Source organism: Camellia sinensis, chromosome 14, assembly GCF_055761805.1.
Source record: "Camellia sinensis isolate YWXY chromosome 14, ASM5576180v1, whole genome shotgun sequence".
Taxonomy (NCBI): Eukaryota; Viridiplantae; Streptophyta; class Magnoliopsida; order Ericales; family Theaceae; genus Camellia; species Camellia sinensis.
This window is the reverse complement of record NC_138974.1, coordinates 61,376,177-61,448,265: the sequence shown is the minus strand read 5'-3', so window position 1 is coordinate 61,448,265 and position 72,089 is coordinate 61,376,177. Positions and strand designations below refer to the sequence as shown.

At 35.9% G+C, this 72,089-nt stretch overlaps 2 protein-coding genes across 7 annotated transcripts; one reads left to right on the top strand and one right to left on the bottom strand.

Moving 5' to 3' along the window:
- Positions 1-14,886: 14,886 nt before the first annotated feature.
- LOC145807025 (uncharacterized) lies at positions 14,887-15,369 on the bottom strand. Its single transcript, XM_082904925.1, has 2 exons — positions 15,217-15,369; positions 14,887-15,105 (listed from the first exon to the last, which is right to left on the bottom strand). The coding sequence occupies exons 1-2, from the start codon at positions 15,367-15,369 to the stop codon at positions 14,887-14,889; spliced, it is 372 nt and encodes a 123-aa protein (XP_082761051.1).
- A 9,105-nt stretch (positions 15,370-24,474) lies between these two features.
- LOC114310499 (Rab3 GTPase-activating protein catalytic protein) lies at positions 24,475-41,680 on the top strand. Of its 6 annotated transcripts, none has more exons than XM_082906592.1 (23): positions 24,475-24,698; positions 24,903-24,966; positions 25,582-25,625; positions 25,774-25,837; positions 26,827-26,941; positions 27,029-27,096; positions 27,213-27,310; positions 27,577-27,748; positions 28,153-28,372; positions 28,621-28,747; positions 31,154-31,263; positions 31,418-31,510; positions 32,618-32,746; positions 32,903-33,036; positions 34,494-34,580; positions 34,707-34,780; positions 35,539-35,722; positions 35,836-35,907; positions 36,389-36,428; positions 38,692-38,972; positions 40,396-40,573; positions 40,688-40,899; positions 41,220-41,680. In XM_082906592.1, the coding sequence occupies exons 2-23, from the start codon at positions 24,910-24,912 to the stop codon at positions 41,511-41,513; spliced, it is 2,853 nt and encodes a 950-aa protein (XP_082762718.1). In that variant the 5' UTR covers positions 24,475-24,698; positions 24,903-24,909; the 3' UTR covers positions 41,514-41,680. The 6 variants fall into 6 exon arrangements, with proteins under 6 accessions (XP_082762718.1, XP_082762716.1, XP_082762720.1 ...); XM_082906590.1 differs by having other exon boundaries at positions 41,217-41,680; XM_082906594.1 differs by having other exon boundaries at positions 24,509-24,698; positions 26,814-26,941; positions 41,217-41,680.
- The last annotated feature ends 30,409 nt before the right edge of the window (positions 41,681-72,089 follow it).

The following is a 72,089-nucleotide window of genomic DNA, read 5'->3' as shown; positions in this document are numbered from 1 at the left end:
ATGACTACACTTATGAGGAAAGACCTACCCAGATTGTGAATCGCCAGATCAAAAGGTTGAGAAATAAAGAAATACCGTTGGTAAAAGTTGATTGGCAAAACCACGGAAGAACCTATGCAACTTGGGAAACCGAGGAAGACATGATGAAAAGATATTCGGAATTGTTCCCATTGGACCCAATGTTGATTCAGAATGAAGGTAATTCGAGTTTGGAGGACCAAACTCTTTTTAATGGAGGGAAGACTGTAATAACCCCGACCCCTGATTAACGTAATTCGTGCTTAATTATGCCTAACAATAATTTAGGAAGGATTTGGATCTTATTTGCATGTGTATTGCATTGTTTTTGTGTTCCTATCTGTTTGCCATAAAATGATCTGTTCATGTTTTTTACTTTAAACTGCGAATTGAAAGCCTTATCGGCGTCCGAATTAGAATTCGACTTGATTTATGTGCTAGTTAGGATTTATAGAATTTTATGGTAGGTTTAATTAAAATTCGGTTCGGAGCGATTAAATTAGATTAAATCATGTTAATTTATACTTGTTTGAGTAAATTACCAAAATTCCACTTGGTGGGCCACTATCTAAACCATTGTTTAGACTTGAATTAGGTGTTTTGTTTTCATCACTCTTCTCCATCCACAAGACCAATTCGAGAGAGAGAGACAGGGAGAGTAGGAGAATTTGAGTTCATCAAGAATTTGGCTAGGAAATTTGAAGAATTAAAGAAAGGATTGTATAATTAGGCTCCTACACCTTAACATTCAAGACATAAGGTAGAGAATTCATCTTCTCCATTGTGATTTTGAGTTACTTCTTGCATGGTTCATGGTGAATTAGAGTTTAGAGTCAAGTTTTGGTTTTGAATGTTGAATTGAGTAGGAATTCTTGCATGCATGTGCATATCATGAAGTTTGAGGATGTTTTCATAGTAATTTTTGCATGCATGTCCACATTTTTGTTATAGTCCATGAACTCACCATGTTTTGAAGTTAAATCTTGCATTTGATCTTGTTTTAGAACTTTGGAGTTTCAAGGAACCCATGCATGTGTTGAATTTTGCATTGTTCTTCATGTTCTTGAAGTTTATTTGAAAATTGTGTTTAATTGAACTACCTTTGGGCTTTGATTTCTCAAATTGATCTTTGAAACATGTCATATTATGAGTTTACAAGTGTTTTCTAGAAAATTAGCCCAAAAGGATCGAATTTGGTGCATTGTAGTTGAGTTTTGAGCTTGAGGTTCGAATCTGGAAATTCCAGATTTTGGACTCACGCTCGAGTGGGAAACTTCACGCTCGAGCGTACATACTGAGTTCATGCAGTACGCTCAAGCGGGTAAAATTATGCTCGAGCGGAAATTTCGTGTATCCAGTACTTTGCTTGTGTTTACAGTTCGCTCGAGCGGGGTAGTGCACGCTCGAGCGAGGACTTGTGTCTTACGCTCGAGCGGGTATCGAGTGCCTATCGAGCGTGAATTTCGTGCATCCAGTACTTTTACTGTAGCTTGCAGTCCGCTCGAGCGGAGTAATCCACACTTGAGCGGATTCCTTTTGTCTGCATGTCCGCTCGAGCGTAGAAGTCCACGCTCGAGCGTGACCCCTGTTTCAGTAAAGTTTTGAAAAATGTTGTTAAGTGCATTTTTGCATCCCCATCCCATCCTAGGCATTCCTAAGCCATGTTTAAGACTCAATAATGAGGTTAATGGTTAAGCACACACTAAGATTAACGAAGTAAGTTACGTCTAACTCGAGCGTGTGTTTCAAGCAGATAATTGTATGCGTGTTCGTGTAGGTCCCGCACCTCAGGACAAGTGAAGAGCCATTCTACCATCTAGTTGGGCCGACCAATTGTTTGTGAGTAATAACTCTGTAAAGTTATGTTTAACTTTAATTATTTTCCAATGACATGAGATGATAAGTTCTGAAATGCTATGTTTTGAATGAATGAATGATTGTTCAATTTTCCTTGAAATGTAAACGTGGTACCCTTAGCCGAGGTCCTCGCCCAGGGGACACAATACTGAGGCACATGGTCATGAGGCCCTCGCCCGGGGTTAATACTGTGTCACAGGCCCTCGTCTAAGAGAAACAATACCGTGGCACGGATATGTTACCCGGTACCGGAGGTTCCATTATGGGACTTACTATGCTTGACTAACATGATATGTTATGCTAAGGGGAATGTACCACACATGATTTGAATATGGATATGACTGTGATTCTTTTCTGATACGAATATGATTATGTTTCCGAACTAATAAGGGATTGATTTCTGATTTTTGTACTCAATATGGTCATCATTCATTAAACCCCTTTACTTTGTCATTTTTCACTGGGTTTTAGCTCACTCCTTATATTATGTATGTAGGTGAGCAAGTACGAGACCAGGCCCAGGGTTGATGGCCTATATCCCAGTTTTGTCAGCCAATCGTTGTGCCTCCCGAGGAGGTTCCAGTTGAAGTCAATTGCCATGGCTGTTTTTGTAGTTATGCTAGTCTCCGTCTATTTGTAAAGTCAGGATCTGGAAACTACAGTCTGTAAATATTTGTGAATATTGGTGTCCCTTGACTAGCATGCTTATAAAGATAAATAAATTTGACTTACTCTGTCCCATGTATGTTATCACAGCTCATTGGACTTTGTTTATTTTGTCTAGTTGCTTCCGCAGCCCCTTATTACTTGCTAATCTGTTAAGAGACCTTTGGTAATTCGAGGATTATTGGTCAGTTACGACGCTAAACCTATAGGGGCGTGTTTATGTCGTGATACCAGTTTTTGCTGCTGGTTTTCGGTTTGCTGCAACAGAGAGTAAGAAAGGGGCATGGCAAAATATTTTCAACACATGTGTGCATGACCGCTCTCCCCATCATGCACAAGCTCCAGGGAGTGTAGTCCTCGATCCTTGTGCCACCAATCACGCATCTCGATGCTTGATGGCCGAGGAGTCAGATTGCACGACTCAATGAGACATGAATGCACATATAAACAACTAAAACCAACAACTCTATCATGGATGGTCAAGAGTGTCGGTGACCGGAAATCGAGGCACGTTTGATCACTTGGAGTATAAAACATTCCTTGTTTCCTATGTTTGGACTAAACTCTACTCCAAACACAATGCAACAGATAGAATGACATGGCATGTACAAAATGCAACTCTAGTATGCAATCCTAAATGTAATGCGACTAAGTGATGTAAACATGCAAAGGATGACATGCAAGCATGCAAATGGCATACACAATGCTATGAACTAATCGATGGCATACTCAATGCACATGGATTATATGGCATGCATATGGATTATATGGCATGCATACACAATGCACTAACATACGCAATGTTATGAACGAGGCATACTCAATGCAATGATCGAACATGCAACAACATGGATTATATGGCATACATAATGCAAGATGGACTTAAACCAAGATGGATGGACCTCGGCCACACCCAAATCAATGGCCAAATATGATGAAAATGAAGCAATAACACACATGCAAACATGCACAAATGCAAGGGACCAAACCTAAGGCACAAAGTGCAACTCCACCAAAGCTTGGTAAGCATGAAATATGGCATACAATCACATATTTTCTAGTTCTGAAATGACATGCAAGATGATCTTGAATCATGCAAACACCTCACACAATGCATGCTAGATGGCCCAAATACCGAAACTAGTGAAGTGGATTACACTACAGGCATGCAAAGCAATACTCAAATGGCCAAGCCAGCCCCAAACAGTCCCTATGCAGGCCAAAATAGTAGCAAATATGGACTAAAATGATGGCTCGCAAAGCATAGAAATGAAGCTCATGCAATGGTCCAAAAATGAGGTATTCATGCATAACTCTCAAACACATTTAAAGATTGGAAAACATGGGAATATGGCATACATATAAGCTCGAAAATATGATTCACAATGATGCCAAAACATGGAAACACCTTAAAATACGCATGCAATAGGCTTCAAAACTCAAAGCTAGGTAAGGGTATTGAACTACAACCATGCATAGCAAACATCATTCGACCATGAGGCCCAAAAACAAAGCTAAGGCAGTCCAAAACATGCACAAAATCAATTTAAGGCATGACCAAAAAGTGTTAGAATCAAAGGCCAAAATAGCATGCAATGTAAGCTAGTAAAGAGGATTTGCACTACAAGCAAGTGAGTCAATCAAGAGGCCACTAAACCAGAAAAATTCAGAGGTATGACATGCCAAATAAAGCCCAAAAACCCACTGAAACATGGTTAATGTATGCAAGAATGAGATGCTCCTTTGATATGTTATGAAGAGGGTTATTCTACACATGCAAGATGGAAATCCAATATGGTAAAACAAGCTCTGAAAAGAGCCTATGAAGGTCCTAAAACTCATCAAAAATGGCCTGAAACATGGCTTGGAAGCATGCAAATAAGGGCTCCTTTGTAAGGCCAAAAATGCTAGAAAACAAAACAAGGAGAGAGAGGGTCACCCCTCTTTGATTTTGGCACTCAAAATAGTATGCTAGCCACTGAAAATCCACTGGACTTTAGTGGCTAAAAGCCCAAACAAAGGCCAACACAAATGCTCTAAGGCCTGGCTAAAAACAAGGTAAAATGAAACATGCAAGGGGGTAGATGACCCCCAACATAAAAAAATCTTAAACAAACATGTTAAGGGCCTCAAAATAAGACTTTTTTCAGTTTACACCAAAGCTCAAATATTCTTGCAAGTATAGCTAAAAGATGAAGCAAAATAAAGCCTTAAAAGGGAGAAAGTGTGTTACCCTTGTAGAATGAAAGGACCAGCAACCTCTGGACCACAAAGACAGCCTCTCAACCTCTGAAAAAGGCCTCCAAGATGCTTAGAGTGATGGTGGAGGGGTTAGGTTGGGAGATGGTATGCAAAGGTGCAAGAACCATGCACTTTTTGAGCTTGGATGTAGAGATATAGAGGGAGAAGTCTTGTATGCCTTAGACAAAAAAAAATTTTTTGAACCCTCTACAAGGAAGGGGAGCCCTTCCTTTATAGACAAGAGGAACTAAAGCTTCTCCTAGAAGCTTAAAACCAAGGGCAAACATCCTCCATACACGTGTATGGAGGATGCAGTCTGTGCCTCCCAACTGGCACAGCTGGAATCAACTCACTGAGACAGAACTGATGGGAGCTGGCCGACCAGGGTCAAAAGGTTCAAGTGGTCGGCAGCCTCCCATGGTGGTCTCCACATGAAATGCAAGCAAGTGGTAAGGTGGGAGACCAGTAAAAATGGCCCAAAAACCAAGGAGACCAGCTTCCTGTCAAGAAAATCGGCCGGCGAAGAAAAAGGTGGTCTCCAAGGAGAAAAGGTGGTCTCCCATCCTTGTACCACCTTCCAAACAATGAAAATAGGGTCCATGCCAAAAATCAACCAAGACGGATGCAAAACGAGGGTTCGGGGGCCAAAACGCGCAGCCGGGTGCCCCGAAAACTGACTGTTAAGCATCGAAAGTGGTGTGCGACCACGAAGGTGGTTTCCCAGGCCACAGTGTCCCTTTAGAGAGAGGAAACAAGGTGTGTGCCAAAAACCAGAGCAAACGGAGAAAGTTAAGCGGTCCCGAACCGAGGCGCACGGCCGACGGCTCCGAAAATCGAAAACTGGTCTCCAAACGGGAACAGTGGTCTACGACCACGAAAAGTAGCCTACGGCCACTGAGAGATGGTCTACGAGACCTCTCCCTCCCTTCAGGAAGAGAAAACAGAACCTAGTTCGCAAACCGAGGCAAAACACAAAAGAGTCCCGAAGTCTGGAGGCAATGCTCTCAGCCGAGACTCCGAAACCTTAGAACGAGCACAACATGCGCAATCACCGAGCACTCAATCGATTACGTCTGAGTCTTAAGGTCGGTCAAAAATGGGGTGTCTACAGTGGGTCAACGGAGATACCATCCTTGTTGATTACATGTCCCAAGAATGCCATATTGTCAAGCCAAAATTCACATTTGGAGAATTTGGCGTATAATTTCTTTTCCCTTAGGATCTGTAAAGCAATTCTTAGATGATTCTCATATTCTTCCTTGTTTTTAGAATAAATCAATATATCATCGATGAACACAACAATAAACTCATCAAGGAATTGTTTAAACACCCTGTTCATTAAGTCCATGAATGCTGCAGATGCATTAGTCACCCCAAATGACATGACTAGGAATTCATAATGCCCATATCTAGTTCTGAATGCAGTTTTCTCTACATCTTTTGCCTTGACCTTTAACTGGTGATACCCGGATCTAAGGTCAATTTTAGAAAACACTTGGACTCCTTGGAGTTGATCAAACATATTGTCTATTCGGGGTAATGGGTACTTGTTCTTGACGGTTACTTTATTCAACTCACGATAATCAATACATAGCCTTAAGGAGCCGTCTTTCTTTTTGACAAATAACACTGGAACACTCCAAAGCGAAGTGCTCAAACGAATAAACTTCTTGTCTAGTAGTTCTTGGAGTTGAGTTTTTAATTCTTTCAGTTCAGAAGTGGACATTTTGTAAGGAGTCTTAGAGATAGATTGTGTTCCAGGTACCACATCAATAATAAACTCAATCTTCCTATCAATTAAATCCCCGGGTAGGTCAGTAGGAAATACGTCAGGAAATTCACAGACTATAGGTATTGTTTCCATTTTAGTACCATCCAACGATTTTGTCAACACACAACACAAGTAGCCCTGACAACTTTTTCTTAATAATTTTCTACCTTTCATAAATGAAATCAAGTATGGTGGTGAAACTACCTCATTCCCAGTAAAAACAAATTCAGGTATACCAGGTGGTCTAAACACAACAAATTTACTTACACAGTCTATGGTAGCGTAATATTTAGTCAACCAATCCATACCCATAATATGATCAAAGTGGTCAATGCTTAGGGTAGCAAATCAACATACAATGTCATTTCACCCATTACAACATCATATGCTAGATAAACATAAGCACATATCATAGAACCCCCAGTTGGTGTAGACACAGACAACAAACAGTGTATAGGTTCTAACGGTCTATTCATTTTTTGAGAAAAAGCATGCGATACGAATGAATATGTAGAACTAGAATCAATCAGCACATAAGCATTTTGAGCACAGATAGAAATTATACTTGACATCACAGATTCGGTGTTCTGTACATCACCAGGCACAAGAGCAAATACTCGACCTTGCCTTAAGGTTTTCTTTCCAGGGTTAGCTTTTGTATTCATTTTTTAGGCCAATGCGGATCTGGCTGAACTTGCTGCGGGGTGATTAGTATTTTCGAGTCTGATAGGACAATCTCTCATCATATGGCCGATTTTACCACATCTAAAACAGGCACCCGATGCTCGATAACAGACTCCCTTGTGTTTTTTTACTACATTATGAGCAAATCGGTAAAGATCCACTACTTTGGCTTGAGCTACTATAAGATCCTGTGTTCTGCTTCTTCGAGAATGATCGACCTCTTTGGAAATTAGACCCCGATCTTTTGCCCCTCCACTCACTTGTTGGGACAAGAGTTTGCTTTTTGGCTGCCAAAATGGCTTCCGCCATCAATGCCCTATCCAACACATTTACATACGTAGGTAGGTTGAGGACTCCTATCCGATCTGATATATCCAAATCCAATTCATCCTCAAATTTGTTGGTTTTCTTGTAGTCCGTGTCCACCATGTGAGGTGCGAATCTGGCTAACTCAGTGAACTTAGCCTCGTACTCAGCCACAGACATTCTGCCTTGCTTGAGTTCTTGGAATTCAGACACTTTTCGATCCCAAAAGTAATGAGGGAAATACTTGTCATAGAAGATTGCATTGAATTGAGCCCATGTCATATTCTCATTACCACTCCGAACTAGCAACCACCATTTACGGGCTTCATCCCTTAAGGTATAGATGGCCAAAAGAACCTTTTGAATCTCTAAGTAGAGGAAGACTTCAAACAATTTTTCCATCTCAAGTAGCCATGTTTCTGCCTTCAATGGCTCAATGCCACAAAGGAAAGTTGGTGGCTTTATCTTCAAAAATTTTTTAGTCAAGTTAGTAATGTCATTGTTGTCCGGCTCAACTTGTACTGGCGGAAGCGATGGAGGCAAAGGTTGTTGCCTCTGTTGTTACGTTATTGCCTCGGTCAGAGCTACAAGCATATGCTCCATTCTGTTCATTTGGGCTTTGGATAATTCAGTTGTTCTATCACTTCTTGCATTTTTCATTTGCTATAGGTAAACGAAATATTATAAACATAGGCAAATAGCTCTTTCACATCATTTAGTTCATTTGTTTCCATATCTTATGGTTATAATTAGATTTAATCTTCACTTTCAATGAGCACACACTTACACATGCAGATAGAATGCCCTACTTCTTACTAGGACACCCTAAGCTCATATGGACTCGTGTGTGTGGTAGAACACGTGCTCTGATACCACTCTGTCACGGCCTAAACCAACCCCCATAGGTTTAGCGTTGTAACCGGCCAGTAATCCTTGGATTACTAACGGCGTCTTAACAGAATTTCATGTAATTAGGGGCTACGGAAGCAAATATACAAATATACACAGTCCATTGAGCTGTGAAGACATACATGAGACAGATAATTTTAAACTTTTATAAACTGACGAGTGACGTCAAAGGTATAGTAATTACATATCACTTCATACACTATACATACAAGTAGGACTTGTCCATAGTCAAAACAAAATGACCAAATTCTGAAGTACAAAACAAATATGGCCACGGGACTTGACATGATTCGAAACCTCCTCGGGAGGCGCAAATGGTGACTAACAAAATGGAATTTCAGGCCATCAACTTTGAGCCTAGTTACACACCTGATCACCTACATACATAATATGAATAGTGAGCGGAAGCCCACTGAATGATAACCAAGTAAAGGGTTTTAATAAATGATGTCTATCACAAAGTCAACAATCAGAGTCAGAGTCTTATGCACATTCAGATTCCAAATCAAAAATAGATTCACATATATGTTCATATTTATTTTCATATTCAGATTTTGCATATGATCATACGTGGTACATCCATTAGCACTAACAAATCCGATGACCCATAAAGGGACGGCCTTGAAGGCATTCCAATGACTCATGTGCACAGAGACGTTTTCGATGACCCATAAAGGGACGACCATAAAGGCATTCTGATGACCTATGATGGGACAACCATAAAGATATTTCGATGACCCATAAAAGGGACACATATCATCTGATGCTAACGATGCCACAAATACATTTCCGAAACTTAGACAACCATTCATTCATTCAAACATAACATTTCAGAAAACTGATCATTTCATATCATCAGAAAAATAATTAAAATTAAACATAACTTTACAGAGTTATTACTCACAAATAACAGATGACTCCAATAGTCGAATCGAGTAGGCAATTTAAATCTCTTGAGGTGTTTTAAACATGACTTAGGAATGCTTAAGATGTAATGAGGATGCCAAAATGCGTTGGAAAACACTTGGTGAAATTTCTAAAAATAGAGTCCCCACTTGAGCGTAGCTTTCCGCACTCGAGCAGACTAGCAAACATGTGAGGGGCCACTCGAGCTCAACCTTCCACGCTCGAGCGATCTGCAAACTTTGAAAAAGTATTGGTTATGTGATTTTCACGCTCGACGAACGCTCGACGGTCGCTCGAGTGTGAGACTCAACTCCCCGCTCAAGCGCAACTTTTGCCGCTCAAGCAGTCTGCAAAACATGAAACTTCTGGGGGTATGTATTTCACGCTCGAGCGAACTTCTGGTTGTTTAAACAAAGATGCAAAAACAAAGGTGGCCGCTCGAGCGCGAGGTATTCCGCTTGAGTGGAAGTGCAAAATCTAGAATTTCCAGATTGCATTCCCAAGCTGCAAACTTGAATCCAATGATGAAATTCATGTTTTTTGGGTGGAAAACTTAAGACAACTTATGTAAACTTGGAAAACTTAGTGAATTTAGAATCGTTTCGCAAAATCAAGGTTTAGGAACATGTGAATGGTACAACATTGAAACTCAAAGCGTTGAAACATAACATGCATGAGTTGTTATAAACTTCAACCTCCCAAAACAAGATCAAAGGAGGTCCAATGGTGAGAAATGTTGTGAATCCTTCAAACCATGCTAGAATTACAACATGCATGAGGCAAAATCTTTGAAAACAACTTCAAAATACTATGAAACATGCATGCATGCATGATTTAGGTTACAGTTCTTCAAGTTTAACTCAAATCTTGTATCAACCTTCCTAATTCCTTTGAGTTCAAGTCCTACACATCATATTTAGACAATATCAAGGTTGAACCCCTACCTAGACTTCCCAAAATTAAGGGCTAGAGACTTAATTCTTGAATCTCTAGGTTCAATTCTATCTCTTCTTAGCAAGTCTCTTGAGTGAGCTCAATCTCCTCATTGTTCTCCCTCTCTCACGTTTGTGTGTGTGTATAGGCTCAAGAGTGTGTTGAATAAAGGAAAAATGGGTGAGTTGAGGCAAAAAGGTGCCTTATATAGGCTTGTCTAATGATAGCTAATTAAGTCTAATCACATGGGCATCAAATTAATCTATTTAAATCGTTTCGAATTGAATTTCAATTAAACCTACTACAAATTTCTATAAATCTCAAATAACACATATATCAAGTTAATTTCTGAATCGGATGTCGATAAGGCCTTCAATTCACAAACCAAAACGGAAACATGAATAGATATTTCTACGTTTAACAGATATAAACACAAATAATGCAATGCACAAGTAATTAACTCAGGATTTCTTCTTAATTACTTGTTAGGCACACTTAAGTATGGATTAACGTTAATCATGGGTCAGGGTTGTTACATTGACTGGGGAGGAGGACTTAATTATGTCTGGTCAGGACTACATTCCATTTCTAGTAGTTTCTATCATTGAGGGCGAAGTCAGGTTTTCCCTAGACATCCTCTTTAGGGAAGGCCTCCATTACTACAAGCTCAATCTCATGCAACAAACCGTAAACTCCTTTAGGATCATCAACGACATTGCCGAGTTGGCACACTGGCAGAATACTAGAATTACCCTATTCGACATCCAGTACTGCTACACTATGTGTGGCCTCAAGACCAACACCGGCTATATGTACTACCTCAAGCCGAGATCCACACAATACAAATTGATAGCCGACATTCTAGACTCCAATAAAGGCACAGCAGAGGACTACGTGATTGTCTTGGGCAATTGGGAGTTTGAGCCAAATGATGAGCTCTACATTTTTCCCTTGTGCCATGAAGTTTTTAGGAACGACAAGGGTAAGGACTTAGTTCTCCCCTAAAGTCCCCTTTTTTACTGCCTTACTTAGCATTTTTACTGTTTATCTGTTCGGATGTTTTCTTCTTGTCTTTGCAGTTCTCTCTCAGCCAGAGAAAAACTTCTGTCGGTCTTATATACCAAGAAAGGACTTGGTTCGACTTATTGCCCTACCCATTGAACTTCGCAAGGCTCCACTCCTTTTCAACTACATCCCGATGTACCGAAGTCCCCTGCCCGACATTCCTCACAAAAGTAAGTCTCCTTTATTCGCTACAACTCCGCCAATCACTTCGTCACCAAAGCCAGACCAGGCCTCCACATCCGATCCAGTAGAGCAGCCATCAATTTCTGTCCTCCAGTTAATTCCTCCAGCCCAGCGCCAACGTTGAAACCGAGCTCCTACTAACACCCCTACAGGCAGAACTCGTAGCCGTAGACGCCGAAGTCCTGTTTTCCCGGCTATAGACCTATTAAACCCTCCAATTTCCCTGCCGACAATTCATTTCAGCCCCAGAGTCACTGTTGCAGCTATTGCCGATGAAATGGGCCATGCAAAAATTGTTCTAGACGATCTTCTCACCGATATCCCTAGAGCGGTGTCGGTCCATTCTTTTTCACCATCTCAATCCCAGTCAAAATAAAAAGCCAAGAAGGTAAAAAGGGCTAAAGTAAAGGCCACTGCTACAGAGGTCGAGTCTGATGACACAGTGCCAATTTCTAAGTTGGCTGAAATAGAGAAGACTACTTTTGTGACCGAGAAGAGGCCTGTCGAGGCCAAGCCATTAAACAAACCACAAAAAGGCTGAGGTCCGAAGATTTAACTCACCCTGGTGCTTTCCATGCTGATGAGCCTTGGGTTTCAGTCGTCAGGATCGGAAACCAACCTTTACTAGCCAGGGACAGTGCCCTTGACAATGTGGAAGTTGGTGCCACTCTTTCTACAGTTATTTAACTACCAGCGGACCTCAACTATATGGCCGAGCTAACTGAGTATGAGAACTATGCGCTAATGATACATCATTGTGTTCTGGTAAGCTTGTATACTTTGTTTCTTTTCGTTTAATTTCTAACTTATTTTTTATTTGGACTTAACCAAAGTTTTTTGTTTTCTTTCTTGTAGGCTATTCAGCAGGGCCACTCATTCGCGGTCAAAATCGATGAGTTTAAGAAGGAGTTGACCAAGAAGACTAAGAAGGCTACCAAGCTCCTTACCTTGCTAAATCAGGCTGAGGTTCGCATTCGAGGTCTGTTGGACCAGGCCAAGGTTGCCTAGGCAGCCCGAAACAAGGCCGAGGATCGGGTTGAAGCAACCAAAAACGTTGCCGAGGTTGCTAAGGCTGAATTGAAAGAAACCTTGGGGAAGGTTGCCGAGGCCCAGACCAAAATTCTGACAGCGCTCGCCATAAAAGAGGCCGACATCAAAGCCGCCGATAAGAAGGCCTATATAGAAGGGACGACTGATGTCCGTGATGCCTATAAGAAACAGGTCAACTAGGTGTGCAACAAGGGATACATCTTTGGTTGGATGGCCGCTTTGAAGGAGCTATTAATTCCTGACGACTTGCCTCTTTGCGACGCTAGCCGACTTGTCATACTATTCTCATTTACTCCAAGCTAATCAGAAGATGAAACTGAGGGGAAAGAACAAGCCGAGGCCGAAGACAATGCTGAAGAATCTGCTGGGGCCAAGTCCCCAACTCTGAATGAGTAAGTTCTGGACTTGACTCAAGATGAAGAGGAGAATGAGGTCCCCAAAAATATCTCTACTGAAAAAATCGCATTTGAGCCCGAGATTGCTTCTGTCGAAAAGAGTTTGGAACAGACCCTTCTTAAAATTGATGCCGAGATAACGGCCAAGAAGGAGGGAGCTCTGCCAACCGAGGCCGACACAAAACCAATAGCTGAGGTTGAGCAATCCGAAGTTAACGCCAATGTTTCCAGTACTTAGGATTTTTTCTTTACTTTTACTTTTTTCTTGAACAGTTGTAACTTTTTGAAGATTTGAACAATGAAAGTTTTAATTTGGCCGATGTGCCATCTCCTTTGTAGTTTGAACAAGTTTCTTTTATGAATATATGCTTTTTTTTCTCTAAGTGTTGAATGTTTCTCTGTGTGTATGCTTACTTCATTGCTTCTGTATCTTGTATGTTTCCACACTTAGAATATTTTTGCAATTTTTCCAAGTATATCTTAACTGTGTAATCATTTCGGGTTGGAACACATCCGCATGTATCACCTCGGACCCATTTCATCTCGGGTGCAGCCTTAGTTGGTCATCTCGGACCTACTTACCTCGGAGTTCACCTTTTGCTGTGATCTTGGCCAACGAGGCACTTCAAAAACATTCTTTGAATAATCAACAAGTATTGTTTCCTTACTTGTACTTGCTGTCTTTTATCAAGATTTCATCCTTCCAGCCCTTCTAGGTTTGACAATCTGGTTGGTGATCTCGGGTAACAAACAATTCGAGTGTCCCTTATTTGGATACCTCAGTTGACTTCAACTTGTAAATTTTTGAAAAATTTCAACAAGTGTCAAACCTATTCCTGTTTTATGCCCCCTAATGTGAACCTAAGTACCACTTATGTTCACATTAAGCATGTAACTCCAATTTTTTACCGAGGCCTGATTCAAACAAAGATTAGTCGAGGTTTTCCACCTCGGTTTTTTTGTTAATCTAACTAAATCAAACTTAGTTCAACTCTGCTGTCATGGCAAGTCTAAGTTATTCGTCATGTTTCATTCGGATACATCACCAACTTAGTTCAACTTTATCATATAGCAAGTATAATTCAACTCTATCATATGATAAGTCTAAGTTATTCGTCATGTTTCATTTAGAAACATTGCCAACTTAGTTTAATTCTACCATATGGCAAGTTTTAGTTCAACTTTACCATATGAAAAGTATAAGTTATTTGTCATGTTTCATTCGGAAACATCGCCAACTTAGTTCAACTCTATCATATGGTAAGTATAATTCAACTCTACCATATGATAAGTCTAAGTTATTCGTCATGTTTCATTCGGAAATATCATCATAAGACTACTTCAGTCCTATCGCACAAGTGTCAATATTATACGAAAACAACATCAAGCTAACATTTTATTAAAATTTTGGCTAATTACATAAATCTTAAAAAACAAAATTAATGATAGAAAAACTTCAAGTTGCAAGTGTTCCAGAGTCTTGGCAACTCCTTGCGTATATGCCCCATTGCCGGCAACTGAGATGATTCTGTGAGGTCCTTTCTAGTTTGGGCCAAGCTTGCCCTCCCTGGGATCCTTCTTATTACCAAAGACTTTTCTAAGGACGAGATCCCAAACCTTGAACTCCCTTGGGTTAATCTTGTTGTAAGCCCTAGCAAGCTGCTACTGGTATGCTTCCAGTCGAATTGCTGCTCTCTCCCTTCTTTCTTCCAACAGGTCCAGATTTCGGGCCAAGAATGCCTCGTTGGTCCTATTCTCCACTCCATGGGTTCTGATTCTGGGGATGTCGACCTCTAGTGGGATGACTGCTTCAGTGCCATATGCCATGGCAAAAAGGGACTCCCCAGTTGATTTTCTCAGCGTAGTCCGATATGCCCACAGCACATTGTGTAATTCCTCCATCTACTTGTCCTTGGCTACTTCTAGCCTCCTTTTGATCTCGTCCAAGATGGTCTTGTTGGATACTTCTTCTTGACCATTACTCTGGAAGAAACTAGGAGTAGAATAACAGTTCTTAATCTTGTATTTTGCACAAAAGCTCTTAATCAACTTATTGTCAAACTGAGTGCCATTGTTTGCTGTAATGGCCTTTAGGATCCCGATCTTGGTTATTATGTTCTTCTAGATGAAGTTTTTCACATCAATATCTCGAATCTTCGTAAGAGGTTCAGCTTCTACCCACTTTGTAAAGTAGTTTGTGGCTACTAGCAAGAACTTTCTCTATCTAATTGCCTGGGGCAGTGGTCCCACAAGATCCATGCCCCACTGGGCAAACGACCAAGGACTGGACACTGGGTTTAGATCTACTGCTGGCTGATGTATCAAATGTGCAAACCTTCGACATTTCTCACACTTCCTAACATAGGCTTCAGCATCCTTTTGCATGTATGGTCACCAGTATCCCTGAGAGATAGCTCTATGGGCAAGTGACTTGCCCCTGCATGACTTCCACAAACTCCTTCATGGATTTCATACAAAAAGTCCTCTACCTAAGAGAGATGAACGCACCGAAGTAGAGGTCCAGTGAATGATCTTTTGTATAAATGGCCTTCTATTGAGAGACAGAACCTGGTCGACTTCAACCTGGTTTTATGTGCCTCTTTTCAGTCATGTGACAGCCTACCCTCTTTGAGGAACACAACTATGGCGTCCATCTAGTTAGGACCCAATTCTATACATATTGCTTCGTACTCCATTATCAGAGGCTCTATACTTGGACGTGACAGATAATCCACTATTATTGTCCTAGCCTCCCCTGATTTCATAGCGCTAGCTAGGTTAGCCAAGGCGTCGACATGACTATTGTCATCTCGGCTAACTTGCTGTAGACGACAATCTTGAAACAGTGCCAGTAGCCTAACAACCTCCTTTACGTAGGCAATCATCCTTTCATCTTGGGCTGTATACTCGTCCGTTGCTTGATTTACAATAAGCTGGGAGTCATAGAAGACTATCACCTCATCGGGTTCCATTGCTGTTGCTAGCTTTAGTCCAGTAATCAGTATCCCGTATTCTATTTTGTTGTTTGAGGCCTTGAATCCCAAACGGATTGATTGCTCTATCATTCGCCCATCTAGCGATACCAAAACCACTCCTGCCTCCGCTTCCTGCCGATTTGAGCTTCTGTTAACAAAAAATAGGAAGGAGTCACCGATGTAGATGTCACAAGGTTTTGGTTGCTCTACTTTTTTCTGTTTTGCTAGCGTAGGATCCTTTGGCCTTAGTTGGGTTTCTTGTGGTTTCCCTGGACATCCTAAGCCGTGGCTCACTGGAACCCGACGTGGGATGGCACTAGGGGTGAACTCGGCCACAAAGTCAACCAGAACCTGGCCCTTGATTGCTGTTCTAGGCCTGGATTCCAAGTCATATTGGCCCAGCATCACTGCCCATCTGGCTACTTTACCTGTCAGATCTCCATGCTGCAACAGGGATTTCAAGGGATGCTCAGTCAGCACCACAATCTTGTAGGCATGGAAGTAGTGATTCAACTTTTTAGAAGTCATCACCAGGGCTAGTGTTAACTTCTCCAAGGGCGGGTACTTGGTTTCTGCACTTGTTAGGGTTTTATTCACATAGTATACCACATTTTGTTCTCCCTCCTCTTCTTGGATTACCACTGCACTCACTGCGTGATCTGAAACTGCCAAGTATAGGAACAACTCTTCTCTAGGTATTGGACTTGACAGAACAAGAGCTGTTGTCAGGTACCTTTTCAAGTCGGCTAATGCGACTACGCACTATTCTGTCCACAAAAAATCTGTGGCCTTTTTTAACAAACAAAAAATGGTTTACACTTATCAGAACTTCGGCTGATAAACCTGTTCAAGGTTGCTGCCTTGCCGATCAAATCTGGACCTACTTGGCTGACGCCAGGCTCTTTAAGTCAAGGACGACCTTGATCTGATTTGGGCTTGCCTCAATGCCCCTCATGGTGACCAAGTATTCCAGGAACTTACTGGACCCGACTCCAAATGCACATTTTGAAGCATTGAGTCGAAGCCGTTATGTTCTTAGGATGTCAAAGATTGCCTTCAAGTCGGCCAGATGATTCCTAGGTTCTTTGGTCTTCACGACCATGTCATCAATGTAGACTTCTACTCTCTTCCCAATTAGATGCTAAAACATCTTGATCATTAACCGGTGGTAGGTTATTTCTGCATTCTTTAACCTAAAAAGTATCACTTTGTAACAATAGAGTCCCTTCGGGGTGATGAATGTCGTCTTCTCTTCATCTAGGGCATACATTGCTATATGGTAGTAACCCCTGTATGCGTATAGGAAACTCATCCTTTCATGTCCTGATGTGGCATCTACTAATTGATCCTTTCCAGAACTTGGTATACCAGGATCTTGAATACAGTGGTGACTGCCTGTGCAACCCTCAACCTTGTTTTCTGTCTATTAAAACCAGTATTACCTCGGTCTCGCTTCGGCAAGCCGTTTATCTTCTCTTGCTTTGGCGCCTTTATCCCCTGCATGTCTTCTTCTGCTCTGGCATACTTCTCGATTCGTGCTATGAGCTCCTTCATACTTTTTGGTAGAGTTTTTGCTAGCGATTTCTGAAGAGGGCATTCATGAAGAGGGCATTCATCATCCAGGCCATTCTTAAAAGATACGACCGTCAGCTCCTGGTTGTAAGCAATAATTCGGTTGAACACCTTGTAATATCTCTTGGCGTAAGCTCTGAGGCTTTTACCCTCACTAATGTTCAAAGCCAGTAGGGAGTCCACCCTTAGTGGCTGCAACTTGTTTGTTACAAATCTGGCCACAAATATCTCGGTCAGGCGTTCCTAACTCTTCACAGTTCCTTTCGGCAACTTGTGGAACCAATCCGATGTGATTTTCTCAAAGGATGAGGGAAACACCTTGCACAATAACTGCTCGTTCCCGCTAGACAAAGCAAATATAAGCCGATATGAAAGTTCAGATCAGATTTACCGTTATAAATCTGAAACCTCAGCATATGGAACCTTTTTGGGACCTCAAATCTATCCAACTCCACTGAGAACAGCGTTCTCGGCTTGATGGGGGATGTGACCTCGGCGTTGAGTCGCTTCCTTTAGAGGTAGTCTTTTAGATCCTCATTCGTTCAACCGGGAGCTCGGCTATCATTGTGTGTCCTCTTGTATTTCTCTTCATTCACTGTATCAAAACACAGGCCCTTTCCTGGGACATATCGAGGTTCTCTGACATAAGTTCCCTTGGTACGACGTCTTCTGCGAATCATCTCTCACTAATTCTACTCGCCCGACATCCCATGAAAGCCGATGTGAGCGCTCCTTTTCCTTGCCATGTTGCGGGACTATTGGGATTGTTTTCTGCACCCCTTTCTGGGCGTCAGTCTTTGCTGTTGGTACCGGTGTGTCCTGCAATAGGAAAGATGGTTGCATCACGTTGTTCTGCATCATGAAGTTGACAACCCCATCATTTCCATCTCGCCGTCCCTCCTTAGGCATCTATCCTTCCATAGCCGGAGGTTGCTTTCGTTATAATACTCATTGTGGCCAGCTTTCTTCGAGGCGTTACCCTCTTTGCTGACGTCTTTCTTCCTAGGATTCGTATCCTGTGCTCTATCATTGCGGTTTTCTTCCCCGACGTTGGGATCCACATGCTTACCACTCCTACTGTGGATGTTGTCCCCAATATTTTCTTCCTGCCCGTTGTTGGTCATCTATTCTCTTTAAGTTCCCACAAATGGTGCCAAATTGTGGGTTTTGATTTTTGACCACACAACTAAACTGCGAACTCAGTTGGAGAGCACCGGCAAAATAGATTAAGCCCAACAATCTGCACAAGAAGATGAGAATCCGGCGGTGGTTCGTCCACTCGGGGGCACTTCGACGATCAAGTCAGTAATCAATATCTCTCAAAGATAAGAAATTGTACTTACACTGACAAAAAAGAACTTATTTCAGACCCACGATGGTGTTTTGCTTCTATAACTAGTAGTAACTTGGTCCCTTTAGAAGCCTCAGTCCAATGGACTCAAGCTCAATGCTCATCCTGGACCTTCAGCTAGATAGGGATAAACTCTCCTTGAGCCTTATCCTTATCTAAGCTGAGATCCTCCCCTATTCTAGGACTCTGGTCCCTTATCTGCTTATCTTGGATTCCAGTATCTCCGCAGATAACCTCGGTTAACCGAGATCATCTCGGCAACGTGAGTAGGCCACGTGGCACCTCAGACACTTCGGTGTTGCCTTAGCCATGTGCTGTCATTCATAAAATACTTCTCCACAGTCCTCTACCGGTCTTGGAACAAGGTCTCTCTCTCTTTCTCTATCTCACACAACTCATACACATACAAACATCTATATATATAGTATGAAGTTAAACTATTTGACAAAATACTTCTTAGAACTCCAAAGTACATAACTGTGATATTTGATTTGACACAACTCTTCTTAGAGCGGTAAGACATATAGCTGTGAGCTTTGAAGCTAACCTTTGTGATAAAATGCTTCTTAGAAAAACAATCACAGAGAAAAACAATCACAATTTTCTCTGGTTTGTTCAAAACACATAGAAAATTGTGATTGTTTTTGGTTTCTAAGTAGTCCAATTTTCTCTGGTTTGTTCAAAACACAGAGAAAATTGCGAATATTTTTTTTTGATTTCCAAGTAGTCCAATTTTCTCTGGTTTGTTCAAATCATAGGGAAAATTGTGATTTTTTTTTTTTGGTTTCTAAGTAGCCCAATTTTCTTTGATTTGTTCAATACATAAAGAAAATTTTGATTGTTTTTTGATTTCTTAGTAGCTCAATTTTCTCTAGTTTGTTCAAAATACATAGAAAATTGTGATTTTTTTGGTTTCTAAGTAAGCCAATTTTCTCTGATTTGTTTAAAACACAAAGAAAATTGTTATTGTTTTTGATTTCTAAACAGCCTAATTTTCTCTGATTTGTTCAAAATATAGAGAAAATTTATTTGGTTTGGAGAAAATTTCTTTGGGAAGTTCAGAGAAATTTTGAAATTTTAAAAATTTCTTTGGTTTGGAGAGAATTTCTCTAGAAAGTCCAGAGAAAACTAGAGAAATTTGCAAAACGGAGAAATTTGTGCAAACCAGAGAAATAAGTCCAGAGAAATTCTCTGAATTGAAATTTCTTTGGATCAATGTGTGAGAGACCTTAGACATTAAGAAAATATTGAATGCCCTTTATGCTATAAAATCTTAATACCAGAAACCCTAAAAAAAAATCCCCCTTCAAAAATGATGATTTAATTTTAAAATCAAAATTATTTTTAATTTTTTAAAATAAATATGACGAAATTACTAGACTATACCTATTAAAATTAAAATTTTAATAAAAATTATAAAATAAATAGAACAAATCAAATAAAAAAATATAAAAAATTATTTAGTACACTTGAAAGAAATAATATGGTAAAGCACCAATAAATCCCAAATTTGAAAATGTTAATCCATTTAGTCCTGAAATTTTTTGTTAGACAAATAGGTCCTATTTCCCAAGAAGCTTACTATAGGCCTTTTTATGATTTTCCTTCTTTTCAAACATCAAACATTATTCATCCAAGAATAAACATTAACAACGTCAGGATTATTCATCAAATATCAACCACTAAACATTAAGATTATTCAGCAAACATCAAACATCAAACACAGATTCTGAACCATTAAACATTAAAATTATTCATCAAACATCAAACACAGATTCTAAACCATTAAACATTAAGATTATTCATCAAACATCAAAAATTATTCATCAAACATCAAACATTACCCTCTCAATTACTGACCCAGATCATCAAACGTCAGAACATCAAACATTAGCAAAATTAAAACTAACGTTGTGAACATCATCAAGCTTTCTTGCGAGCACAGAGATACAAAAAAATAATACAACCCATAAATCTCCTATCAAAGAAAACCCATTTGGTTGTTACACTGAACCAACATTTTCTGTAAAATCCCAATTGAACTCTTATTGGCCATGAAAACCCTATAAACATGGAAACAATTGAACCCCAACAGAGATCACAAAACATCAAGATCCATCCTCAGAACATCAAACATTAGCAAAATTAAAACTAACGTTGTGAACATCATCGCCATCATCAAGCTTTCTTGCGAGCACAGAGATACAAAAAAATAATACAACCCATAAATCTCCTATCAAAGAAAACCCATTTTGTTGTCACACTTAACCAACATTTTCTGCAAAATCTCCTATCAAAGAAAACCCATTTTGGTGATGATGTTTGATGTTGTTTGATGATGATGTTGTGAGGTTTGATGTTGTTTTAATGATAATGTTTGATGTTGTTTTGATGATGATGTTGTGATGTTAAAAAAGGACTAAATGGTTTATAAAAAAACATTCAGGACTAAATGGAGTAACATTTTCCAATATAGGACTTATGAGTAATTTTTTCTAAGAAAAACAAACCATCGTTATTAAGGATTTGGTAACCATTTCATTTTTAATTTTTAATTTACATTTATAAAAAATTTAAAAATTATAATAAAAATTTATTTAATAAATTTTTTAATTTATAAATAATTGTCTCAATTTATAAATTTAAGAAAAAAACGTAAACTTAAAAAATGAGTTTACGTTAGTTTTAAACATAAATTTAAAATTTTGACTAACAAATTTTTTTTCAATTAATTTTTTTTCCAATTAATTTTTTTTCTCAATTATAATGTGTATAATCTCATTGTCATAAATAATAAAAAATAAAATAAATGTTTTAGACCTGAACAAATATATTTTTTAGTTTATGCTTTTAAAAATTTTAAACATTTGTTCAAACTAAATGCGTTTGTACTTTATATTTTTCTAAAAATACACAAAAATCAATTTATAAAATTTTGGGAGACTTATTTACAAGTCATTTTTCAGACACTTATGCTAGGTTAAGTCCTGTGCAATTTCTTATAGAGTCTCAAATCCTATTGTAAATAGGAATGTATTCCACAAGATCCTATATAAACGTAACGTGACGTGACATTTACATAAACGTAACGTGACGTGACACATATATAAACGTAACGTGACACTTATACGTAACATGACATATACATAAATGTAACGTGACACCTACATAAACGTAACGTGTCACGTTACGTTTCGCAAATTTAATGAGTTTTTATTTTTTTAAATTGAATGTGAAAATGTTGCTAGTTTATGTTGGTGTCACGTTACGTTTAATGTAAATATGATATATGGCAACATTTAATTTCTTATAGGAAATTGAATATTACCATGGATCATAGGTGTCACATTACGTTTATGTAGGTGTCACGTTACGTTACGTTTATATAGATATGATCTATGGCAACATTCATAGGAAATTGAATGTTGCCATAGATCATAGGTGTCACGTTACGTTTATGTAGGTGTCACGTTACGTTACGTTTATATAGATGTGATCTATGGTAACATTCAATTTTTCATATAGTTTTACTATTATTTGTGATATTAACAATTAATATTGAGAGTAAATGTGTCAACAAACTTCCCACAGGACTTATGAAAATATAAATTTTTAGTAAAATCATTAATCAACATTCATTAATCAAAACTAAAATTTTTGAAAACATTAATCAAAAATATAAACGTTACCAAATGTTACTAATCATTTTTCTTTTTTTTAGGGGGGGTAAGTTGTTTCTGTTCGTCAAAATAGTTTTCAACTTTTTTAAAAAATTATATCTCATTTTTAAAATAATATATTTAATTATCTACATCAATTATTATTAGGAAAAAATTACTCATAAGTCCTATATTGGAAAATGTTACTACATTTAGTCCTGAATGTTTTTTTATAAACCATTTAGTCCTTTTTTAACATCACAACATCATCATCAAAACAACATCAAACATTATCATTAAAACAACATCAAACCTCACAATATCATCATCAAACAACATCAAACATCATCACCAAAACAACATAGGCTCATCAAACATCATCATCAACACATGGCTCATCCCTCCCATTGCAGCGCAATCACCATCAGATTTGGCTAAATTCAAAACCCAATCACATACCATTACTCTCTCTCTCTCTCTCTCCATATATATATATATATGCTATGCATCTAATCCAGATCTCGATCTTCACTCTAATCGCTTTTTACAAATCGATCAGATTTTGAATTCTCTCTCTAATGGCACTTCGGATCGTGTACGGTTTGGTCTTCCTGTCAGTCTCCTGCGCTTGCTTTAAAGTCCTTCACCTTGTTCTTCGCCCCGTCTTCTACCTCACCTCCGGATCTCCTCCGCCACTCCAACTCCGGGTTTCCGGCGGATTTCACTCCTCGATGGCGGTTTTCCGGCTCTCTGTACCTCTCTTCGGTAGCAATTTCTCAGGAAAAAATCAAACATCATCATCAACACATGGCGACGTTAATGGCGATGTTGTGATGTTTGATTGGTATTCTGAATTAGGGTTCTGTTGTTTTCTGAATTGAATTGGCTTTTAGGATGGATCTTGATGTTTTGTGATCTCTGTTGGGGGTTCAATTGTTTCCATGTTTATGGGGTTTTCATGGCCAATAAGAGTTCAATTAGGATTTTGCAGAAAATGTTGGTTAAGTGTGACAACAAAATGGGTTTTCTTTGATAGGAGATTTATGGGTTGTATTATTTTTTTGTATCTCTGTGCTCGCAAGAAAGCTTGATGATGGCGATGATGTTCACAACGTTAGTTTTAATTTTGCTAATGTTTGATGTTCTGAGGATGGATCTTGATGTTTTGTGATCTCTGTTGGGGTTCAATTGTTTCCATGTTTATAGGGTTTTCATGGCCAATAAGAGTTCAATTGGGATTTTACAGAAAATGTTGGTTCAGTGTAACAACCAAATGGGTTTTCTTTGATAGGAGATTTATGGGTTGTATTATTTTTTTGTATCTCTGTGCTCGCAAGAAAGCTTGATGATGTTCACAACGTTAGTTTTAATTTTGCTAATGTTTGATGTTCTGACGTTTGATGATCTGGGTCAGTAATTGAGAGGGTAATGTTTGATGTTTGATGAATAATTTTTGATGTTTGATGAATAATCTTAATGTTTAATGGTTTAGAATCTGTGTTTGATGTTTGATGAATAATTTTAATGTTTAATGGTTCAGAATCTGTGTTTGATGCTTGATGTTTGCTGAATAATCTTAATGTTTAGTGGTTGATATTTGATGAATAATCCTGACGTTGTTAATGTTTATTGTTGGATGAATAATGTTTGATGTTTGAAAAGAAGGAAAATCATAAAAAGGCCTATAGTAAGCTTCTTGGGAAATAGGACCTATTTGTCTAACAAAAAACTTTCAGGACTAAATGGATTAACATTTTTAAATTTAGGATTTATTGGTGCTTTCCCCTTTTTCTTACTAAAATAATTTGAATTAAAAAAACCTAATGGAAACTTAAATAAAAATTAGCCTGCGATCATGAACACGAGAGGCGTGAAAGGAGCGCTTTCCACGTAACCGATTTTGGGCAAAACTGTCATTTAAAGAGGCCCAATCGTGTACAACCACAGATAGCAATCGAACACCCGCTAACCCTGCACTTAATCGCGTACGAACAACGCCCTAAACCCGAACCGTCATCGTCCTCCTTTCTCACTCATCTTAGAAACAGATCTCACAGGCTCAACCTCATCACTCGTCTCTTTGTTCCTCACGGTCAGTACATTGAAGAAAACCTAGGGTTAAAAATTCCACAATCTTCACATTCATTTCAACCGCTGGTAAGACTTTTCTCTGATGAATTAACATTAAAGAAAATCGTTGATATCTAGGAGACATTCTCTGTTTCTGACCAATTATGAGTGAAGTTACTACTTTCAATTGATTTTTCATATGAATTATTCACAAACAAAGAACAATCAATGATCAAGATTGTGAAGAGTTTTTGGTGAGTGTACATGTAAATTGACAAAAGAATTTCTCAGATAGTTTATGGCGTCCTCCAGCGGGATGCAAAGCGCTGTCGAAGACGAAGATCAAGAAGAGCAGGTATGGCAAAAAAACTGCTATATTTTTGTAAATTTAACTCGTTGGCATAATTTTGATGAATTATGCTTATGTTGGTTAGCTGTAGTGGCAAGCAATGTAGTGAAACAATAGTTCAATCTATATGATGGATGAAATTGGTGGGGAGATAGATAGGAGGATAGCTTACTAGAATTTAGAAATTAACGTGGATATGCACATATACATATTCTTGTTGGAAGGTGCTAGAAGCCTATGTTTGTGTTCTTTACCTATTATTCTCTGACTAAATCAATTTGATGGGCAATGTTTTCCACACTTCACACACACAACCAGGTGTTATTTCGAATGGTATGCTAATTTTAAAACTTGAAATAAATTATTCAAATGAGTGAAGAAACTTAGTTCCATCCATTATTTCTGTATAAGAGACATTGCTTGAGTTATACAATGTATCTTCAATTTATCGGGCTTGAAGTACTTTTAGTGGTGGTCTGATTTCCACTAGCAGAATTGGTTGGATTCTAGAATCATAAAAGATGGGAAGATATTCCATCACACATTATTATCATTTTCATGCAATGGAGGACAAGATAAGTTGATAATTTATTTTTTTTTTTGGTTTCAATCTTGGTGTAGTTTGAACGATTTGATGATTTCACTCTTGCATCTTCATGGGAAAGGTACCTTCTACTAACCATTATTTGCTCTAAGGGTGCATGTCATTTCTCCATTTTCGGTTTTCCGTTTTACATTTAACTTGATATGTTTTCACATCACGTAACTTAGATAGAAGTAGAAGAACCTAATAATACCGATGATGTTTTGTAGGTTTATATCTGAAGTAGAAGCAGTTTGTCGACAATGGTTGGCTGATGGTCCAAAAAATTTGTTGGTATGCTTGGTTGGATTGGAGAGCCCCATTTGATCAACTTCAACATTCTCTGAATGATGAATATGCACACAATTTGATTATCATTCATATATGTTGCAATTTATGTATACATGATAATGTTGTTTCTACTTGGATTTTTTGTTGATAAGTAAAGATAATATTTATATAAATATAATGGCTTCAAACGGGAAGCCACCCTTGTGTTGTTTTACTGGGCTTTGATGATTGTTCAGTCATTGGAGGTTACTGCCTTGTACTTGTTTGTGTTCCAGTTGGGGTGTTTGTTTTTTTTTTTTCTTCACTTTTTGTGTTTGTACAAGGGTGGTAGCCCCTTGACACTCTCTTAATAAAATTTTATTGCTTATCAAAAGAAAGAAAGAAGAAATCGTCGATCCTGCATACACAACTGTGTGAGTCCCACATTGGAAGTTTGCATGGGAATCTTGGATATATAAAAGGGGGGGTGGGTTTAGGGGAGGACCCAGATTGTTGCCCATGTGATATTCTCATGTAAAATTTAAAATCAAGTGGTTTTATCTGTGATGATGAGTCGTGATGCCTGTATACTACTCTTTTTTCCCCCACTTCTCGATTTGTTGTTTTTCTTGTTATTGATTACTTCATTGCATGAAGTTAGATTAAAACATATTTTGCTTTTATGCTTCATATAGTTGTTATGTTATTCTTTTTTCCTTTTTTATTTTTATTTTTATACATACATTTTTTCCTTTACTTCTGTTCCATCAATCATTTCAGTGTTTTTTTCCTGCCTTGGTTACACTGAGTAAACAACAATTATAAATAATCTTACAAGAAATTATATTATGTTTAATGCCACTTTTAATGATTTGGCTTTCCATCTGATTACAGATTTGGCTTCATTACTGACTACCATAACCTATCCTGTTAAAATATGAGCAGAAACCTGATTGTTTGATTACCTTTCATTTGATGGCCTCCGTTACAAGTCCTCCAGCATTTGGTTGCAGGAAAAAGGTGCTGTTCGTTTGGATTCTTCAATGAGCTTATATCTAGTGAAGTTTGAGTTGAAGTATGCTACAAAGAGCTATTGCATGGAGTACTACTTTGAAACCAACAATGATGGTAGATGAGAAATTCTGCTGTAGCTATATCTGCTTCAGTATTGGAGATTCCTTCTTTCCTATTTGACTACAATTTTGTTTGTTCCAGGAAAAGTTGCAGATTGGAGTTGCACTTTGCATGATATGCAGTTGTCTTTTGGGGTGAAGGAATTTCTGGTATCTTTTTACTCGACATCTTGCATTTCTGATAACACTATATAATCCATTCATTTTATATTATATTTATGCCTATATTTACATTTTTTTTTTTCACTCTCTGCGTGAATTACCAGATGATTGCACCTCAGAGTGCCAGTGGTGTGGTCCTTGATGCACCTGAGGCTAGCAAGCTTTTAAGTGCAGTTGCCATTGCATTGTCAAATTGTTCGAGGTAGGGCTGATGCTAAATTATCAAAAAACTATGAATGCCTTTGTTTTAAACATTAAGATAAAAAGCAAATCTCGCTCATCAATAACCTTCTCTTTGTTTTGTTTTGTATTTTTTTTAATCTCCTTTGAAAAAACTTACTAAATTCTCAAAAAAATTCCGTTATCGAATGATTTACCTGCGAGATATATGATTTCTATTGTAGTTCTGTTCTCTTCGTAATGAGGAGATTAATTGAAATTTGATCTTTCTACACTTTCATGGCGCAGTTTGTGGCCAGCATTTGTTCCAGTGCATGATCCTTCTCGGAAAGCATACATTGGTATCCAGAATATGGGAACAATTTTTACTAGAAGATTTGAGGCAGATCGTATTGGTAGCCAGGTTCCAGTGAAGCTCATGCATTTGGAAGGGTTACATGAATTATTTGTTTCAAAGTTTGTAAGTTTCCTTCATATTTATATTTTGATGTAGTTTTATTGTTTTTTCTTGCATTTGAGACATCCTGCACCTTTGAATAGTTCTTCTCAGAAATTTCTAAGAGTGATATATGTTGTGAATATATTTGAGACACTCTGTTTCTTCATGAGCCTGAAAGCCCTGTGTGATCTTTCTAATTTCTTTTTTGTTCTGGTAACTTCACTTTTGCATGAACATGTTGGCATGCCTCTGTACTTGTTAATTTTTTTTGTGCTATAGCTTGTGCAAGAATGTCTTTACAAAAGTTTATCATGTCATTTGTTGGTGTTGACTTCCTCATCTCATTTTTACTCTTTGGTCATCTAGGTTAACTTAGTTTCTCATCCTTCGAAGTGATAATATTTTTATTGGATTTCCTGTTGAAGGTCTTCTCCACATTGGACCTTTCAATGCATCTTTTCAAAGTCCATTTTAGAATGAAGCTGACCTACAAAACTCTTCCCTATGATGACGATGAAGTACAAGAAATTGATGTTGAAAGTACCGAGTCTGGTGAAAATCCTAGAGGTGACATCCGCAACAAAACACAATGGGATGACGATTGTCCTTGGAGTGAGTGGTATTCCGCAGAGGACCCTGTCAAAGGTAAGCTCTTTCTCTATCCGTCTCTCCTTCTAATATTCACAGCATAGTTTCATTCCTATTATATGCTGCAATACACTATTCGCTATGTCTGAGATGGCTGAGGATTGTTCTTTCCAAGTGAAGATTCAACATCTTCATGTTAGGATTGCATTGCAACTTATGTTTTGTTCAAAGATGTGTTGGCTTCAAACCTCTCTAATGGAGGAAGCTAATCTGTTTGTTATTTTTGTTGAATTGAATGCTTGCAGGATTTGACTTGATTACCATTTGGTCAGAGAAGACAGTTGAAAGTTCTCTAGAAATGGCTGAACTGGAGAATGCTTCACCCCATGAAGCTGAGAAGTGGTCCATATTTCCAAACTTGTCTCCAAATTTGTAAGGAGCTTTCTTTTCTTTTTTTAATTACTAGATGGTAGTCAAATAATTTATTATTTAAGTGGTATGTGTAAGTGCTTAACATGAAAAAGAAAAAAAAAAGTAGTATGATAGTATGTGCCAAATTTGTAAGAATTTCTCATTCGATCATTGTTTACCAGTGATTATTAAAAGCAACATTTACCCATTTAAGAAAATTATTCTCTTCAAAATAGTCATAGAATAAGCTTCCTATTTAGAAAATTACTTTTTCCATTAGAAAACCAAAGTTGTTGCAAGTTTGGACCACTTTGCTCAAATGACTAAAATGTCTCATTTACGGAATGAATAATGTGCCTTTGACTGAAAACCTAAATGGAAGAGAGAATGACAGTTTGTTGGTCAAGGCCCTAAGAAAATGTACTCCCTGTTTTTCTTTCTAATGCAGATCATAGGAAGATCAAGAAAGAGTAAGAAATTAAAGATGTTATAAAGTTTAGAAATTACGTAGTTTTAAGTCAAACTCACTTAATTAAAACTTTTAGACTTTGTAGAGTCTTATTTTAATTATGGTTTGTGTTTTATAGGTTGCCAGATAGAGCTGAATGGCAAAAAACAATTCGTGTCACCAATCTCATTTGATTGGGACACAATGCTTAGTTTAGTTTGGTTTTATATGTTTCTTGGTTTTTTGTAGGTTAGGGGTATTTTGGATTTCATATTTTTTTTGAGAGGGTTCACCCATGTGTCGTGTTATGGGTTATATTGTTGGGTTTTATTTGATATTAAATAAATTTTCGAAGTCAAAAGCTTAATTTCCTATCTAGCAATAGAAAGCCTCCAAAGTAATGTAATTACCTCTAATTCAATGGAGAACATGTTTTAGAAAATTATTTATTTTGAAGTTTCTTTGAGATCATGCGATGCAATAAAGCCTAGGTGTGGAGGCTTCTAGGAGTGATTTGTTCGTAGAGTTTTCATTTTTGCTCTTTATAATTTTTTTTTTTTGGCACTTTTATCCTATAAAACCACAAAACCTGATCTGTATTAGGTCCAATTCAACCTTCTTGCACCATAGTTCTTCAACCCTAGTACCTACTTGCAAAAGAACAGGAATACAAAACCAACACAGATGCTGTTCATGGGCACTGTCCACAGCATTTAGAACAGTCCCCCAATAGCCCCATATATCCTTTTTGTTCACTCTCAAACCTCTACCTTCTGTTACCTCCATACAAACCCTTAAGCGACCTGTGTATTTACTAACTATTCAGCCACAAGCGCAATTAAAATTGGCCCCAAAAAACTTGTTTTTTTATTTTTTTTGCAGCCTACATCAAAGTTGGGCTCACTACTTGTACAAGAGTGTTACTCTCTCTGATCATACATCACTTCCTCTCAATCTGGAGCTTTAGTATAATAAACCTTTCAAAATTTAATTTAGCAATCCTTCCTAGTTTTTCTTTTCTCCTCAACTCATTTCTTAGCCTTGGACTTCGCACCCACGTTTTGTATTCCTCTAATAAAAAGTCCTTTGGAATGAAAATCTGAGAGGTTAAAGGTTGTCTTGGACTATGGTTTGTATTAATCCACCAAAATTGTTGAAACTTGAAATTGAAAGATATGGAGTTGGAGCCTTTTCCTCAAGGCTTTAGCCACTTTATCCAGGGTCTGGAAGATTTGAGGTCTGAGCTTTCCCCTTTAATCTCACTGGATGCTAATTGGGATGTAATTTACCTTGCCTTGATGAGATTTCTAAAGTCAGATTGAAGGTGAGTAATCCATGTCAAGGTTTATGTAGCTTGACTATTATCTCTCTGTTGCTCTTCTTATCTCTCAATTCTCTTCTCTCCATCTTTTTCTATATTATCCAAGTTATACTCAATTCTTTAAAATTGCATCGGCAAATATATATGCTTCTCAAAGTAAATAAAAATATAATTATAGTTCAAGATAAATTTTGCCTTGAGATAGTTTGGAACTTGAATTATTAATTCAATTTGTTCATGTTTTGTTTCCATTTGTTGAAGTTTACATTTGTTGAAGTTTACAATACAATATTCTGTTGTCCCTAAAAAGAAAAAGAAGAAGAAGATTACTATTAGTCACATGTGGAGCCTATTAGGAAAGGAAAGAATCAATTGGCATTTAATCAGATCATATCATATACGAACTCTAGCATTCATTGTGAAAAAAAAAGGAAAAAAAAAAGATCTTTATTTAATTTTTTTTTTTTTAATGTTTGGCAATGGTGTTTTACTATAGAATGGAAAAATCATAAAATAGTTGTGATGAAACGAAATGGACTTTCTTTCTGTATTCAAATGTTAAGTTTGGATGTCCCCTATTATAGCCATCCCTTCTCCTATGGTGTTACTGAATTGGGTTTGGAATTTGATGGTATAACACAATATCATTGATGTTCAGCACGGATGGGTCCGTTGGAAACACAATTGCATTTGCTTCACAATTGCATCTTTTGGTGAATGCGCTGGATATGTCTTTTGAGGCTCAATTTATGGAAGATTTTGTGTCAGGTTTGAAAACTCTATATGATTGTCCTGTCATTTTTCTATTATAGATGTATCTAGTTTTAATAAGTGATAGCTCCGGGATGTATCATTTCATGATGTGACATCAGGTTGCTTAAAATTTTCTCACTTTTATATTCTTCTTTATGTTTGGTAACAGTTGAAAACTCAGGATCTGATAATTTGAAGTCTTCAGCAGTCATACCTCCGCCAACTGTTCTTGATCGTGTGCTTAAAGATCTCTTTCATGAGGGTACATTCCTTCCATTTTCTTTTCTTATCTCTTATTTGCTGCTGTTAATGTGATTGATAATTTGAACTTCAAATTTGGACAGAATGACTAAATTGAAACTAGACTGTGTATGTAGGGACCAAAATTGTTCAATTCGAAACTATAGGGACTAAAATGAAATTTGGATCAAACTATGGGGGTGAAAAGTGTAATTAAACCCTGGTGTTTATCATATAATTAGATGGCATAGAATGTGAACCTACTACCATATGAGAGAAGCCCTGACATTACAAAAGTACGAATACATGCACGGATATGGATATAACACGATACGAACATACAGACTTGACAATTTTTTCAAAAGAATCAAGACACCACTATTACATGGTAATAAATGAAAATAAATTTTGATATATATACATAAAAACAATAACTAAAATACATTTTATTTATTTATTTATTTATTCTTTATTTATTTATTTGTTTTATTACAAATACATTTTAACAAAAATAGTTAGAAATTGCTTTTCACATTCTTCATATTGGAGAAGTGTGGATAAGAACTCTTAATATCTATTTTAGAAAGTTCTATTCATAAACAAATTAAAGGTTTTGTAGCTGTGATAATTCCCAAGAATATCTATTAATTATGTGATTGAAGACGATTAGTAAGGTAGTCGACTGAGTTGAGTTTTGTTGCTTGAGCAAGACTTGCAACTTGCAAGCCTAGATGACAAGCTCCTAGCAGGCTAAGCCTGATTTGCTATCATTGACTTTTGTTTCAGTTCATTGCATGAAACTCTTAGCAGTTATGAAACATGTAACCTTTATCATGCTTACAATGGATACACATTTTTGCGGGATGTGTAGTGGTGCATGGATGGGTGGGTGTGTGTTTTGTAGATCTCACGGAAGGGACATTATTGTTAGAACAAAGTTATTAAAGAAATGAACATACCTGGAATTTATATGCATTTGTGAATTTCACAAATTTGGAGATGCATTTAATTTGCATGCAAGTTTATTATGTACTGCTGTATGGTTGAAAATTTAGATTCTAGAATTGAATGCAGATGGACTTTAATATCTAATGTTTCTTTCATGACTATGTCCTCATGCAACTTGCAGGAGTGCAGCTCCTTGATTTCACTGAGGGTGAGCATAAGAATTCTCGAGCTATTAAAGGCGCACCACTTGACTCACTTTTTGCGCAGTTTTGCTTACACTCACTTTGGTTTGGCAACTGCAACATACGTGGTATGTATCTAAGTCAAGAATGATTTCCTTTGGATGGTGACACTCTGTTAGAGACATTAAATTATTAATCATCTACATGGGATTTGGTTTGTATTAGACCATTCGGAATGTGGACTCACCCCATTTTGACTATGCTTTTCTTTTATGTTTGATTAGCTATTGCTGTGCTCTGGATAGAATTTGTTAGAGAAGTTCGTTGGTGTTGGGAAGAGTCACAACCTTTACCTCGGATGCCAACCACTGGTGTGATTGACTTGTCAACTTGTTTGGTCAACCAGAAACTACACATGGTAATAGTACATCATTTCATTAGAGAAATGTTAATAGGGTTAGTTCCTTGTGCATTTCTTGGACATTATGCTGTGAGAACTGAAGGTTCTGAAAGACCACAAGCTTTGTCTGCCCCTCCGCCTTGACAAATGTAGGCCTTGAATCATTGAATTTGTATTGACAAATTGCTGAAATTGGCCTTTTCTTCAGTTAGTTTACGAACCTTATTAATGAAACATGCATACCTGAAGTGCAGAAGGAATTATAATTCATTTAATTGCATTTAATTTATAATTAGAATTTATATCTCAAGAATGTTTAGATAGCATGCTTTTAGATACTTCCATTCAAGACTTGTTCTTCATACAAGCCTGGGGGCTCTTATAAATGCTGAAGTTGTGAAGATGCTTTGGATCTTGTAACTAATGAGCTAGTTAACATTTGCTTCTGTAAATTGCTTTCAATGTACTTTATTGTAGCCATTTGTTTTGGTATTATGCATGGCAGTTAGGTGGTGAATGGTGATTGACAAAATTGAAAATTTGCCCCTGAAATTTTAGTGCAAGTGGTTCTATTGAAGACTTTAAGCTGCCAAATGTGCAGAGCTGAAAATGTTGTGGTAATACTTGAAATTCAAGCTCTGAAGTCAAATACTCTTTTATAAGAAATAATAAAAAAAAAAAAAAGAAAAAAAGTTCACTTGGAAGATAACTAAAAGTGTTCCTAAACCAAACGAAACTAACCTTTGTGTCCCAATCAAGTGGGGTAGGCTACATGAATCCTTCCAGATATCTTTATAGTTGTCTGTTTGGTTGGAGAGTGTATTAATTGCATATCAATATATACTTGCCCTCTGCTAATATTACTGTAACCAGATATGGTCAGTCAGTACTCAGTTCCAAACTTTGGACTACATTGGGGACAAATTCCACTGGGCCAACTAGTTATAAGTTCCTTTATGCTACGAGAGTGTTGCACTTTTCTAAATGTAAGAACGTCATTGTTTTATTATGTGATTGCAATTGGACATTGTTTTATTATGTGATTGCAATTGGATAGCCATCTATTTGCAGCTCTTGCTACCTGTAATCCTTATAAATTGGAATTTTACATCCACATAACACTTCAGACGTAAAGACTTAAACGCTTTGTCTGATCGGTTTCTGTTGGGATTTTCTTTTTCTGTAGTCTTATTTAAATTAATTAATAATAGATGTGATTTTGCAGGACTTGCTGAAAACAAATAGTATTGTTTCAGTAGGTTAGCACTAGGGACTTTGTTGCAATTATGTAGTTTGACAATGGATATTGTTTATGAAAACTGATATTGATGACATGCTGTCATGGTCTTGAGATCTCTTAAGCATCCTTTTGATGTTTTCTTTCTTTCTTTTCTACTTTTTGGGATTTTTCCAGAATATTTTGTGGTCAGAGTCGTGAGACCATAATTGTATTTCTTTGTCACTTCATTGTTCAGCTTGCAATATGCATTGAGAAGAATCGTCAACTAACTCAAAAGTTTGAAGATGGTGAAAACGAAGATCATGTTTCTGCTCAAGTTGAGGTTGTGTCTTATTTTACCTTTGCTGTCAATATTCTTATAATGTCTCCGTGTTCGAGAATCAGTAAACATCGTTCTTCTTTTGCTTTTTGGCCTGAAGTACTATGTGACTGTAAAATGTAAATACAGGAAGCTGGTCAGGTCAATGGAGACTTATCTCATACGAGAATGCCTAGTGAGGATTTTGTTGGGAAACGAGACAGGTGAACTAAGCAAGTGAGAAGCCTTTTGTTTTCATAATTAAATACTAATTGCAAATCCATTGAGGCTGTGGATTTTTATTGAAGTTTTTTTTTTATATTGTTTTTATTTTTTGCTCTTCATTTAAAGTATGAGTATTATTCTGGTATGAATATTATTCTGTTTTGGAAGTTTGTTTAATTTTACCTGGACATTCTTGATTACCACGCTCAGGTTGTCTTCATGGCTTTCTTGTGGAGGAAGAATAGAAACTCCTACAATGTCATTGACACAGTGATTCTTTTAGATTAGGCTGGATGTGTGTTTGGTTTGATATTCCAAAAGACTAACTATAATTTAATGAATTTAAATCTTTTTTTGCCTTCTCTCTGTTGTATATTTGTTGAAGAGTTGCTCAAATATTATAGTGGCATATTTCTATTATGTTGATGTTAAAGATCAGTGAGAACCTGAAACTCAATTTGCATATCACAACCATTTGGAATATGAGAAACTAGAGTGACAGCAAGTGGCACTATTTAGTGCTTGAAACCCTAAACATGAAAGTTACATGCAGTAAATGGCTTGTCCTAGTGCCTATGGTACTTGTTCTTTTTGAGTATTTATTACTAATAATTGCTTACCAAAGTAGTGAACTTACAAGATAACTTTGCACTAAATAGATATGATAGGATTACATTAATTTTGGACTTTCTGCTGATTGCCCTTTTTTATATCCCATTCATGTGATTCACTCATACTCTTTGTGCTCACTATGCAGTGGCTCAATGTCAGATGATTCATGTCATCCTGAAACTTCTGTATCGAGGATTAATTCTGAGGCCCAGGATGTTGTGACATCTTCTGATTTAAGGCCTTCAGATTGTATCAGGAAGGGATCAGCTGGTGTTGTGGGTATGATGCTTCTAAAATCAGACCAGAACTTGCATGTTCCATTTACGCAGGTTGTTTAAGCTTCAGTAGAGTAAGATTATTTAACAGTTTTTTTTTTTTTTTTTTTAAATTCCTAGAATTTTCAATAGAAACAATCTTGACTTGTTCTTCATACTTGTTATAGGATGCACCACTTATGACAGAAGACATGCATGAAGAACGACTCAATGCTGTAGAAGCCTTGGGTTCTTCATTTGTAAGCTTAAACTCTTCGTCATATGCATTATGACTCTGGTGAAGATGGCCATTGTGGGAATGCTATTGATACGCATATACATGTACATGTTGATATTATGACTATCACTAATTATCTCAAAGTATATTTGAATGGTTGCATCTTAGATGTTTTGATAAAGTGGTTACCACTTCACTTGCATCAACTTCGATTCAAGTAAAGTGGTACCAGTTCACTTGCTATTAACTTTGATTTAAACCTTTCATTTTTGGATCATGAAAGTCTGGAAGCCCTAAAAAATGAGAAGACTCTAAAAAACTCCTTTTTTATTTGACAAGTTTAATTTAGTTAGTTGCTCATTGCTTGTGGGAAAACTATTTTGACATTCATTTTGCATTTTAGATAACTTCCCTATTCAAGTGTTGCATGGTAGATAGAGGTCTGTAAATTTGAAGAGTGCATTGATATCAACTGAGAAAATATTGTCTACCGTTTTGTACAGAACTTCTCTGCTCAGTTGGAGAGAGATATATTATCTTCAGGTAATAAGCTCATTTTTTACTTCTGCTCGTTTTACTCTTTCCAATAAAGAAGTAGAAGCCATAATTATTTATTTGATAAGTAAGACTGTAAGATATTGAAAAAGCAGCTATGGGGTACAAAGCAAAACTATTTTCGACAAAATAAAGCTCTTCTAAAAAGTCAATAAAAGCAAAAAAAGAATTACAAATCTTCCCTTATAGCCAAAAATGAAAAATATCTAGTGTTATCTTCAATCTGTTTACGTCCATCTGTACATCCTCAAAAGTTTGCCGATACCGTTCTCTCCAAAGGTACAACATCAAACTCTCAATCAAAGCCTTGTTCCTTTGCTTTGATTGACAACCTCCCTGCCATGGCTAATACAACTGGAGTAGGGATTTCAACATCGTACTAAAAAATTCAACCTCTTAGGCTTTTGCTAAGGCAACTAATCCTGTTCTCTCTGAAGTTGGTAAATGTAAACCAAAAACTTCCGTGGATGCTGAAGACTAAGAAAGTAAAGCTCCATAGCTCACTACTAGTCACATTAGGAATGCAAAAAATTTGTCTGCCGCACAGTTTGAGAGTGTGATTGGAGTGGGAAGGGCAGGTTAGGTGAGAAAATTGTGTCAGTTAAGAATTTATTAGTGTGCTCATTAACCAACCAGAGACCTTTATATTATATTCTCATATAGTCCTATCGATAGACATTCCCTGCCCCTATGTTGTCCCTAAATCTAATATCAGTTTTTATTAAATGAGACCCTCCATCAAAGCACGTATGGCTCACTCACTCATTTATCTCTCTTTCTCACTATCTGAAACTCCTTCCCCTTTTGTGTCTCCCACCTGTCTTCCCTTACTCTTAACCCTGTGGATCCACATCTCCCCCTATGAATTCAATACATAATCGGGTAATTATTTTATTTGTGTGTGCAGTACATTGATAGGACAATAGAGGATTGTTTCTTTAACTCTATGTTTACCTCAACTCCTAGTTGGCCAGAATGATATCTGATTGATTGTTCAACTTAAGATTTGGCTTTTTAGACTTTGTTCAGGCAAAGGGGGGAAAGTTGGAGAAGTGTCTCGAGGGTTTGGATTTAGTTCTTAAGGAATAAAATTACGGGTAGATTTTGATATGGTAGATTTATTGTGATAGTAGCTTGGTTTTTGGGAACTAAAATGACATTGAATGGAACAGTTACATAGATGATTTAGATGGCCCATTTCAAACGGATCATGTTGACTGAAATTGGAAACTTCAGGGATGGAATTGACAAAATTGGAACTTGACCAAAGTGACCTGAAACAACAAAAATATCAAAATCATGAAAAGAGAGAGTGGCATACATAAAGCCTGGACATATTTATAAAAGCTGAAATCAATGTTCTAGATGATGTTGATCTGAGGTGCTATTTTAGGGGTGGTGTGAAGATGACAAAAACTGGAGATTCAAGGTTGAAAGGCTACATCCTAGTGCCAAAAGGCACAGATTAGATTCCAAATGTATTGGATGAATCCCAAAACCAGTAATTCAACATTTGTTAAAGAGTCTTATAGTAAAAACTGAAAAATCCATGAACTTACGCACAAACATAATGTAACATTTGGTGCCCATATAACAAAAACCACTAATGATCACAGAACATACATACTTTTCCGTCTACAAATTTGGCTGGCAAAAAATAAAACGTATTCGGAAAATACCTTTTTTTTGGTGTAACAAATTAAATTAAAAAAATCCATGTAATGCTGACTAAACTCGACAAAGTCTTGTCCCAACTACTTGGGGGTCAGCTACAAGAATCCTGTTTTGCCATTCTGCTTGTTTAAGGGGCATAATTCAGTTAAAACATGAGCATACCCTCAATAGCATTTCAAATGTTTATGTTTTTTCCCCTCATACAGAATGAGTTTGTTTTACTATTTCTCAGCCTTGTTAAACATGACCTGAAGCTTGTTTTCTTTTGCTGCATTTGGTTTTTGTTTCACGGAAAATTTGAGAACATGTGCAAATTTTTTCTCCTGTTTTCATAACATGAATTTGTTTTACTGTTAAATCTTTTTTGCATTTTCCCAGCTGTATGGCTGTGTACTTGGTTTTTTTTTTTTTTGCCATTTTAGATTCGTCTTTCATAGCTATGGATTTATGGATCATATCATATGTGAACATGCATGTCTTTCCTATTAAAAAAAAAGAATGTTTTAAATACCTAACCCATTATTAATTTCCTTTCAAAATTAATTTGGTGCTGGATGTTTGTGAAAATCTGAATCAGACATGTCAGCATTCAAAGCAGCAAATCCTGCTGCTGTATTTGAAGATTTTATCCGCTGGCATTCACCTAGAGATTGGGAGAATGATGACTTTGAAGAGAGTGGAGAAGTGTCTACAAATGATGCAATGGAAGCGTTAAAAAACAATTGGCCTCCTCGAGGACGACTTTCAGATAGAATGTCTGAGCATGGGAATTTGTGGCGAAAAATTTGGAATGATGCACCTGCTTTGCCAGCTTCTGAGCAGAAGCCACTTTTGGATCCTAATCGAGAAGGAGAAAAGGTAAAATTCTTTGTAAATGTGCACATCATGCAATTTTTTTTAAAAAATATCTGGACTGCTCTAGTTTTTATGTTTCCCAACAAAATATTAGCAAATGTAGGATGTTACAGCGAAGGTCTCAAGTTCATAAAACTGGTGTTACCACAAGACAGTAATTTCTGATTAAATGGTGACCAACATTTGATGTTTTGAAATGCCGTTCAATTTATGTTTCAGAGCAATAGATTTGACGGTCCAAAATGGTTCTTTCTACCATTGTCTTTCTTGTTTGTTGAAAGATATAGAAAATAATCTACTAAGATCTGATGCTACCTAGAATATGTCTTGGTTCAACAAGTGGAATGGGAATTCAAAATTCAAATGCAATAAGGTATAGTTTGTTGGGAATTGGGATACTTCTAAGCACAAGGCTGACTGCCTTTTAATGGAAGGTTATTAAAACATGCAAGTTGTCTTTTTGCATCTCAACATTTGTCATATTGGATAAATGTAAAAAAGAAAAGAAAAGAAAAGAAAGGGGAAAGAAAAAAAAAATCGAACTCAGTGTATCCCGTCTGAGTATAAATCAAATTCAGTATATTCCTTCTAAGCATGAACTTCGTGTGTCCCATATAAGTTGAGCTATTTATGTGTTGTGGCTTTTTTTAGACTGTCTCTTGAAATACTCTTGTTTGTTAGTTCAAGTTTTTTATTTTTAATTTATTGGATAACCAAAAGTGGTATAAACTAAAAGGTGTTATGAAGGTGGCAAATGGCTTTACAAAAAGATAAGGCTCTATGATATACAATACATCAAGAGGTATAAACATATCTCCAATGAACTGCACAAAAGGCGCAATTGAAATAGTACACTACTCAATCAAAATAAATAAATAAATAAACAAGGAGCAAGGATCCCTTTTGGTTTTAATGAGAACAATTCAAAATAATTACACTCCCTCCATAGTCTGGAAGCACACAATGCAATTGTCTGCCACTCCTTCCTCTTTTGGTTTGATAGGACAACTAGCAAAAAACCCCACACATAATGAGGCATAACCCCAACCATGCCAAAAATCGAACAGTTAAGATTCCATAAATCATTGGCGAACCTGTGCTAAATAGTATGCGTGTGTTCAGCAAAAATGAAGGTAATTATGACAATTTTACTGGGGGTGATTTGACTAAAATACCCTGTTAAAATTATAAAATATGCAATTTAAACAAATGTGGTGATTGTTCTTAATAATTTCGAACCACTTGGCCTTAATTGGATGGTCTCTTTTCAACCTTGTAATTGCAGTTTGGATTCAGTATTTGGAAGAGAAGTAATATGTTCTTCAAACCATATACTATATATTTTATTGTGTTGGCATGGGTCTTTGAGTGCCATTATCTTTTTGGTTTGGAATATTGACCTTTCATGTCACTTTGAACTCTGTAGGTTCTTCATTATTTGGAAACATTGCGACCGCATCTACTGCTGGAACAAATGGTTTGTACTGCCTTCAGAGCTTCAGCTGACACTCTAAACCAGGCAACCTTTGGTGGCTTAAAGCAGATGGTCACCAAAATGGGTCAACTTTATCTTACAATGGCTTCTACACTGAAGCATTTGCAAGGTATGCTTGTCTTTGTGCTTTCTTGACATTTATTTTATTTTTCCTGAATCTTAGTTCCATTTTACATAGATGCAAGTTTGCAGAATTTATGTTTTCCCCCTCTCTTCCTTGCAGCAAATCGTCTCTCTGTCGACAGTGAGATTACTGAAGACGTGAAACGGCTTTGTGTTGTTTTTGAACATGTTGAGAAGTTGCTAACTGTTGCAGCTTCTCTTCATCGTAAGTTTTTGCAAGCACCACGCTTGTCAGAAGTAATTTTCAGTGACTACTACGATTTTTACCTACCTACAATGGGGACAGGCGCTGTGGCAGGCAATCGTGATATGGTAAATTCCCAAATGACGTGTGTTTTTGGTCTAGCAGTTCAGTAGTTAGCTTAAGCATTTGGTTTAGGCATTTGCTCCTTTGTTGTTTGAATCTTATATAATTAGCATGAATTTAGCACTAGAAGTACTTCAAAATGACTAGAACTTGAAAATTCCAATCTGGCTTCAAATCCAGGCAAAGGCACAAATTCCTTCAAAATTTTGGAATATTGGTTTTGATAGGCTGTTGAAAACATTTGAACACACCGTCAACTGTAGTAACTTTAGCTGACACAGCATACTCGTATATTTACTATTTTATAATTTATTTTGCTCAGAAGTTTGATAAGAAGCAACACGTGAGGATACACGAGAGAGAGGTGGTTGCGAATATGTTCACTCTGCCCACTGCCAACCAGTCATGGAGGAAAGTTTTAAGCATGGGCAATCTTCTGAACGGCCACGAACCAGTTGTAAGGGAGATCATATTTTCCGTGCGTGATAGAGTGAGAGGCAGTTACTATGCAGCCTCTACCCCAAGAAATTATCAAAAAGAAATAGAAACAAACCGAATGTATATTTGTGGAACCTCAAATGATCTCCGAGTAGCACTTTCTGTTGCCTCTTGTGATTAATCTCCTCCGGAAATATGTAAATACATTTATTCTTCTTTTTGTGTGGATTTGTTTTAGGTCATTCCCCAAATTGTTTACTGATGAAATATATCGTGGTATTGTCCAAGCGTGGGTTGGTGCATTGAGCATCCCATTCAAATGAATAAATGCTGTTTTTTTTTTAACAATTCTGTGCTGATTTTATCTTGCACACGTCTCGGTTGTGAGGGGACTCTTGGTTTTGAGACCCTTAAGATGTCTTCCTGAATTTGACCACAATAATGTTAATTATTAACTTTTTATTTATCACAAATTTAATTCTACAAGGTTTCCACGTCATTATTATTTGGGGATAAAAATCATGAGTCTTATTTAGTTAATAGCATTTTTAGAATTAGAAATAATCTTTTCTTGGTTTGCTCTGTAGTATTGAGGTAGGATAAAGCTGGGGATTATTGATTATTGAGGGTTAGAATAACAAAGGAAACAACCACTGTCAAAATAAAAATACATAAAAAGGGAGAATTGTGTTATAATAAAAATAACTTAAAATAATTACACTTTCATAGAAGTGAGTTTGAGTTGTCTCGTATTATAACTTTCACTTGTACCGAGCACAATTTCACTTGTACTCTATTATTACTTATTTCTCATTCATGAGAGCTTAGAAGTTCAACTTGTGTCAAAAAACGAGAGTTGGATGGCATTAGCAGTGTTTTTTTAACTTGTACAACTTGTTATTGCTTAGCAGTTCTCTTTTTCCACCCCTAAAGAAATTATATTTAAATCCTAATAAAATAAGAAAAATAGAATTATTTCTAGGAACACAATTTGTCCAATAAAAAAGGGCAAGAAGTCAATTTTGTGAGGCCTGCTGAGGCCACAAGAATCCATTTGTCATAGCAGATCCACATGTCAAAATCAAATAGAAGTTGATGTTTCTATTTTATCATCTTCTTATTCTTCTGATCTTCTTCTTCTTCTTCTTCTTCTTCTTCTTCTTCTTCTTCTTCTTCAATTCACTCACAAAAGCAGAAGTTGATGTTTCTAAACATCCAACCAATGGGACATCATGAAATTACGTGGCGGCCCATTTAGACCCTCAGATCAGAAGTGGATGGCTCGTCTCATTCTCTATAATAATAATAATAATAATAATAATAATAATAATAATAATAATAATAATAATAAATAAACTTTAAAAAAAATTGATGACATCTTAAAACTCTCTAAATAGTTGCATCCATTCTATCAAGTTCTCTCTCCTCTATCCACTTATAATACCATAGCATGATTGGACTGCTATTAGCCACCACCACCACCACCCCTGCACAGGCACAAGCACACATATATGTATATATATATATATATACATATCAAATTTTACACTAAAATTTTCAAGTTTTTGGATGCATAAAGAAAATCGTTAACAATTTTAGAGGGTTTCATAAATAAATAAAAAATATTTAATAATTATTGGATATGAAAGCATTTTTATAAAGTAAAAAAAATAAGACATGACACTGAATAAAACCAATACTTTGTCTAATAGAATATATATGGTTTGATTGTAAGATCATGTATGCTCGTAGTTTAGGAAGATATCTTTGTATATATATATATATATTCCCCTGCATGGAGGGGCTACATGTTGAGGCAAAATCCAAAAAGAAAAACAACATCGAAGTCTCTCTTGTAAGTGCGTGCTTATTTTAAGTACCTTTTTTTTTTTTTTTTTTTTTTATATAGAAGTTGCTTTACATAGGCTAACATCATTTTATTAACATCAACACCGGCTTATCGTGAAAATTATTCACTACTCTTAAGGTAATGTTCCATTCTATTTATTAATTGATATATTATACATTGTCTTTTAAAATTTCAATACAAAAATAATGAGTTCTATAGTTTAGACCTTTAGTTATTCATTTGAAAATAACTCCTAAACTTGTTTTAAGAGCCCTGAATAAGTTCTCGAAAATTTAGCTCTTTACAAAAGAGGGGATGATTTATTTGGTGGTAAATATGGTTTGATTGTAGCATTAATTGCTAAACTACTTTTTTGTTGCAAACAAAGAAGAAAAATAAATTAATGTCATTTACGGTATTTTATTAACTAATGACGCTACATATGAATAAGAATAATACTATATGTACTAATTAATATATATTCTAATAGATGAAGTGACATAATTTTAGAAATTTTGGATATTTATAATTTGTATAATAGGTAGGATAAGTAATAATGGCATAACACTAGTTAGTATACTAATATGTACATTAATTGGTGTATGTAGTATCACCGTACAAGTAAATATTAAGGGTGACGATCATATTATGTGATAGTAATTACTAATTAATAAGGAAACTTACATTGCCGTAGTAAAGACTACATGATTGAATTAATAAAAGGCAAAAAATATTTATTTAATGTCATTTATGATATTTTATTAACCAATGACGCTACATAAAAAGATGTAAATGTTACAGTAAATATTTATTCACTCAATGCAGAGTCACTTTCTAATTAAAAATTTTGGTGGAAGAACATACACTTCTCATGGCCCAATTTTATGATGTTTCCTTGCCAATACTATTTATGAAATTATCAATAAAAATTTGTAATTTTTTTTTTTCGCTTTTTCTTTTTTCCACCCAACAAATGTGAACATTTAATGCTAGGGTATATCTAAGTCCACACAGGTATAAGAAAAGGAAGGAAAGTGGGGAGAATAAGATAAGATGAAAGTGGAAAGTTGATTTTGGATTGGTATGGAGAATATAGCTCTTGAATATTTTGAAATCCATAATTGTAACTTGCAAGGAAAGGAAAAGTATCTTATCAATTGTGATTCATGCACGTTTGCTTGACATATTTTCTCTTTAATTGCTTGAAATGAAATGATTTTCAAGAAACACTATGGGTGTGTTTGGTAACGTTTATGTTTTCAGTTTATATTTATAAAAATTTTATAAACTGGTTTTTGTTTATTTTTTTGTTTATTTGTAGAAAAACATAAACTACAAACGCGTTTGATAATTGACAAAATGTTTAAAAATATTTAAAAATATACAAAAGAGTGAGAAATGGCAAGTGGTGGCAAGTGGCGGCGGAAGACGGTGGTGAAAAGTGGTGACGGTGGGTGGTGGGTAGCTGGTGGTGGTGGGTGGGTGGTGGGTGACAGTGGCCGGTGGTGGGTGGTAGCGAGTGGGTGGTGGTGGTGGTGGTAGCAGGTGGTGGTGGCAGGTGGGTGGCGGATGGCGGGTGGATGGCAGGTGGTGGTGGTGGGTGGGTGGGTGGCAGGTGGTGGTGGTGGGTGGGTGGCAGGTGGTGGTGGTGGGTGGGTGGGTGACGGTGGCCGGCGGTGGGTGGTAGCGAGTGGGTGGTGGTAGTGGTGGTGGTGGTGGCGGGTGGTGGTGGCAAGTGGGTGGCGGATGGCGGGTGGTGGTGGGTGGTGGCGGGTAGGTGGTGATGGCAGGTAGATGGTGATGGTGGGTGGGTGGGTGGCGGTGGCGGGTGGTGGGTGGTAGCGAGTGGGTGGTGGTAGTGGTGACCGGTGGTGAGTGGTAGTGACAGGTGGGTGGCAGATGGTAGGTGGTATCGGGTAGGTGGCGGGTGGGTGGTGGTGGTGGTGGTGGGTGGATGGATGGGTGACGGTAGCGGGTGGTAGGTGGTAGCGAGTGGGTGGTAGTGGTGATGGTGGCAGGTGGTGGTGGTGGCGGGTGGGTGGCACGTGGTTGGTGGCGGTGGATGGCTGGTGGTGATAGGTGGTGGATGGTGGTGGCAGGTGGGTGGTGAGTAGTGGTGGCAAGTAGACGGCGGGTGGTGGATGGTAGTGGCGGGTGGTGGGTGGTGGCGGCAAGTGGGTGGCTGGCGGGTGGTGGCGAGTGGGTGGCAGGTGGGTGGTGAGTGGTGGTGGCAGGTGGGTAGTGAGTGGTGGTGGCAGGTGGGTGGTGGTGGTGGCGGAAGACGGCGGTGGAAAATGGTGGCGGGTGGTGGCTAGTGTTGGGTGGTAAAAAAAAAAAAACTGAAAACTCAAAATGGAAACACATTTTTTGTGTTTTCATTTTTTGGCCAAATTTATAAACTGAGACCATTGATTTATAAATCAAAAATTTTACCAAACAAGTTTTTATTTGAGTTTTTAAAATTTTTGTAAATATAAACAGAAAACTGAAAACGTAAGTGTTACCAAACGACACCTATATAAATTGGTCAATCTTCACTATAAAAAATTAAAGTTTTAAAAATTAAAATTTATGAACAAAATTATTTTTTAAAAATTAAAATATTTTTGTTACGAAAGGTGTTGTTATTATATATTTTCAGTAACGAAAATTGAACACTAGTGATGAATTATTATCTTTTTTAGACCAAACTTTTTGTCTCAAAAAATAAACTATTTTGAGACCAAATTATTTTGTTGTGAAAAATCTATTTACTAGTGACATTTTCAAAATTGTGTTACTACAAGCCTTGTTTTTGACTTTTTGGGACAACATTTTAGCGACTATCCTCACGACAATAAAAATTGGTCCATAAATATCTTTTGTAACGAAATTTTTTCTTTCAGAGATTAAAAAATTGTGTGTTTGGTTTGTATTTATAGAGTAATTTTTGAGATAAAAAATTACAAAAAATTTGTTTGGTTTGCTTTTTTCTAAATATTCTCTATAAAATACTTTTTTTTTTTTGTAGAGTAATTCTTGAGATAAAAAGTACAAAAACTTGTTTGGTTTGTATTTTTTCAAATATTCTATCTAAAATAACTTAGTTTTTTTTGTAGAGTAGTTTTTGAGATAAAAAAGTACAAAACTTATTTGGTTTGCCTTTTTGTAGAGTAATTTTTGAGATAAATATTACAAAAACTTGTTTAGTTTGCCTTTTTATAAAGTAATTTTTGAGATAAAAGTACAAAAACTTGTTTGATTTGACTTTTTGCAAACATGTTTCAAAAGTAATTAATCCTGAAAATTGGATAACCAAACACATTACTGAGAGTTTTTTTCGAAAAATCAGTTTGGTTTGATTACTCTTAAAAAAGTGTTTGTAGAGTATATTTTCAAAAAAATTCTCCTAAAATCAAACCAAACAAGGCCTATAATCTCTAAAACTCTTATTTATTATAGTGGTTATTGTAATCTGTTGAGTTGAGCGTTAAAGAAAAATTATGTAATATGGGCAATGCCAATGATCAAGCGCCATGCAATCGTATGAACTCCAGTATTTAGAAATGCGTCTCACATAATTGTATAAATTTGAGATGTTAAATATTGTTTGTTTCTCATATAATCATATATTTAGAGACGGGTCTCTCACGACGGAGTGAATTGTGACATTGGCCATTGTATTCTAGCGGGGCTATGGGAGAGACGGTGTAGTCGTAGACCAGCATCTCTTGATTGAGATTAGACTGCTTTTACATGCTCAGCAACAAAATGAGACCCAAAAATTAAAAAGAAAAAGTGAGGGCCTGCACTTCACATTCATGGACACAATTACGTTCTATTCTTTCCTATTTTTTCAATTAAAGAGAGAAAATGCAATCTTTTATCTACTTTTTCTTTTTTCTCATAACTTTATTAATCAGTTCAATTCTTTTCACTTTTAGATTTCAAAAGGAATGTGAAAGATCAAGGACAAATTACATATACACCCCTCGAGGTTTGGCTAAATTACAGATACCCCCTGAGGTTTCGGAAATTACATCCCGCCCCCTGAGGTTTGTATTTTCATAACAATTTGCCCCTGAGGTTTATATTTCATAACAAATTACCCCCTAATTTCTTATGCAAATATAGCATTCAGGGGAGAATTCGTAATTTCTCAAACCTCAGGGGGCATCTGTAATTTAGCCAAACCTCGAGGGGTGTATATGTAATTTGCCCAAAGATCAAAGCATATATTACAATCCAAAAGATACAGCCAAAAACGCTGTAAAACTACATTATTATGCTTTTTATTTTAGGGAAAATTGCTTTTCAGTGAGAGAAGAAAAAAAAAAAAACCAAAATATGAAGGGTACAAATTATTCTATGATATGATGAGATGCAAGTAAAAATTTATATAAGGATACAAATAATCATGTTTGTGTATATTTTTCTTTTTTATTTCATTGTAAAATAATTTCAACTTTATTTTATGGGTAAAAAAAAAAAAGAAAGTATATTTCACTTTCCAAACGAAAGTATTGATATGACCATTTGATAATGAGCCTCCTCCACACATGCAAAAAGATGTGACCCTGTTTGGACTTTAGACTCCATCCAAATTTCAGGTACTATTGGTTGGATCAAAACTTCGTATAGTAAAAATTGTACTGAGTAGCTTTTTTACACTGTTGTCACATCAAAGATTATATTTTTAAATTTCAAAAATCACTTTTTTAGTATTTTTGAAATAGTGTATTGTTTTAAGACTTTTTTTCTTTTTTTATTGGGGGGTCAATTGGTAGAAATTTATTTACAAATATAAAAAGAATTATATCTAAATAATTATAATTCAATAGCTATAGAATCCAACAATCAATAAAAGAGCCCCAATATGAACACATCAAATTCCAATTATCAATTCAACAAATAACCTCAAGGAAAAAATTATCAATCTTTATATTTGACAATGAGTAATCCTTACAAAGTGTACAAATGTGTCTAGTTTATTTTTCAAAAAATAATTTACCAGCTAAATTTTCTATATGTTTTAGAAATAAAAACAAAAAAACAAAAATATTACCACACATTCATATTTTATTATTTTTTCTTATTTTCTTGGGTAAATGACAAATATATCTTTGAGATTTGATTAAAATACAAATCGCCTCTTATAGTTTTGAAAATTACATTCCACCCCCTAAAATTTCTAATTTCATAACAAATCGTTCCTTTTATTAATAAATCATCAAATCAATTAACAGTTTTCAATGATGTTAAAAATATGTTTCAATTAATAATTTAAGTAATTTTATTATTGTATAGTAGAGTAATTATGAATTTCATTTCTTTGGTTAATTCTGTTAAATAAAAAATTCTAATAAGAGAGCATTTATAATTTTTTAAATCATAAAAAGTAATCTATATTTTAAATAAATATGAAGAATTGTATTTGTAATTTGCCCTACTTTCTTCCGTTTTTGGGGTTTATTAGACATACATCCAATTAGTCACACTAATGTTGTGTTTGATTGGGAGATTTGAGGAGAAATTTAAAAAGAAAAATGAAAAATATAGGTAAAATATGAATAAAAATACCTATATTTTACTTAATTTATATATATATATATTTTTTAAATCTCTCTCTAAATTTTCTAACCAAACAGAACGTAAGCTTTCATGACTTTTGGGTGACCATCAGTTGGAAATAGACCCAACACGAGAATGGGTACACACAAGACATGAATGGTGGGTGGGGGGTAATAAATAAAACAATGACATGTGTACTGCATTATAATATACACACCTTTCAAAAATGTACCGTATGTATTTTTAATTATGTTTATTTTTTAATCATAATTAATTTTTTAATTATGATATTATTTTAATTATGATTTATGAGATATTTAATTATGTTTTAAGTTGAATTTAGTTATGATATTTTTTTTAATTATAACTCAAAAAGTATAAAATTATACATTTTTTTAAATAATTATAAAGTGTATATAGTGCACATCCTTTAAAGGGTGTGTACCATAGTATTTTCCTATATATTAATATAAAAACATGAAAAATTCTACAATACACATCCCTTATCATATGCACTTTTAATTACGTTATTTTCTTATTTAATTATGATCAATTTTTTTTTTTTAATTATGACATTAGATCTTTGGTTATGCCTTATATAGTATTTTGTTATGGGTTTTTTTTTATTTTATTTTAATTTAATTATGACTCAAAAAATATGAAGTTATGATATTTTCTTCTATAATTATAAGATGAATATGCTACACATAGTCTTTCCCAAAAAACATAAGTTTTAGTGTACCTTTCCAAATTTCTACGGAAAATTCTATTATAATTTATACGTATCCCATATCATATGCACTCTAATTACGTCATTTTCTTCTTCAGTTATAATCAATTTTCTTTTTTAGTTATGATATTATTTTGTTATAACTTTTTTGTGTTTGTTTATGATTTTTTTTAATTATAACTCAGAAAGTATGAAATTATATTATTTTTTTCTGTAATTATAAAATGCATAGTCTTTCTCAATTTCTATACACAGAGATGTGATTCTTTATATTTTTTACATTTTTAATTAAATTATTATTATGGATAATAACTTCAACATTACCATTGTCAAAGATTGAGATTTATTTTTTGTAAAAAATTTCTGTTTGTTAATTATTTTTCATTTAAAATCAATGCTATCAACAACGAGCACAACCCATAATTGGGGTTACACGAATGGACTGCATATTTTACTTGCATTTGGCTTAGATAGAAGGCTTTGAGCACCCAAGAATACATTGAATTTTGTTCCTTTGCCAAAGCTCCAAGTGGAAAAACCAAAAACTTCTATTATGTAAACATGCAATTATAGTCCACCTATAGGAGTCTCAATCTGGGATTTTATTCTCTTATTTTAGCTCGACAAATCACAATTTTTTTATTTTTATTTATTTATTTTTTTAAACTTTTGATTAAATTTAGGATTTTAACTCTTGTGATATCAATTCGTTCCATATTCAAATCAACTTAAACATATTTCAAAACTTACTAAATTTTCAAATAAAAATTGAACAACCAACGACTTGCCTCAACCTTTTAAAAGTGACATTTGTTTTTCTCCACTTTTAAAAGTGAAAACTATTTCCACCTAAATAAACTTGTACATATTTTGTTGATTTTTGTTTTTGTTTGTACCAAATACTAAAATATTGCAAACAAACGAAGGGTATTGTGGGAACACATCTTTAGGGTCGCGTCACGTGGCCGAGGTGTTGGCTGGGTGCCACGTAGGCGAGTCATGATAGCAAGGTTGTTGTGACATTGTCGAGATATGGTACGGTAATGTTGGAATCCAAGATAATCGGATAGAAGATAAGAGTCTTAGATGATGTAGGACTACCTGTTTGGGTAAGGATGGACTAGAGTCTAAATGATGACAAACTCTCTATTTGGGGTAAGGTTGGATTGGTAAGAGGGTTTATCTTAATATAAATGGAGTCGTTTTGGATAATTGATATTGTTGTAAAGGATAGAGTCTATGAAGTAAGACTTATAGCAGAAGTTGGACACTGATCATTATAAAAGTAAGGCACTCCGTAGGTCTAAAGTATGTGATTTATTTTGTGAATTCTTGATTTGAGCTGATATCTTATGACATAAGTGACTGGCTTGATCGTTAGAGTGTCTCGGATGGACGAGTCATAAAAAGTTAATAAAATTATCAAAATAACATGAGTATATTGTGAAGATAAAGTTTTTTAGTATGTGTAATGTGACCATCACGCCCATGCATGTAACCACCATTTTGAATTCAATACTTCATTGAATTAATATTTATAATAAGCTTGGGTAATAAATAATAAATAAAAAAAAGAGAAGAAAAATTCGAATTTGTTGTGCCCCGGCTACAGAACACGCTTGACAGTCTGGTTTATAAGCACATCTAATCTTCCAAATGATATTTTAAAAAAGTCACTTTTTTGTTTTTTGTTTTTTTTTATTTATTGTCCAAAACTCTATAATAAATTAAAAGGGTAATGATACATCCCACTAAAAGTGGTGCTCTAAAGCACCACTAATGAGTTGGCAAGCACTTTAACCAAAAAAAAATAAAAACACAAGACACAAGCAATGGGTCCCGTCCACTGCCACATCACTAACATCACTAGTGGTACTTTTAGAGCACCACTTTTAGTGGTCTCAAGCATTATTAAAATTAAAATTATGTCATCTATCCAACCTCGCATGCACAGGGAAGGAATTGGTTTTGCTACTGTCGGCCTAGCCCAACAGCACCGTGCTGTTGGGTTTGTAGGCCCTACCTTGAGCTCCATGCCAATGATCCGAGCCATTGGGTTTGTGAGATTAGTTAAATAGATCATTCTTACAAAAAAAATAATTTAATCGATATCAGTAATTCTATTTTTAAATAGTATTTTTCTTTAAAAGAAAATGATCATTATTCTAGACAATGTTGACCGTCTATTTTTTTTCAACAAAAATGTAATTTAAATTGACAACTACATGTTCGACAAAATTAATTTTTTTTATAAAAATAATCCACTCAAAGAGTTCAACAGTTCGGATCATTGACATAACGCTCGGGGAGGGGTCCACAAAGCCAACAGCACGGTGCTGTTGAACTAGGCCAACAACAGCAAAGCCAATCCCCATTGGGATTTATGTAATTTCTAGTAATCATTACCATAAAAACTATTATTATAAAATAAGCAAAGGTTGTAGAGTTTAAACTCTTAATTTCTTAATAAATTATATAAATTCAAATAAATGAACTAACACCAATTAAATTAAAATGAGTACAACTCCAACCCAACTAAAATATTTTTATTTGGGTGACACTTGGGGCAAGTAAGAAAATAAGAACCTATAGGACAATATATATTGGTATATTCTTAGCGTGCGACATAGGATATGGGTTCTCTATGTGTTGGGGTTTCATTTTCAAAGCTAGCTTTGATTGCTTTGAAGTGATTAATGATTAAGAGGAATCGTTTTGTGGTGGGACATAGCCTAGTTATCAAATCAATAAATATATATTTATTTATTTGTATATTATAATAAGCTACTATTAAAAAAATATTGCGTGGTTGTCAAATAGTCCTATCTATCTTCATTTTAGTTTTTTTTTATTTATTTTAAAAAATAAAAAATTGTGAGAGGAGGAGGCATTGGATGCTCTTTCTTTTACACAAAAGGGATTCAATTAAAAATTTCATAAAGATTGCATGGGATGTACGATCAAACCACCATCCCAGCCCCCTTGCACTACTCTTTAATAATTAATTTTTTTATGTATTTTATACTCTCTCTCTCTCTCTCTCTCTCTCTTAAAATTTATTTAAGTAAATGGAAAAGTTTTTTATTTTAGGCTTATGGCCCATTGTGTGATGATAGGGGAATTTTGGTGTGCTCTTAGTGTGCAATTCGTCCTAAGATCAGTACCGTTGATTTGTGTGGTGTGCTGAATTTGGGAAAATTCCAAATATTGAATAAAAAGGGTGGCAAATTAGTTTCTCATTTTATATTTCTTTTTCTGAAGACTAAAGTGAAGCATTTCTCTTTTTTCTTAATTATTTGAATACATCAAAGGCTATACAATGAAAAGAATAAACGGTTGAGATTGTTCCAAATGAATATTTCTTCAACTCAACTCCTAAATCAAAAGTGTGTATTCATGCAATAGGGTCACTAGCCAACTAATTAAAATGTTATAAATTATTTTTAAGAATTCAAAATTAGACAGATTAATTGATTTGTATAATATTTTCTTAGACTAAATTACACTTTCACCTCATAAAATAAAACCATTTTTTTTTACTAAGGTTCCTAAGAGTTCGTTTGGGAAGTGGGTTGACTTTTTGGTTATTTTAATATGGGTTAAAAAGTTTTATTTGGGAAAAACTTTTTGATTTTTTTGACATTTTGTGAGAGAAAGAATGTTATGGGTTGGATGTGATATTTTGTCTTGTTTGGCTAAAAAATCTATTTTGTCTTTTTGTGATTAAAAAAAAAATAAACTACCAATAGGTCCTGAAAAATCTAGAAATCCTCTAGATGTTGATTTGTGATTATGTATCAATTTTAAGCAGAATATAACAATCCCAATCAAACAATCAAACAATCAAGACAAAGAGACACAGCGATTTAACGTGGAAAAAACCACAATTGGACACCTCCAACTGTGATAAAAAAACCACGGGCAACAGCCACAAGAACAATCCACTAAGAAGAATTAAAGGAATTACACAGGTATACTCTCAATTACCTAGCGAATCCACAACGCCTAATTGAACCAACCTCTATGTGCCTCTTCCAACCCCATCTTCACCACGGAATTGTCTTTCTGATGAGCCACTCCGGATTCCACCAAAGCTTCAGGCTCGAATTCTTCAGAATCCACAACTGAAGAATAACTCTCTCTTTTGTGTATAACAAACAAACTTTTGATGTACTCTCTTTAGATCATGAGTTGAATACTCAATAAAAACATCAAAGAAAACTCCCAAAGTATCCCCAGATATAAACCCTAGAAACCAAAAAGAAGATCTGGAGAAGTTATCCTAAAATCTGACCCAACACGCGAATTTATAGAATCTGTCCCGCGATCTCCGCTCGAGCTCAACACAGCCCGCTCGAGCGGACTGACCAAAAACTGCGTGCGAACAAACTGAGATGCGCTCGAGCGTAGGAGAATCCGCTCGAGCGTAAAATCACACCTTCCAGTATTTTTACAGGCGACTGCAGAGATGCTGAGAGCTTCCAATCCACGCTCGAGCGTCCCTTTCCTCGCTCGAGCGGACAGGCCAAAATTGGAAAAACTGGAGAAAAATAACATGCTCGGACAGGCAACTTTTGCTTCGGGGGCGCTGCCCCTCGACCCCGCCGTGGCGCTGCCCCGGACCCGCCAAGGGGCGCTGCCCCCTGGACCCCCGCGAGCTGACCGGGCAGCTCGATCCCCGTCATAATCAGCGAAGTGGCAATCTTGAAAGCATTAGCATCACAAACTTCTCTGAATGGCACAATTCGGGTTGGATTCGCATCTAAACACTCATAGCCTTACTGAAATAAAAGTGCGAATAAAATTACAACTCAAAGGAGTTTTGTCAAACGGGTTTGCCAAGAAATAAAACCTAACAATCTCCCCCTTTGGCAATGCCGTGACAAAACACACCTAACAAAGAAAAGCCTAAACACCCCAACCCATTACAGCCAACAAAAGCCAACTTCTTTTTCAAGATTAAGATCTGCAAAACAGTTATTAGTGCCACAATCTCCAAAACAACTATTAGTCCCACAAGAATATATGAAAAAACAATAAACATAGGACAAGATTATCTTGAAACATGAGATGAAAAACATGAATAGATGAAAACTTAAACTCATGAAAAACAACTCTCAAACAACACAAGCAAGATCATAAACCACACAAGCAATGATATGACGATGTAAATACCATGAACATACAAGACGGGCAAATAGTGTATAGCAACATGCAAAACATATAGTCAATCTCCCTTATCAGACATAACAAAGTGTTCATGCTAAACAACTCTTGCAATGAAAAACCAAACTCACTTACACACCCAAATCAAGATGAACCAAACTCCCCCTTACTAAAAGCAACCACAAACACTGAAAAACAGTGAACAAGAAGAGAATGATAAAAATAATATGGTGGAGCAAGTAAGGAATTTCAGATTAGTACCTTAAAACACATAAGATTATCCAAGAAGCACCATTACAAGAAAACACAATGTGCACAGTCTGTAGAAGATTCCTCATGCAAGAAAGTGATGCATTATGTGAAAAGCATAGATCCCATGATAAAATGTGTGTGTGTGACTCTTGGAGTTCGACAAACACTAGATTCAATCCTAATAGTGATATGAAAGCTGGACCTCCGACAAGAGAGTCTTAAGCACGCCAAAGGAAAGTCAAACCACTAGGAATCAAGGGGTATTTGGTGAGTAAAGGCGGAGGCTCCCCCTCAATCAATGAATCTTTTTTTTTTTTTTTTTTTTTTTTTTTTTCACACACTTTTTCTTTTCTTTCTTTTTCACATTTTCTCTTTTCTTTCTTGTGCGTATTTTTCCTTTTTCTTTTCCTTTTTCTTTTTCTTTTTTTTTTTTCTTTTTCTTTTGCACAATCATTGGTGGCTGACACGCTCAAGAGTATGGAAACCGAACCAGAGAAGCATGGATATAATAATGATGGCCTGGTTGGTGACTCTGAGGTAGCCTTTTCCTCATGGCTGGACTACAAAGAATTAAGGGGAAAGCCATGGAGGTGCAAAAAAGATGGTAGGTGGTTAAGAGACTCAACATCACCCATGATATGCTAGTATAGGTCAATTCCTCTAGAAACACAAAAGATCAATGACAGAAGTCCATAGAAAAAAATAATCACTAGGGCTGAAGACTCCAGAATTTGCTAATCCAAGAATGTGTACAGAATGAGACATACTAATCAAAGAACACACACTCCAAAATGAGTAATGACCACAGAAAGCACACACATATTAACATGTAATAGATATTCTCATCAATTCCAATATGTACCAAGGACCACTCAAAAATTTCAAGCTTGCAAAACCATACTAAGAAAATCTTTTTGGGATTTTTTTTTTTATTTATTTATTTATTTTTTTCTAGAATAAAGCAAGACAAAAAACAAACAAGCACACATTAAAAGACCCGAAAAAAAAACACACAAAAATCCAAAAACTAAAACAAATAAACAAATTAACACAAATCAAGTTTTCTCACCCAAATCTTTTTGGTCTTAACAAAATCAGGTCTAGCGGTCTTGGTAAGTGTCGTGGTGTAGTGAACACCCTCATGAATCTTGGTATTCCGCCTAGACATGTAAGTCGAATTTCTACCCTTTTGAGGCACTCTCCCATGCAATTTATAACAATAAGGGCGAATATGACCATGCATACCACAATGATGACAAATAAACACAGGGTGTACCTTCTTTTCTTTTACCTTACCAACTCTAGGAAGTTTGAGAAGTCCATCCTTTTGTTGAATCTTTTGTCCTCCCTTTCCTTGAGTTCTTGTATCATGAGATGTGGAAGCACTCTGTTTTTGCTCTTTCTTACCACCAAAGCCAATGCCACTCTTGTCACAACTCATTTGTTGAGACCCAATGATATCTTCCAAAGTCTTTGATCCTCTGTTCCAAAGACCAATGGTAGCCATAGCACACTTGAGCTCTTCCTCTTTCTTGATCATTAGTTCTTCCAAAGCAACTTGTGACATCTCGAGAGATTCAATCTTTTCTTCATACATGGCGTGGGTTTGCAGCAGCTCATTCCTCTCTGTCTCACAAGTCAACAATTTTGCACAAAGAACTTGTCGATCATCAGCTACCTTGATGGCATTAATCCTGGCCTCGGAAATCTCCTCCTTAAGTTTGACATTCTCACTTTCACATGCTTTGAGTTTCTTTGTGAGTTTGTCATTCAATTTGAATAACTTAAGAGACTCCTTATACAACTTTTCATAAGCTTGCTCAAGCTCTTCATGATCGCTCTCCGAGGATTCATCATCAGTGATATTCTCAACTGACCTCTTTGGAGAATCTGTTTGTCCTTCAGCTTCAGAAGCCGCCATGAAAGCAAGAAATTGTTTATGACCCTCTTCGCCTTGACCTTCGTTGTCGCTTTCATCTTCATCAGGTTCAGATTCATCATCCCAAGTGATGGCAAGGGCTTTCTTCTTCTTCAAACGAGTGGGGCATTCTTGAGCAAAATGGCCAAATCCTTGGCATTCATAGCATTGGAGTCTTTCAGAGTTTCCTTGTATCATTCCTTTCTCCTTCTTGGCTATAGAATTCATTTTGAGTTTATCTTTGCCTTTAGATTTATGAGAATGAGTAGATTCCAAAAGATTAGGATTCTTTTTCAAAAAAGATTTTTTAAATTGTTTAACAAAAGCAGCCATAATCTTGGAATCTATATCACAATCCTCATCAGAATCCTCTCTCACTTTATGAGCACTACTAAAAGCAATATCTTTTTGTTTCTTTTTGAAATTCCTATGTGCTTCATAAGTTTGAAGGTTTCCAACCAACTGATCCAGCTTGAGGTTGTCAACATCTTGAGCCTCCTCAATAGCCGTAACTTTTGGTTGGAACCGATCGGGCAAGGATCTCAAAATTTTTCCCACAACTTTGGATTCTGGAATTTTTTCACCTAAATTGAAGCTGGAATTTACAATGTCACTCAACTTTGCATAAAATTCATCAAAGGTCTCACTATCTTTCATTGAAAGGTTTTCGAAACTAGATGTGAGCCTTTGAAGTTTTGAACGTTTCACAGAAGGAGTGCCCTCATGAATAATTTGTAAGATATCCCAAGCCTCTTTTGCGACTTCACAATTACAAATACGACTAAATTCTTCAGGTGTGACAGCGCAAAAGAGAGAATTGATAGCTTTACTATTCCAGCTACTATTTTGGTAATCAGTTGTGTCCCACTGATCAATTGGTTTGGGGATTGTAACTCCATCAACAGTAATTGTTGGTTCAGTCCAACCATTCATGACGGATTGCCAAACTTTTTCATCAATAGATTTTAAAAAAGATCTCATCCGAGCTTTCCAAAAAGGATAATTGGATCCGTCAAGTAGGGGTGGTCGAACCATAGAATTTCCTTCACGAATTGTATCCATTATCACAAATCAAACAAGATCTCGTTCTAAAAGAAAATATTTATTTTTTAAAAAAAATAGAACGACCCGCTCTGATACCAATTGAAAAATCTAGAAATCCTCTAGATGTTGATTTGTGATTATGTATCAATTTTAAGCAGAATATAACAATCCCAATCAAACAATCAAACAATCAAGACAAAGAGACACAGCGATTTAACGTGGAAAAAACCACAATTGGACACCTCCAACTGTGATAAAAAAACCACGGGCAACAGCCACAAGAACAATCCACTAAGAAGAATTAAAGGAATTACACAGGTATACTCTCAATTACCTAGCGAATCCACAACGCCTAATTGAACCAACCTCTATGTGCCTCTTCCAACCCCATCTTCACCACGGAATTGTCTTTCTGATGAGCCACTCCGGATTCCACCAAAGCTTCAGGCTCGAATTCTTCAGAATCCACAACTGAAGAATAACTCTCTCTTTTGTGTATAACAAACAAACCTTTGATGTACTCTCTTTAGATCATGAGTTGAATACTCAATAAAAACATCAAAGAAAACTCCCAAAGTATCCCCAGATATAAACCCTAGAAACCAAAAAGAAGATCTGGAGAAGTTATCCTAAAATCTGACCCAACACGCGAATTTATAGAATCTGTCCCGCGATCTCCGCTCGAGCTCAACACAGCCCGCTCGAGCGGACTGACCAAAAACTGCGTGCGAACAAACTGAGATGCGCTCGAGCGTAGGAGAATCCGCTCGAGCGTAAAATCACACCTTCCAGTATTTTTACAGGCGACTGCAGAGATGCTGAGAGATTCCAATCCACGCTCGAGCGTCCCTTTCCTCGCTCGAGCGGACAGGCCAAAATTGGAAAAACTGGAGAAAAATAACATGCTCGGACAGGCAACTTTTGCTTCGGGGGCGCTGCCCCTCGACCCCGCCGTGGCGCTGCCCCGGACCCGCCAAGGGGCGCTGCCCCCTGGACCCCCGCGAGCTGACCGGGCAGCTCGATCCCCGTCATAATCAGCGAAGTGGCAATCTTGAAAGCATTAGCATCACAAACTTCTCTGAATGGCACAATTCGGGTTGGATTCGCATCTAAACACTCATAGCCTTACTGAAATAAAAGTGCGAATAAAATTACAACTCAAAGGAGTTTTGTCAAACGGGTTTGCCAAGAAATAAAACCTAACAGGTCCTAATAGTTGGGCTTAATTCTCATCAAGTCGTATTGAAAATAAATCTTGATAAAATTATCGCTAAAAATAATTTTTTGTGACAATTTTTTATATATGTCGCTAAAAATTAACAATTAATGACTTTTTTTTTGTCATGATTTTTATGAATTGTCGCTAAAACTTACAATTAGTGACTTTTTTTATGACAAATTTTTCCTATAGGACCTTTTAGGCTTGGTTTGGGAAGTGGGTTAGCTTTTTGACTTTTTGGCTTTTTTGGCTATTTTAGCCTGGGCTTAAAAGCTTGGTTTGGGAAGGGCTTTTTGGCTTTTTGACTTTTTTGAGTTTTTTTGTGAGAGAAGAATGTAATGATTATGGGTTAGATATGATGTTTTGTTTGTTATGGCTAAAATAGCCTATTTTGTTTTTTGTGGCTAAAATAGCCAAAAAAGCCTGCAAACCCACTTGCCAAACACAGGCTAAGACAAGTCTATTTATTAGGACCTACATGTAAGTATCTCTAAAAATAGCTCCAAATCCAACCCAACCCAACCCTTCTTTCCGAACGAAACCTAAAGAAATTTATCACTTTGATCCCTAAAGTATTAAGGTCTTTTCATGTTGATCCAATCTCTAAATGTTATTTTAATTTTATGACACAATTATAGTAAATTATATTTTAAACCCTAACGTATGGTCATTCTCACATTTTGATTTTTAAAGAAAAAGATTTTTCCACTTTTTTTTGGGTGAGTAAGATTTTTCCACTTTTCTCTCCAAACAAAAAATAAAAAATTCTTCTAATTACAATTTGTTACATTTATCAATTAAAATGTTGCCTCATAATAACACTTGAATATTCACTTTTACATTACCTTTTCTATTCTCTCCTCTTCTATCCACTTCTCTATAAGGGCTCATTAAAAAAAATATATACATAAAAGTAAAGAAGGTGATGTGATAATTTTAATAATTTTTTGACTATATTAGCCACTCCCAAACAAGGCTCACAACTGGCCATCACTTAATGTCCACTAGTCTTTGGATTTCAATTTCAAATCTTTTTACTCTTCAAATGATGTATATTCATCGTAATTTGTTAATTTATTTTATTTTATATAAAATTTATATTAAGATTGGGTGAGTTTAGGGGTTAGAATGATTTTGAGATTAGGCTGGATTTAGATTTATAGACAAAAGTGTTTTTTTTTTTTAATTTTTTTATTAAACTAATAAATGTTTATTTTTTTAGAAACCAAAATGAGAAGTTAATTTTTTTAAAAAAATTCTCCCTTAATCGTAGCAGTAGTTGACAATTGGACCAAAGTAGAAAATGAAAAGTATTTTAGGAATCAAAATAGTAAATTTTTTTGAGAACCAAATTGAGAAATAGTCCATTTTTAAGAGGTGAACTGTGATTTACACTTTTATTTTATTTTTATAGAGAGTAATATTACAAACTTATACTTATCAATTCAAAAGTTAATCCATACCACGCTTTTTATGAACCTTACATAAATCTCACACTACACAAATTAGATCATGTTTGTTTGGTTTATTAGGTTGGATAAAATTGTTAATGAGGGAATGGTTAGTGAAAAGCTTAAATAAAAGTGTGTTTATTTTGATGATATTAGGAGTGATGATTAGTGATGAAATTATTAAATTATTTTTATATAAAATTAAAAAAATATTTTTATATTAAAAAAAAATTCTAAAACAAATATAATTTTTTTTTTATACAAATAACAGGTTGCACTTGGGTAATAAAAATAAAAATAATAAAATAGCACTTAATCCCCTTACTATTTTTTCAATCTCATACCTTCTCCAACTTCGTTAATATGATTGTATAAAAAGATTGTCAATCCGGCTAGACTAGCTTCGTTTAGCATTTGATTTTTGGCTTAAAAAGCACAAAAAGACAAAATTGACTACATAAGCCAATAAGATAAAATATTACATTCAAACTATAATCATACACATTTTCTTTCAAAAAAAGTCAAAAAAACAGAAAAAGCCAAACCAAACGAAGCCAAAAAAGCCACGATTAAAAAGTCTCAATATAAAACAACCAACTAAAAAAGTCAATACCAAATGAAGATAGTCGTCATTTGGTATTGACTTTTTTAGTTGATTTTTTTGAGTTGAGACTTTTTTAGCTTGGGATTAAAAAGTTCGTTTGGTTTAGCTTTTTTGACTTTTGTAAAAGAAAAAATAAAATGATTATACTTTAGATGTGACATTTTATCTTATTGGCTTATTTAATATATTTTGTCTTTTGTGCTTTTTTTAGCCCAACTTAGGCCTCGTTTGGGAACATGTTTTTTAGTAATTTTGGACTTTTTGGCTAAAATATGATTAAAAAAAATTAGTATGTTTGAGATGACTTTTTTATGAAAAGATGTCCAAAAAGTAAAAAGAAAATAGAATCTTTGACTTTTTGGTATAAGTTTTTGATTTTTGATTTTTTTAGTGCCTTTTTAGCTTTTAGACTAAAAAGTGATATTGTCAAACGAGGTCTATGCAAGTGTTTTAGTTAAAAAATCAAAAAGTTATTAAAAAAACTAAAAAGCCTATAACCTATATAAAAAAATCAAAGATTTCATTTTCTTTCTATTTTTTGCACATCTTTTCGTAAAAAACTAAAAAGTCATTTCAAACATATTTTAGTTAAAAAGTCAAAAAATTAAAAAGTTATACTATTTTTTTTATCTCATATTTTAGTTAAAAAGTCAAAAAATTATCAAAATAACATGTTCCCAAACGAGACCTAAGTTAGCCAAACGAAGGCTAATAATCTACTCATAACCAAATATACTTTCACAGGTCTAAGGGTTCGTTTGGAATGTGAGTTGGCTTTTTAAATTTTTAATTATTTTAGCTTGGGGTTAAAAAGTCTCATTTGAGATAATTTTTTTTTTTTTTTTAATTTTTGTGACAGAAAAAATAAAATAATTATAATTTAAATATAATATTTTATCATATTAAATTAAAAAACTTAATTTTTGAGATTATTTTAACCAAAAAATTATATTTTAATTTAGGGTCTGGCTTTGGTCCAGTCTGCCATCGGACTGGATCGTGCTGTTGGGTCCGTGGGGCCCACCACGGGTCTCGTTTTAAAAATATGAACCGTTCAATGTGTAGAACTCGTCGAGTACTATATACTTGTGAAAAATCACGTTGATTGGATATCGATAGTTATGTGATAAAATCAATTTTGTATTAAAAAAATAGATGGTACATAAATTAACGGTTGATAAAAAACTGTTTTGATCACATAGCTATCGATATCCGATCAACGTGATTTTTCACAAACATATAATATTTGACGATTTCTACACATTGAACGATTTAAATTTTTAAAACGAAACTCGTAATAAACCTCTATAAATTTAACAATACAATCTAATCCGATAATAAGCTGGACCAAAGTCAGGCCGTTTAATTTATGCCACATGAAAGCTATCCTCATTATCATTCCAATCCTAGCACTTAAAAAGAATAACAAACATGACCTGAACGTCCATCACAATTATCCGCCTAAAATTTTTTGGATGGATAGACGTGGTCTCAGACTTTTTCTTTTCAGTAATGCTAGGTATCATGAAAATTTTTTCATGAAAATGGTCATGAAAGATTTGTGACCTTTAAATTACACTTACAATAAAGCACCACACAATAATCAAGGTAATCTAAGGGTCACAAATTTTTCATGACCCTTTTCATTATAAAACTTTCATGATCTCTAACATTTCTCTTTTCTTTTTATAAAATGATTATGATTATTGACAAGAACGAAGGGACGTCTCATCAGTCAAACTGAGCACTAGCTGACATTTGGAATCCCACTGCCAAAAGCCCATTGGTACGGCCGACCCCATTTGTAAAATGATTAAATTCATGGCTGCGTTTTGGCGACTTTTCAAAAATGAATTATAATGTATTTCTCAAATTATAACTTATTTCTCTTTTTTATAAAAAATTAATTATAATTAATTTTTAATCAAAAAATTGATTATAATTATCTTTTCAAAATAGCCTTTAGTAAAGTTTTAAAATTATAATTTAAAAAGAAAAAAATTATTTAGTTAAGGGTTTTAAAAAAAATTTGAATTTTTAATATGACATATAAAATGAAAAAAAAAATTAGTTATGAGTTTTGAAAACTTAATTTAGAAACTTATAACTCATAACCAAACATACAATTTAAAATCCTATTAAAAATTTTATTCAAAACATATAACTAAACTCTTTTTAACATTCAATTAAAAAAAAAATTGTCATTTTGATTTTAAAAAATTATTTCTATATTTAAAAAATATCAAAAATAAATATAAATTTTTTTTTTCAAATAACAGGTGACGATTGGCGATTGGTAATTGTAAAAAAAAAAATTTACATGGTTCCAGTCAACCGATCAGACGACCGGGCGGACGTCCGAGAGGACTCAAAAATCAAAAATCCTCTGCTTTTCAAAATGGAGAGAACGAAAGAGAGAGAGAGTAGCCAAATGTGAAAGAGAAATATGCTTTGAAATGTGTGGTGGAATCACATTTCTAAAACTTCATCCAAACAATACATGTAAACGAAGGAGTGAAATTATGATTACAAAGCCGCACCAAACACAGTCCTAAATTTTTTTTCCACAATTCTACTTATAATGATATGTCAAAGGAAAATATTATAAATCCCAAATAATTTATCAATTTTTTTATCAAATCTCTCACATGGATGTGGGACCTACACAGACCTACATGTGTCTAGGTCTCACACCCATATAAGAGGTTTGTTAACAAAATTTGATAAATCATTCAGGCCTTGTTTGGTTTGTTTTTGAGAAACAAACTTTAAAGAATTTTTTTTTAAATTTTGTTTGGTTTAGTGATTTTGGAAAACAAAATTTCAAAATCATTTTCTTTCTCCTACACATCAATTAATCACTTTTCTCTCTCTTCTCTTCTTCTCAATCACTTTTTCTTTCACACATATCTACTCAATTACAATAAAACATCAAATCATCCCAAACTATTATATTCCAAAATATACAATCAAACAAATTAAAAAAATTTCTAAACTCTCTCTCTAAAATATTTATTGAAAATCTATCTCCCAAAACCAAATCAAGCACACCCTTAGAATCTCTAGCATAACCCGATGTCAAAATAAGTGTTAATTTTTGATTTATTATACATCTCATTATTAAAATCTAATTCATCTACTACATTATTATGAGTGAATTTGTGAGTTAAATGCATTACTCATCCCACTTTAGGGTGTTTGAGAGGAATGTTTTGGATTAAAATAATGACAAAATAAACTAAAATAATCACTAAGATAAAAGGAGCGTTTGGGAAGAAGATTGGGTTAAAATAACCAATTAAAAGATAAAATATGCTAAAATATTTAAAAAAAATAAAATATCACATTTCATTTTTTTTTTTTTCAATCACAACAATCGAATCAACTAAAAAAAAAATAAATCAACTTTTCAAATTTGTTAGTCAAGCTAAAATAGCTAAAAGCCTATTTGCTAACTAAAATAACTAATTTTTCAAACAATGTCAAAATATCACATTTAAATTATAATCATTTTACATTTTTTCTTTCACAACTATCAGGAAAAAGCCAACTACTATCCCAAACATAACTTTTTTAATTAAAATAAAATAATCAAAAATTCAAAAAATAACTAAAATAGCGAAGTTCTCAAACCAACCCTCTGTATACCCAACCAACAACACATTGCGGGTGTTTAGGAAGTTGGCTATTTTAGTAGGCTAAAATATTTATGTTTAAAAAGAAGATTGAATTTTTTTGTAGTTAGATGTGATATTTATAAGAGAAAAAATAAAATGATTATGAATTTTACGTGCTGTTTTATCTTATTAATTATTTTAGTTTGTTTTGTCTTTTAATGTTATTTTGGCCTAAAGAGACAAAAAAAAAAAAAAAAAAAAAATTCACCCCCATTGGCTTTGAGAATGAGGGCTTGTTTGGTGACTTTATTTTTTTTATTTAAAAAAAAATTAGAAAGACAAAAAATTTAAAAATTAACAAAAAATAAATTTTTAATATTTGATATTAACTTTTTTTATTTAAAAAATTTAAAAATTCAAATCCAACAATTAATTTGGCTCTCTTAAAAATCAATTTATTGATTAAATTTTTTATTTTTAAACTCATTTTCTATATAATTTTTTTTTTACTTTAGTCACTTTAGAAAATCATTAGGGAAAAAAATAAACTAATGTCTTCATAAACTTATTTTTAATAAGGGTCCAGCTTGTCTTCAGTTGGAGATCAAGACTAGATCGTCTAGTTCACTCCATGAGCTCATTTTTTGGTCTCACTTCGATAATTTAAACCGTTCACATTTTAGGATTCATCGACATTATTTCTATAAAAAATCAATTCAATCGGATAACAACAACTACGTGTTCATACCAATTTTATATTAACCGTTTATTTTTTCACTATTTATTTTATTTTTATACAAAATTGATTTAAATGCGTAGTTGTCGTTATCTGATCGACTTGATTTTTTTACACGGATAATGTAGTCGACGAACTCTAAAGTGTGAATAGTTTGGATCATCGAAGCGGAACACAAAAGTAAACCCACCGAGCCGACTAAATGGTTTGATTTTAATCTTGTCACGACCCAAACCCGGCCCTATGGGTTTAGTACCGTAACCGGCCAGTAATCCGAGATTACCGAAGGCCTGCAGAACAGTAATACAGTAAAACAGAGTACAGGGCCTGGCGGAAGCCAATACAGTAAATAAATAGTGTCCATTGAGCTGTGACAGTCTGTATGCAAAAAGGGTTTTCACACATTTATACATAAACAGTACGTACAATATTCACATTCATTCAATCTAGGGACTCAACCCTAGATAGCGGTACAGAAAACATTCCGTCTGTACAACACAGTATACAAAATTAACAGTCACACAGTACAGGGACCTAATCCCTGTATAACAGTACAGTAAACAGTCAGTCTATACAAAACAGTGAAACAGTACAAAAAGGGGGAAATTCTAAAGCACCCCTAAGCCTTAACAGTAGGCTCGGAACCTCGCAGTGAGGCACAAAGGCTGGCTTGACAAAACTGGAGTTACCCTGACGCTCCTAGCTCCGTTCTGGTGCCTGTACACCTACATATATATATGAGCAGTGAGCTAAAGCCCAGTGAATAACATAAAGCGTAAAGGGGTTTAGAATGAATGTCCTTACAGTAATGAAAACAGTTCATTTCAATCAGTAATTCAGTTGCTCAGTACAGTAAACAGTCATATGTGGTACATCCATTAGCATAACAGTAACAGTAGGTCTTAAAAGACCGAACAGTAATGATGGCCATCAGTCAGTAAACAGTAGTGGTTCCACAAGGAAACCGACAGAGATCTCTGTGACAGTAACAGTAACAGTAAACCGTAGATACTAAGGATGCCACAGTACAGTTCAGAAATAAAGGACATACATTCATTCAGTAAATAATACCAGTTCAGTAAACAGTTCAGTTCAGTATTCAGAAGATAATCAGTTGAACATATCTTTACACAATTGTTACTCACAGAGTTCTGGGCTACAGTATGCTAGAGCGTGCCTCCCCAGTTGCCAACCCTACACAGTTCACAGGTTGAACACACACTAAGCTACACAGTTGGGAAATCTTATAACTTAATCCCTAATTTGCCTTGGTGTGTTCTACAACGATATCCTCATCTAAATGTCTTAAACTAGGCCTAAGAATGCCTAGGATGGGATGAGGATGGAAAAATGTACATTTAAAAGCATTTTCAGGATTTTCAGAAAAACAGAGTCCCGCTCGAGCGCAGGTTTCCACGCTCGAGCGTACAGGCAAACAAAGGTACACGCTCGAGCGTAAACTTTCCCGCTCGAGCGTACTGTAAAAGTACTGGATGGGTGAAATCCCCGCTCGACGCCCGCTCGAGCTTGAGACAAGACTCCGCTCGAGCGCCCAATCCTCCGCTCGAGCGGACTGCCAAACAGTGCAGAGAGATGCTGGTTGCTCGAATTCTACGCTCGAGCGGCACTTCCTCCGCTCGAGCGGAAGTGCGAAATCTGGAAAATCCAGATTCGAGCTCCAGGTTCAAAACCAAGCTCAAAAGCATCAAAACCAATCCTCTTGGGCCCATTTTCTGGAAAACATTTATAAACACATAGAATATCATGTTTCAAAGCTCAATTTGAGAAATCAAAGCCCAAGGGTGTTTAATTCAAACCCAATTTCAAATCATTTTCAAGAACAATCTTCAAACATGACATGCATGATCTTAAATCATTTTCAAAGCTTCAATGCTGTTTCAAAAGAGCTCAAACCTTCAAAAACAAGATGAACTCATGGACTTAGACATAGTTGTGAACATGCATGTAACATTTTGCCATGACTCAACTCCAAATTCAACCAAGAACACATGCATGCAAGAATTGAGCTTCATTTAACAACAATATGAGCATGCATGCACTAATGTCTATGTAATCAACCTCAAATTGCAACAATACCAACATGCATGCAAGAAATGATCTTCAATCCATCATTTATGGACCAAAACATGACTTAGCTCTACAAATTAACATGAATCATGCAAGAACTAGCTCAAACACATCAATAAAGGTTGAGTTCTCTTACCTAGAGCCTCAATTACTAGTGTAGGACCACAAAGCAACAATCAACCTTCAATTCTCTAAGTTGTTTAAGCCAAATCCCAAGAACTACACAAACTCTCACTCTCTCTCTCTCTAAGTCGGCAAAGCAAGGAGAAAGGCTGATGAAATGTTTATGTATGAGTGTAATGAGATGAGCCAAGTAGTGGGCCACTTAAGTGGCATTTAGGTAATTACGGCAAACTTTGCAATTAACTCATTTTAATCTAATTTAATCATACCTAATCAGTTTTCAGATAATTATACCATAAAATCATATTAATTATGAGGGTCACGGAACATCAATCGGTTTCTAATTCGGCCGCCGATAAGGCCTTCAATTAGCAGTTTAAACATATAAACATGAACAGATAATCAGACAATCAAACAGATAGAATGCAATTAACTAACATATACTCGGTTAATTCAGATTCCAATTTCAATCAGTCAGTTCAGTATTCACTCAGTTCAATTATCAGTCAGTTATCAGTCATTATCCGTTTCGTTTAACAGTAATCGGTGATTATCGGTAATCAATCAGTCCCTAATCAGTAAACAGTATGAGGGTTGTTACAGTCTCCCCTCCTTATAAAGAGTTTAGTCCTCTAAACTCGAGTTACCTTCATTCTGGAAGAAAACAGGATTCAGTGGAAACAGTTCAGGATATCGTTTAGCCATGTTATCTTCCCTTTCCCAAGTGGCGTACACGCCACCATGGTTCTGCCAGTCAACTTTCACTAACGGGATCTCTTTGTTCCTCAGTTTCTTGATCCGTCGGTTTACAATCTGTATAGGCCGTTCCTCGTAAGTGTAGTCATCACTCAACACTACGTGGGTAGGCTCTATTACATGGAAGGGATCCCGGAGATAGTCTCTCAACATAGAAATGTGGAAGACGTTATGCATATGCTCCATTTCAGGAGGAAGCGCAACTTGATACGCCACCGGATTGATTTTCTCAATAATCTCGTATGGTCCGACGTATCTCGGTGCTAGCTTGCCTTTGACTCCAAAACGAGTCTGGCCTTTCATTGGTGTCACTTTCACAAAAACGTGATCACCCACTTCATACTCTCTGTCCCGTCTTCTGACATCGGCATAACTTTTCTGTCTACTCTGTGCAGTTTTCAGTCTTTGCTGTATCAGTTTCACTTTTTCAGTTGTTTCATACACAATCTCGGGTCCAAGCAAAGGCCCATCTCCAACTTCTGCCCAGCAGATTGGAGATCTACATTTTCTGCCATACAATGCCTCAAAAGGCGCCATTCCAATACTCGAATGGTAGCTGTTGTTGTAGGCGAATTCAACTAATGGCAGATGACTTTCCCAGTCTCCCTGAAAATCAAGGACACACATTCTCAGTAAATCCTCCAGAGTTTGGATGGTCCTTTCTGATTGGCCATCTGTCTGAGGATGGTAGGCACTACTCAGTCTCAGTTCAGTACCCAATGCAGTCTGTAGACTTTGCCAAAACCTCGATGTAAACTTCGAATCCCTGTCAGAAACAATAGACACAGGCACTCCATGCAGTCTTACAATTTCATCAATATAAATAACAGCCAATTTGTCCGCATTATAAATCGTCTTGACAGGTAAGAAGTGAGCAGATTTGGTTAGTCTATCAACAATAACCCAAATTGAATCCATACCTTTTCTGGAGCGAGGTAATCCAACGATAAAATCCATCGTGATATGCTCCCATTTCCACTCTGGTATGGGTAGGGGTTGCAATAGTCCGGCAGGTCGTTGATGTTCAGCTTTGACCTGTTGGCAATGAAGACATTTGGATACAAAATCAGCAATTTCTTTCTTCATTCCCGGCCACCAGAAATTCTGTTTCAAATCTTGATACATTTTCGTATTCCCCGGATGGATAGACAATCTTGAGTTGTGGCCCTCTTGCAGAACTCTTCTTTTCAGTTCAGTATCATTTGGTACACACAGTTTTTCATGAAATTTCAGTACATTGTTCTCGAATTTGAATCCCGGTCTCGGTTTAGATTCTCTTTCTTCGATGATCTTCTTCAAGAAGTCATCCAGTTGCTGTTTCTCTTTAATCTCTTCAACCAGTGCCGGTTGAGCAGAAATAGCAGCTAAGGTTCCACCTTGTTCTCTCAAAACAATTTCTATTTCAGATTTTTCAAGGTCACAAAGCAATTCTTTCTGTCCTGTAAGCAAACAGGCTAAGTGTCCAATCGATTTCCGGCTCAATGCATCGGCAACGGTATTGGCTTTTCCCGGATGGTACAATATCTGTAGATCATAGTCTTTAATCAGTTCCAGCCATCTCCGTTGTCTCATATTCAGTTCTTTCTGTGTGAAGAAATACTTTAAACTCTTGTGGTCGGTGTATACTTCACATGTCACCCCGTACAGATAGTGACGCCAAATTTTCAGTGCAAACACCACTGCAGCAAGTTCCAGGTCATGGGTCGGGTAGTTCTTTTCATGCGGTCTCAGTTGACGGGAAGCATAGGCAATTACTCTCCCATTCTGCATTAAAACACATCCCAAACCCTTATGAGAAGCATCACTATATACAGTATAACCATCCGTACCTGATGGTAAGGTCAAAACTGGCGCAGTCACAAGTCGAGTTTTCAACTCCTGGAAAGCAGATTCTCTTTGATCAGTCCAATTAAATGATGTCCCCTTTTGAGTTAACTGAGTCAATGGTAGGGCAATTTTGGAGAAATCTTTGACAAATCTTCTGTAATATCCAGCCAATCCCAAAAAGCTTCGGACTTCAGTCACATTTGTTGGTCTAGGCCAGTTCACTACAGCTTCAATTTTCTGCGGATCAACAGAAATTCCATTTTTGCTAACAACATGCCCCAGAAACATAACATGGTCAAGCCAAAATTCACATTTAGACAGTTTAGCATACAGTTTCTGTTCTCTTAAGGTTTGTAGGGCAAGTCTCAGATGATGTTCATGCTGTTCTATACTTTTGGAGTAAATCAATATGTCATCGATAAATACAACAATAAAGTCATCAAGGTACGGTTTAAAAACTCTGTTCATGAGGTCCATAAAAGCAGCTGGTGCGTTCGTGACTCCAAAAGGCATAACTAGAAATTCATAATGTCCATACCTTGTTCTAAAAGCAGTTTTATCAATGTCTTCCGGTTTAACCTTCAGTTGATGATACCCCGATCTGAGATCAATCTTAGAAAACACTTGTGCACCCTGTAACTGATCAAATAAATCATCAATGCGTGGCAATGGGTATTTGTTCTTTACAGTTACCTTATTCAGTTCACGGTAGTCAATGCACAGTCTCAGTGAGCCATCTTTCTTCTTGACAAACAAAACAGGAGCACCCCATGGCGAAGTGCTAGGTCTGATGAACTTTTTATCTAACAGTTCTTGCAATTGCACTTTCAGTTCCTTCAGTTCAGTTGGAGCCATTCTGTAAGGAGCTTTAGAAACTGGTTGTGTTCCGGGAATCATATCAACGGTAAATTCAATCTCCCTATCAGTCAAATCTCCTGGAAGATTATCTGGAAAAACATCTGGAAATTCCCTGACTATAGGAATACAATTCACATCAGTTTTAACACTATCATCAGTAGACACAGTCAGTACAGAACACAGATATCCTTTACACCCCTTTCTAATTAATTTAACAGCTTTTACTGACGAAATCAAATACGGAGGAGGTACTACTCCACTCCCATTAAACACAAATTCAGGCAAACCAGGTGGACGGAAAACAACTTGCTTGGTCACACAGTCAATAGTGGCATGATATTTTTGTAACCAATCTATCCCCAATATTACGTCAAAATGATCAATGCTCAATGGCAGTAAATCAATAAACAGATGCATATCCCCAACAATAATTTCACATGCGGGGTACATATAAGCACATGTCATGGATCCCCCTACGGGTGATGATACGGCTAGCAGATAGTTCATGGGTTCTAAGGGTCTATTCAATTTCCGTGAGAAAGCATGCGATACATAAGAATGCGTAGACCCCGAATCAATCAGTACATATGCATTTTGAGTACAGATAGAGAGAATACCTGACACAACGGTCTCGGTATTCTGGACATCTCCCGGTACTAGTGCGAACACTCGGCCTTGCCTCATAGGCTCTTTCCCCGTAACTCTGGGGTTAGGCTTTGGTGGAGCATTTGATGCTGCTGCGCTTGGTGCAGCTTTACCACTGGCTTGTGGAGCAGAGGGGCAGTCTTTAACCATGTGGCCCACCTTGCCACACCTGTAACAGGCTCCAGATATTCTGTAGCAAACCCCTTTGTGCTTCTTGCCACATTCAGAACAGGGTGGTATGAAACCACTCCCTTGGCTGGGGCTAGTTGTCGACCCCGTATTCTGTTTCTTGTTGGCTGGGTTGTGCTTGCCTTTCTTGAATTT

Excerpts from the sequence above, each read along its gene's own strand:
- LOC145807025 (XM_082904925.1), bottom strand. The coding sequence starts at position 15,369 with ATGCAAAAGGATGCTGAAGCCTATGTTAGGAAGTGTGAGAAATGTCGA. Across the intron at positions 15,106-15,216 it reads TTGTGGGACCACTGCCCCAG|AAGAACATAATAACCAAGAT; the intron begins GCAATTAGATAG and ends AACTTCATCTAG.
- LOC114310499 (XM_082906590.1), top strand. The coding sequence starts at position 24,910 with ATGGCGTCCTCCAGCGGGATGCAAAGCGCTGTCGAAGACGAAGATCAA. Across the intron at positions 27,311-27,576 it reads GCATTGTCAAATTGTTCGAG|TTTGTGGCCAGCATTTGTTC; the intron begins GTAGGGCTGATG and ends TTCATGGCGCAG. Across the intron at positions 33,037-34,493 it reads TCAACCAGAAACTACACATG|CTTGCAATATGCATTGAGAA; the intron begins GTAATAGTACAT and ends TTCATTGTTCAG.